Source organism: Camellia sinensis, chromosome 7 (assembly GCF_055761805.1).
Source record: "Camellia sinensis isolate YWXY chromosome 7, ASM5576180v1, whole genome shotgun sequence".
NCBI lineage: Eukaryota > Viridiplantae > Streptophyta > Magnoliopsida > Ericales > Theaceae > Camellia > Camellia sinensis.
Window position 1 is genome coordinate 2,557,322 of NC_138967.1, and position 72,089 is coordinate 2,629,410.

The 72,089-nt window shown below is 40.8% G+C and overlaps 1 protein-coding gene, 1 long non-coding RNA gene and 1 pseudogene across 2 annotated transcripts; 1 reads left to right on the forward strand and 2 right to left on the reverse strand.

The window, feature by feature from the left end:
- The first annotated feature begins 19,327 nt into the window (after positions 1-19,327).
- LOC114300032 (uncharacterized) lies at positions 19,328-22,720 on the forward strand. Its single transcript, XR_003642533.2, has 2 exons — positions 19,328-19,554; positions 21,309-22,720. It is a non-coding gene; the product is annotated as an uncharacterized LOC114300032 (long non-coding RNA).
- A 5,984-nt stretch (positions 22,721-28,704) lies between these two features.
- On the reverse strand, positions 28,705-29,286 carry LOC145795052 (uncharacterized). The gene has a single exon (XM_082877793.1). The coding sequence runs from the start codon at positions 29,284-29,286 to the stop codon at positions 28,705-28,707; it is 582 nt and encodes a 193-aa protein (XP_082733919.1).
- Positions 29,287-53,311: 24,025 nt separating this feature from the next.
- Positions 53,312-53,918, reverse strand: LOC114257833 (elongation factor 1-alpha pseudogene; annotated as a pseudogene).
- Between the last annotated feature and the right edge of the window lie 18,171 nt (positions 53,919-72,089).

Consider the following 72,089-nt stretch of genomic DNA (forward strand, 5'->3'; position numbering starts at 1 on the left):
AATAATCTTCTATATTTATATACAATATTTAGTAAATATTTGTATACAATATTTATGGTATAATATTTATTAAGAATATTTGTACACAATATTTATGGTATAATATTTGTATACAATATTTATGGTATAATATTTATTAAGAATATTTGTACACAACATTTATGGTATAATATTTGTATACAATATTTATGGTATAATATAAATAATAACCTTCTATATTTGTATACAATATTTATTAAGAATAATAATCTTCTATATATCTAATAAATATTTTCTCTCTCCTATACATATATGGTATAATATTAACAAAAGTCTATAAGGATAAAATAATCCACAAAATACTTCTAAATTAGAAAAATGATCTATTAAAATATAAATTCAAATGTATAAGATTAGATGGAATAAAAGAATAATTTGTGAACTTATTGGGTTATAAATTCTCTAAATGAGATTATAAATAAATTTCTCTTATTTTTGGGAAAAGACTTAGACGTCCACTAGAGGTGACCTCACCACCCAATGAATTGTGATTGGTCTATATATATATATATATATATTTTTAATCTTCCTATGGCTGCCCACCACGTGTATGTGGGGAGGGGTGCTGGGGTCTAGATCATTGCTAATTTTTTTTTTTTACCTTTAGTAATTTTTTATTAATTTCATGTTAAAAAAATTATTTTTAAATCTCGTATAATCTAAAAAGATCTAGAAAGAAGAAAAAAAAAAACTAAAAGACAAAAAAATAGTCAATTTTATTTTAATATTTAAAGTAAAATTTTCAAAATATACATATATATATATATATATATATTTTACTATTGAAAACTAAAGAAACCAATAAAAAATTGTTAAAAAAAAGCAATTACCAAACCTACACCCCATGGCCTTGTTCGGCAAAGGCTATAATAGCTAATTTTAGGCTTAAAATTTATAAAAATAAAAAATAAGTTAAAATAGTTAATAAGATAAAATATCATATTAAATTCATAATTATTTTACTTTTTCTCTCACAAATATCACATTCAACTATAAAAAAATCTAACCATCTTCTCAAACACAAAAATTTTAACCTCATAAAATAATCAAAAACTAAAATAAATTATTAAAATAACCAACTTCCCAAAAAAGGCTCATATTTGAATCCTATATAAGAGCTAGCTAATACCTTCGGCTTTCAACAACATTAACACCATTGTCTATCCCAATCTCCTCTCTTACCCCATAATGAAGACCTTGATCTCTCTCACACTACTCACCGTCCTTGTAGCCTTCCTTTCACCATCAAACCAACACAATGTTTCAGCTCAAGCAACTTCTTTGATAACCACAACATGCCAGAAGACACCCTTTTATCAACTCTGTATCTCAACTCTAACCGCAGACCCCAGAAGCAGAAGCTCAAATCTCACAACTCTAGGCCTCATTGTAGTTGATGCTACCAAGGTCAAATCAACTTCTACTTTAACCCAAATCAACAAGCTTATAAACTCCACTCCACAGCTGAGAGGTCCATTGAAAAATTGTGTTGATTTGTACAATGGTATTTTGGGTGTCATCCCAACTGCTGTTGAGGCCTTGACTAAAGGTGATCCAAAGTTTGCCGAATCAAGTATGGTTGATGCTGCAAATGAGGCTGAATCCTGTGAAAAGAGTTTCGGCCAATCTAAATCACCTCTGAGTGATATGAACAAAGTGGTTCATGACCTTTCTGTGGTGGCTACAGCAATAATAAGAATGTTGTTGTAAGAAGAATACATTCTCTCTTTCTATTAAAGTCATAAATGTAATGGTCTCTTCTTCTCTTTAATAAACAGATCATGTGAATTTTCAGTTTCAATTGCCTCAAATATTTTTCTTACCAATGAAGAGTTTAGGTAGGAGATGATGTCGGGCTTTTATCGCTCAAAAATGTGTCCATTTTTTGTGCTGAATTATGAATATTTGTCAGTTGGTAAAAATTATGAATGTTAAAATAATGGTGTGCAACACGAATTCTTGTAATATATATTTTTTTTTTTTATCAACAAAAGGAAGACAATATTTTATTTAAAAAAATAAAACAATACCAAGGGTTGGAAAAAGAAACAGAGAAGCAAAAGTTGCCAAGATGATAGAAATAACTATTCCATTCTATATAAAGGATTAAGGAATAACTATTAAATCGAGCAATAATATAGAATTTTCCATCAAGGACAAGCCTATCTTATTATTTGGGATATCTTAAGGGGTGAAGCATATCGTAAAAGAGATTTGGGTTTGATGATACTATTTGTTTCAGGTGGAACGGGTCGGACTGATCTACGCTCCTAGAGCCTATGTCCGAATGACCAAATCCACCAGAAGACCTGCACAAGAGTTCAACGGGGAACGGGGAGTCTCCAAGCGAACCCTCCGACGAGCAAGTTAGAAAGAGAGAAGTGAAATGTATAGATAGATTAGAGATAGAAAAACTTAGCATTCTTCTTGTCTTCAACGTCGGCTTATATCCTTTGGTAATCATTACGTTGTCCCTTCCGACCTGTCACCTTGGCTAAAAGTCTATGCTCTAGCTTACCTTGTTCAGAATGAAGGCGTTCTGTCCTGACGTAGAGGGGTTATCGCAATAAATGCTGTAAGGGGCCTCATTAATGGCAATGTGCCGTGGCAATAACTTTGCAGATCTTTGTCTGCTGATGTGGCTTGCCCCTCTCTTGCTATGTGTCTTGATGCCTTTGGTTCTTATTGCTACATGGGGTTTCAGTAGTGCTGGGTTTTAGCATTTGAGTTATGTATTGGGCCATAAATGGTAGACTATAATCTTTATGGGTTTACTCATGTCAGTAGTCCCCCATTTCCAAGTGCAGCTTTAGTCCAAGGAAGGGAATAATGAAGGAAATGACCGTTAGGATGAAGGCCGACCGACCATGAGGAGGGTCGACCGTGCAGGGTGGCTGAGTGGAAAGACCGACCATGAGGAGGGCCGACCATGAAGGCGACCGAGTGATGGGGCCGACCCTGAGGAGAGGCGAGCATGAAGGGGGGTCGAGTGGATGGACCGACCATGAGGAGGGCCGACCGCAAAGGCGACCAAGTGGTGGGGCCGACCCTGAGGAGGGGCGAGCATGAAGGGGGACCGAGTGGAGGGACCGATCATGAGGAAGGCCGACCACAAAGGCGACCGAGTGGTGGGGCCGACCCTGAGGGGGGACGAGCATGGAGGATGGCCGAGTGGATGGACCGACCGTGAAGAGGGCCGACCGCGCAAAATGGGTGGTGTGGCGCAGGGCTCGAGAGGCGGCGGGTCACGTGTTGAAGTGAAGTGGAATAGACAGGGAAGAGGAAAAGGGCAGTGGATCGTGGTCGTACACATGGCAGAATCTCGTAGTGGGAGAGGTTAGGCGTTGGGCAATAAGTGAAATAATAGGTCATTATAGGGTGTTGAAAAGACAGTTTTGGCGGATTTTTGAAAATTTTCAAACTGGGAGAATTTAATTGTGACCCTTGGAATATAGGCAAACCTTGGGCTTTTGGGATTATCTGTTTTACGCATTTCTTTGCAAACAACCAAAATCTTCCAAGTGTAAACTCCTTCGTTGCTAGTGATACACCCCTGTAACACTTTGTGAATTTTCTTACACTCGCATCCGAAGCCATTCACAGACACACCACAGAAATGGCGCAAGAAGAAGTTGTAGCCGCCAGGGTTGATCCATTAGGGGACGACGATGCGGTGGATTTGGCGGAGCAATACCGTATGGAGCGTAGGGAGAGGGAGGAAGTGAGTTAGGGTGTGCGGGCTCGCCCTAGGACAATGATCTCAGCTGCGAGGCCGATTAGTCAGGTGGAGCCGGACCATAGGCATACCAAACCAGACAGATCCGTACTTACAGTGGAGGAGCTGGAGGGAATAAGGGAGAAGTATCAAATTCCCTCGGAGATAGGGCTAAGACTGCCCGAATCCAAGGAGACGGCATCGGATGTGCGGTCGGGCGAGTTCAGCCTGTACGAGGAGGCGTTGCGAGGGGGTTTGAGGCTACCTCTCCCCCCGGTAATGGTGGAGGTGTTGAACAAGTTAGGAACGGCGCTAGGGCAGCTGATGCCAAACACCTGGAAGATAGTAATGGTGTACGCGAGTGCCTGGCTGAAGGCGACCCGGGGGACGGCAATATTAGTAGACGAGTTCTTCTCCTGCTACAAGGCCTCTGGTCAGCAGGAGACCTGGGTGACTCTGCAAGCAGTGGCAGGGCGAGGGTTTGTAATAGGTCTTCCATCTTCGGTGAAGGGGTGGAGGCCGAGATGGTTCTTTGTGATGGCGAACGGTGGAGTTGGGGTTCGCACGACGTGGAAGGTGCCCACCAAATCGGTCGAGCCCAAGTTGGACAAAGCGGCGGAGGACTGAGTGAAGAGGGTGAGGGAATAGAGGGAAGAGAAGGGGGTGAGGTGGGACGAGCTGATCTTGCCTTCGAAGTTGTTTACCCTGAACTTGGGGCCACAACCGTTGGAAGAAGATTCGGCAAGGAAGGAGTTAGAGAGGCAACGGAAGGCGGAGGAGGAGGAGTAAAGGAGGTTGTTCCCCCGAGCGAACAAATACAAGGAGACCCAACTGGGGCCTGCCCCGAAGCCGATCGCGAGGGAGCGAATCCGACTGCGCCCCAAGCCGTTGGGGGAAAAGGACTTGGGTAGTTTTGAGCCACGACCACCCCCAGTTGACCCGGTGAAGGAAAGGGCAAACAAGGAGGGGGAGGCGTTGAAGAAGAAGAGGAGGGGTGCCCTTGAGGGGGCTACAGAAGTGCCTGGATCGAAGAAGGCGAGGGTTAGTAGGGAGGACACCTCTATGGCAGAGAAGGCAAGGGAGAAGGGAGTGGGGGCTACCCCAGAAAGGGTGGTTGTCCTAGAGGTGTAAGAGGACAAAGGTTAGGGGGACCAAGAGGAAGAAGAGCACGTGAGTGCCATACCCAAGATGCAAGTGGAGAGTGGGTCAGCTGGTCCTGGGGGGGGGGTGAAGCAGCAGCCCAAGGAGGGTCCTGCGCCCCAAGGAGAGGGGGTAAGGCTGAATACTGCTATCTACCATGCTCGCGCAGTGTCTGGGCGACTGGAGGGAGAAGAAGGCCTAGCCAGGACAGTTGCAGATCGCCTTTTAGGGATAGTGGATGAAGCAGTCGTGCACTCGGTGGCCAGGTTCAATGAGGCTGAGCTGCTAAGGGGGCTGTACTCTACCCAAATGGAGGCGACCACCTTAGCAGGGGCTCTGCTGAGAAAGGCGGCAGCTGCGAAAGGTGAAATGAAGCCCCTGAAGGCCAAGTTGGAGGAGGCGAAGGCCCAACTTGAAAGTTTGAGGAGAGAAACTGTTGGATGGAGGAAGACCGTGCGAAGTGTGTGGGCGAGGGGGTTGGAAGAGGCCCAGAAGGCCAAGAAGATGCAAGTGTTGGTGATGGTACAGGGGTACTCAGCCGATCGAGCCAATGCTGAACTGCTTGTGACCAAGTTAATGCTAGAGGGGGAACGCCGCAAGGTGGTGTCCCTCGAGTTCCAATTGCGGAACGAGCAGAAGAAGCTAGAAGAGGCCCATGCAGCCTGCACCGTCGCCAACAAACGGTGGGAGGAGGCCATGTCCAGCAACGAAGATCTTCGAGCTCAGTCAATCAAAGAGAAAGAAGAGTTGGATCTGAAGATTGCTGGGCTGGAGAGGACGTTGGCGGACGAGCGGGCCAAGTCGATGGAGGAGAATGTGGGATTGGAGAAGGAGTTGGAGGAAAAGAAAACCAAGTTAGCCTCTGAGAGGGTAGCATACCCCGACTTGTATGTCGCTGCAGAAGAGCAGTTCAAGGGGTCTGCTAAATTCCAGATGGCGATTGATGCTGCAATCGCCAGTTACTTGGCAAGGGAAGCGTCTGGGGGGGCTGGTCCGTCGGGAACGACTGCTGGGAGCAGGAGTGAAGAAGAGGTAATCCAGAGCTTCCAGCGATCAGACTTCTACAAGCACGAGATGGCTGAGTTCTGGGACAGTGGCTGGAAGATGTTTAAGCGTAAAGCAGAAGAGCTGTTCCCAAACTTAGACTTCAGCAGTGTGAAAAGGCGTAAAAACGTGAACTTGGAATTTGACTAAGTATGGTAACTATGCCACAATCATGATGGTGCAAGGGCTGCCTTTCACGCTCAGTCTAATTGAGGTGTTTCATGCTCGGTTTGGCTGAGGCCTTATGCTCAGTCAGGCTGAGCTCTTTGTGCTCAGTCTGGCTGAGGCTTTGTATGCTCGGTCTGGCCGAGGCTTTATGCTCAATCTGGCTGAAGCTTTATGTTCGTGCTCAGTCTGGCTGAGGATTTAAGTAACTCAGTCTGGCTAAACTCTTCGTGCTCAGTCTGGCTGAGGCTTTGTATGCTCAGTCTGGCCAAGGCTTTATGCTCAGTCTGGCTGAAGCTTTATGTTCGTGCTCAGTCTGGCTAAGGCTGCAATCAAAGCGTTATTGAAAGACCACACAGATAACTGAGATATAAGCTTGTTGTCATTAAAATGTAGCCTAGTTGATCAGAGATTTACATCACATGAGAGGAAGATAAGAACATTCAAGCGCGTAAATTGTCAAAAAGAAAATACAGCAAAAGATTGATACAAGAATTGAACTTTTACTGAAAATAGCGCTTCAAGTGCTCGGCGTTCCATGGGTGGGGGAGATCTCGGCCCTCCATGTCCTGAAGTCGGTAAGTGCCCGGACGAGGCCTGGCTTTAACAACGTAAGGTCCTTCCCATTTGGCTGCCAGTTTGCCCTCAACCGGATTCTTGGTGGCGAGGGTTACCTCCCGCAAAACAAGGTCCCCCATGGCGAACTCCCTTGGTCGGACTTTGCGGTTGTAATGTGTTCTTATCTTCTGTTGGTATGAGGCTTGTCTGACAGCAGTGGTTTCTTAGAGCTCTTCGATTAGGTTTAGGTCTGCCCGACGTAGCTCCTCAGTTAGTTCTGGATTTGGGTGTAGAATTCTTGGGGTAGGCAGACCAATTTCCACTGGGATGACCGCCTCAGTGCCGTATGTTAAGCGAAAAGGGGTCTTCCTAGTGGGGGTTCGAGCGGTAGTGCGGTAGGCCCAGAGTACATTCGATAATTCCTCAGCCCAGAATTCCTTAGCAACTTCTAGCTTAGTTTTCATAATCTTGAGAAGAGAACGGTTGGTGACCTCAACTTGGTCATTGGCTTGGGGATGGCTTGGGGAAGAGAAACATGGCTGGATTTGAAGTTCTGCACAGAATTTCTTGAATTTGGCATTGTCGAATTGTTTGCTGTTGTCGGAGACAATGGCTTGGGGCATGCCAAATCTGTATACGATCGACTGCCAGATGAATCTGGTTGTGTTCCGCTCGGTAATCGTGGCAAGGGTTTCTGCCTCCACCCATTTAATGATGTAATCGATGGCGACAATGGCGAATTTAGTTTGGCCTCGGCCAGTGGGCAGTGGGCCAACTAGGTCGATCTCCCATTTGACGAACGGGTAAGGGCTGCAAAGTGTGATCAACTCTGTAGGTGGAGCATGGAGGATGTTGGCAAAACGCTGGCACTTATCACATTTAAGCACGAAGTCTGTCGCATCTTGATTGAGAGTAAGCCAGAAATAACCAGTGCCAAGTATTTTGTGGGTTAAGGACTTGCCACCCGAATGATTGCCACATACACCCTCATGAACTTCTCTCATCACGTAGGTCGCTTGAGCAGGATTGAGGCATCTCAAGTATGGGCGTGAAAAGCCCTTTTTGTACAAAAGACCACTAACAAGAATGTAATTGGACGACTGGGCTCTGATTTTGGCGGCCTGCTGTTTGTCATATGGCAGTTCCCCTGTTGTCAAAAATAGAAAGATATCGGACGTCCATGGGATAGGTTCATTTTGGAGGAAGTGGACTTTCTGTTGGTTGGGGGAAATGGCAGGGTGGGTCAGGTACTCGAGGCGGACGCCGTGGCTGAGGTCTAACTGGTCTGCAGAAGCTAATTGAGCCATCTCATCTGCCTTGGAGTTTTCCACCCGGGGGATGTGCTTGATGTGGAAAGTATTGAAGAGGCGAGCAAGGGGAAGTGCAATATCCCTGTAAGCCCGCATTATGTCTTCCTTGGCATCGAATTCCCCCGTAATTTGTTCGACAATAAGCTGGGAATTACTAAACACCTGGATATGGCTGACACCAATGTCTCTGGCTAGGCGGAGACTTGCTATCAATGCCTCATATTCGGCCTCATTATTGCTTGCATCGAACAAGAACTGGAGAGCACACTTGAAATAACCGCCCTCAGGGGCGGTGAGGATGAGACCGGCCCCATTGCCTTCTTTTTGGGATGATCCGTCGACATTGAGAGTCCAAGAATGAGGGTCTTCTTCCTCAGTCTGGGGTTGAGGAGGTGATGGGGCCATGGTCGGAATGGGATTAGTGAATTCTAGGATAAAATCGGCGACTGCCTGCCCTTTGATCGCAGTTCGAGGTCTGTAGGAGATATCAAACTGGCCGAGCTCGACTGACCATTGCATAAATCGACCGGACAGCTCTGGTTGTTGCATGATTTTCTTCAACGGTTGGTCAGTGAGGACGATAATGGAGTGGGCCTGGAAGTAAGGTCAGAGTCGTCTTGAGGCTATGACCAAGGCTAAGGCCATTTTTTCAAGCAATGGGTAGTTCTATTCTGCTCCCTTGAGAGCCCGACTGATGTAGTAGACCGGTCGTTGGACCAAGCTGTCTTCCCTGATGAGTGTTGCACTAACTGCGGTGTTTGACACGGCCAAATAGAGAAAGAGGGGTTCGGCCGTGATTGCCTGAGAAAGTAAAGGGGGGTTGGCCATGCACTGTTTCAATTGCTGAAAGGCCTCTTCGGATTCTGCCGTCCATTCAAAAGTTTGCCGAAGAACTTTGAAGAAAGGGAGGCACTTGTCCGTTGCGCGAGAAATGAAGCGGTTGAGGGCGGCAACTTGGCCAGTAAGCCGCTGAACCTCCTTAACCGTTCTGGGTGACTGCATTTCAATTAAGGCCTTGATCTTTTCAGGGTTAGCTTCGATGCCCCGCTGACTGACCATGAAACCCAAGAACTTCCCAGATTCTACGCCGAAGGCGCATTTCTTCGGATTGAGCTTCATTTGGTACTTCCGTAGGGTGCCGAAGGTCTCTCGCAGGTCGGCCAGATGATCAGTGGAGAACTTGCACTTGACTAGCATGTCGTCAACATATACCTCCATGTTCCGGCCTATCTGATGATGAAAGATGGCATTGACCAACCGTTGGTAAGTGGCTCCGGCATTTTTCAACCTAAACAGTATCACACGGTAATGATAGGTGTCCCGGTCGATGATGAAGGAGGTGTGTTCCTGGTCGGACGGGTGCATCGAATTTGGTTATACCCAGAGAAGGCATCCATAAAGCTGAGCATTTGATGGCCGGCCGTGGCGTCAACTAGCAAATTTATGCGAAGAAGAGGGTAGCTGTCTTTGGGGCATGCTTGGTTAAGGTCGGAGTAGTCGACACAGAGTCGCCATTTACCATTGTTTTACGAACCAGAACCACATTCGACAACCATCTGGGGTAGTCCACATTTATGATAAACTGTGCGTCAAGGAGCTTATCTACTTCGGAAGCAATAAGGTTATTGCGCTCCGGATGAAAGGTGCGTTGTTTCTGGGGAATGGGTCGAAAATGGGGCTCAATGCTGAGACGGTGGGTGATGAATGAGGGGTCAATACCTGGCATGTCGGAGTGGGTCAGGCAAATACATCGTTGTACTCAATCAGGAGGGCGGTGAGGTCGGCCTTGGCCTGGGAGGATAGTTGACAGTTGATCTTGGCAGTTTTTGCCGGTTTGGTGGGATCGATGACGACCTCAACAAGCTCTTCCACTGGTTCCCCTCTGACCAGCTCGTCCTCGTCTCTAACATCGAGTCCTTCAATGATCACAGCCTCCTTAAGCTTCACTTCTTTAAGTGAGGTGATATAGCACTCTCTGGCCACGGTCTGCTCTCCCCTGACTATGCTGACCCCAAGATCGATGGGGAACTTGACGGCAAGATGGAAGGTGGAGGTGATGGCTTGGAAAGCGTTCAGGGCAATGCGGCCGAGGATGATGTTGTAAGCAAAGGGGCAGTCGACGACAAGGAAGGTGAGCAGCTTTGTGGTCTGCTTGGGGTATTCTCCGATTGTGATGGGAAGATCGATGGAGCCGATGGAGGTCACCCGATCACCAGTAGAACCGACCAATGGGGTTTGGAGAGAGGATAGGCTTTCTTCCCTGATCTTGAGCTGGCGGAAGCAATTTAAGAAAATGATGTCGGAGGAACTGCCATTGTCGACGAGAACCCGTCTGACCTTGTAGTTGAAGAGGAGGGTAGAAATGACAAGAGGGTCGTCATGGGGGTAACGGATGCCTATGCAATCAGCGTTCGTAAAGGTAATAGACTCCGTCCACTGCTTGAGTTGTTTGTAGGGTCGGTCCAATGTGGCAACTTCTTTGTCTGAGCCTTGCCTTATTTTCCTAAGTTGTGCCCGCTGAGCCGAGCGGGATGGTCCTCCACAAGCAAGCCCGCCGGAAATAACTCTGATTTCGCCAACAGGTGGAGCGAGATTACCTTGTACCCGAGGTTACTGTGGAGGGCGATCATGACCTTGGTTAGGTGGGACTGGTTGCTGGGGAGGGGTGCGCTGGCGGTTATTTCTGACAGATTTAGTTCTTTGCCTCTGTTGGGAGCGAGCTTCCGTGAACCGACCAAGACGCCCCTGACGGATCAGACCCTCGACCTAGTCTTTGAGGTTTACACACTCTTCGGTGTTATGGTCGTGGTCCTGGTGAAAGCGACAGTATTTGGACTGGTCTCGCTAGTTAGAAGGAAACCGCGACGGTTGGGGCCATTTGAGGAGATAATCTCGCTCGATCTGGTTCAATACTTATTCCATGGGGGAGTTGAGGGATGTGTATCTCTCGAACCGGCCGGGCGGTCAAGTTGACGCCGGACGGTCGGCTCGGGGCGGTCAGTAATTGTACTGAGGTGTTTGGTGAGTGTACTAGGTGTTTCTGGTTTCTAAGTCTTTTCTCTTTTCTCTGGAGGTCGGGTTTTTTACTATTGGGTCTTGTCGGGCGGCTAGGGAATCTTCGGCATTCATGTATTTTTGGGCTTTGGAGAGTAGGGTTGCCATGGAGGTCGGGGGATTTTTTGAGGGGGAGAAAAGGAAATCAGATGACTGTAGGCCGGCCATGAAAGCCGTAAGGATGGCCTTGTCATCGTTTTCCGCTACCTGCAAGGCTTCGGTGTTGAAGCGGGTAACCAAATTGCGCAGCGACTCCCCCTCGGTCTGACGGATGTTGAGGAGTTGGGTTGCTGGGCGTCGCTGGCGCTGGGCTCCAATGAAATAGCTGAGGAAAGAGTCACTGAGATACTGGAAAGTGGAGACAGAGTCTGCTGGCAATTTACTAAACCAAAGTCGAGCCGACCCCTCGAGTGTTACGAGGAAAGCCCGACACATGATTTCGTTAGGGAATACATGGAGGATCGTGAGGGTCCGGTAGGTCTCCAAGTGATCAACTGGGTCTGTTGTCCCGTCAAAAGAGTCGATGACGGGCATTTTGAACTTAGGTGGTAGAGGTTTGTCTCGGATGGAGGCAACGAAAGGTGAGTTGGCTGTGGTGGATGGTCTATGCTGCATGACTCCTTGGAGCTGGAGCTTCATGGCTTAGAGTTCTACATCCCAGAGAGGAATGTTGTCACCACCGGAGGAGAACGGGGGCTAGACGCTACTGGCCTCTCCCTCGGGGGTTGGTACTGGGACCGATGGATGTGGGGCCCGGGGTGGCAGGTTTATATCTGGGGGAAGGGGTTGCAAGCCTTCCAAGTTTGGTGGATTAGGCTGCAGGATAGTATGGCTCGGGGCTCGTTCTTGGTTAGGTGGAATATCTGAAGGTGGTGGATAAGGCATAGGAAGATTTCTTTGGAGTAGAGCATTAATAAGGGCTTAGTTTTGCTCAGCCAGTCGGTTTATGCTTTTGGTGAGCTCGGTGATATACGGTGGCAGGTCGTTTGGATTGAGAGGGTCAGCAACATTGTGGTGAGAAGTCATGGATCTAGTCGTGACCATACACCCTGATGGGTGGCAAGAAAGAGTTATTGGGACAGGGTCTCTGGCGACAATGAACACAACTGGTGCGCGGAGCAAAGCTTTCCCACAGACGGCGCCAAACTGATGATACTGTTCGTTCCAGGTGGAACGGGTCGGACTGATCCACGCTTGTCGAGCCTATGTCCGAATGACCAAGCCCACCAGAAGACCTGTACAAGAGTTCAACGGGGAACGAGGAGTCCCCCAGCGAACCCTCCGACGAGCAAGTTAGAAAGAGAGAAGTGGAATGCGTAGATAGATTAGAGATAGAAAAATTTAACCTTCTTCTTGTCGTCAACGTCTGCTTATATCCTTTGGTAATCATTACGTTGTCCCTTCCGACCTGTCACATTGGCCAAAAGTCTATGCTCTAGCTTACCTTGTTCAGGGTGAAGCCGTTCTGTCCCCACAGAGAGGGGTTATCGCAATAAATGCTGTAAGGGGCCTCATTAATGGCGATGTGCCATGACAATAACTTTGCAGATCTTTATCTGCTGATGTGGCTTGCCCCTCTCTTGCCGTGTGTCTTGATGCCATTGGTTCTTATTACTACATGGGACTTCAGCAGTGCTGGGTTTTAGTATTTGAATTATGTATTGAGTCCTAAATAGTGGGTTATAATCTTTATGGATTTACCCATGTCGCGTTCATTTGGATAAGAAAGATATGAAATATTATCAAATCAGGAAAGCAGAAATATTTTAGGAAAGGCATTACATACAAGATAACTAATTTTTTATGGAAAATTCTATTCCCATTGTGAGAGGGCAATCATACACTTTACGGAAATGTAATTGAACAAGAGGGAGGCATCTCTCTAGTTCACTGTAGGGATTAGAATGTATTGTTAGATCCGTAAGATTCATTATAGGTTTTATTTTGATAATTTGAATTGTTTAATGTATAGAGTTTGTCTAGTATTTCATATTTGTAAAAAATCAAGTTGATTAAATATCAGTAACCCCTTGATCGGAATATATTTTTGAACAAATAGGAAAAAATAAACAGATAGTTAACAAAAGTCAACAAATAAAAAAAAGTTAACAGAAAAATTAAGAGGTAAAATAAAAAACAAAACGTCCTTCAAAAAAAATAAAATGACTTGTCACCAAACTATTTCATAAAGTATAAGGGTGTGTTTGGTTTGTGTTTGTAAAGTAATTTTTGAGATAACAAGCACGAAAACTTGTCTGGTTTGTTTTTTTTTTTTCAGAAATGATTTTGAAAAATTATTTTGGAGAGAGAGTTTAAAAAAAAGTGATTGATTTGATGTGTATGAGAGAGAGAGTGATTTTAGAAAGTAGGTAACCAAATTGAAAAAATTTGTTTGGTTTGATTACTCTTGAAAATTTGTTTGTAGAGAATTTTTCTCAAAATTTTTTTTGAAAAACAAACCAAACAAGGCCTAAATCTCTTACCAACAAAAAATATCTACTAAATTACCTTATACCCTCCTTAGTTTAGATTTTTCAAAAATTATCTTTAATTTTATTTATATAGCGTTATTTTTTTAAAAAAATAAATCTAACATGTATATAAAACATGGGGGATGCACCAATAAATCCCAAATTAATAACTTATGCACTGTTTAGTCCTAAAAGTTTTCTTATAGACTGAAAGGTCCCATTACAATGTTAATAACATCAGATACAATGTTAATAACATCAGAGTCATGTTACAAACATTGGATTTCAAACATCTAATGTTCATCAAATTTCAATAATGTTTGTAAATATAGGATGAAAAACATCTAATGTTCATCAGATTTCAATAAATTTTGAAATTATAGAATGAAACATCAGATCATTTACATCATTCACATCATGTTGATGTAAAAATGGGACTAAATGGAGCATAAGAAAACTTTTAGGACTAAATGGTTCAACGTTTCAAAAACTAGGACTTATGGGTAAATTTTCCTTAAAACATTTGTTAATTATATGAATTTAAAAGAAAAAGAACAGTAAAATCCATACAATTTTATAGTGTCCGTTTGGTAATTTGGCATTTATTTAGTAATTTTTTTGACTTTTTAAAGAAAATTAATGAATATTCCTCTCTAACTTTGGATAGTTGGAGATGTCTAATATATATATTTTCTTTATTAGTTAAGGTCATTCAATAATATTATTAGAAAAATTTTAACTTGTCACAAAGAGGTTTCTCTGTGAAGAGTGAGAAATTTTTTTTGTGAAATTATTGAGGGATCCTAATTACTATAAAAATATTACAGGTCCTTTATTTTATAAAATTCATAATATCAAGAATCTTAAACTAAAAATACTATTTTTTTATGAGATAAAAAAGTTAGTGTGTTTGGAATAATTTTTTAATTCAATAAATAGTTATAAGAAAAGATATAATTAATTAATATACAATATGACATTTTTATTTTTTTTATTTTTTAAACTCTTAATAACTTTTTTACTTTTTTTAAACCAAAACATCACAAAGCAGACCCAGCCAATGATCTTCATACATTCACAAATCATTTCAAGGCCTTATCTTAATTCAACTTTTAAAAGTAATAATAGTATACAAATATAAAAAGATATATAGATAATGCTGTGGTTCAGAGACTTATCCTCTTAAAAGTAAAAACAAACTACAAATAGTTACGTTTTCTATAACAATAATATTTTCTCATCTAAACAAACAATAAAGATATCCTAAAAACACGAAACAAACGTAAATATTTATTTTGTATGTAAAAGTAAAAACAAACGTAAAAGTAAACGTAAATATTTTTTAAAAGTAAAAACAAAATGTGATATTTAAAAAAAAAAATTTATTTTTATCTTTATTGATTTTTTTTATTAATTTATGTTAAACTTTTTTTTATAAAAAAAAACCCCGTTTAATTTAAAAGAATTTAAAATGAAAAAAAAAATTCACCAAAGACACCTTTTTAGTTTTTAGTTTTTTTTTTTTAAGAATTTTAAAATATATATATATATATATATTACTATCAAAAACTAAAGAAACTAATAAAAAATTGTTAAAAAAAGCAATTACCAAACCTACACTCCACATTTGAATCCTATATAAGAGCTAGCTGACACCTTTGGCTTTGAACAACATCAACACTACCATCATCCCAATCTCCTCTTTTACCCCATGATGAAGAACTTGATCTCTCTCACACTACTCACCTTCCTTGTAGCCTTCCTTTCACCATCAACCCAACACCTTCTTTCAGCTCAAGCAAACTCTTTGATAACCACAACATGCAAGAAGACATCCTTTTACCAACTCTGTGTCTCAACTCTAACCTCAGACTCTAGAAGCAAAAGCTCAGATCTCTCAACTCTAGGTCTCATTGTAGTTGATGCTATCAAGGCCAAATCAACTTCTACTTTAACCCAAATCAACAAGCTCATGAACTCCACTCCACAGCTGAGAGGTCCATTGAGAAAGTGTGTTGATTTTTATAAAGGTGTTTTGGGTGTTATCCCAACTGCTGTTGAGGCCTTGACTAAAGGTGATCCAAAGTTTGCCGAATCGAGCATGGTTGATGCTGCAAATGAGGCTGAATCTTGTGAAAAGAGTTTCGGCAAATCTAAATCACCTCTGAGTGATATGAACAAAGTGGTTCATGACCTTTCTGTGGTGGCCACAACAATAATAAGAATGTTGTTGTAAGAAGAAGACCCTCTCTCTTTCTGTTTTGTCATGAATGTTATGGTACTCCTTTTCTCTTTAATAAATAGATCTTGTCAATTTTCAGTTTGAATTGCCTCGAATGTTTTTCTTACCAATGAAGAGTTTAGGTAGGAGATGATGTCGGGATTCTATCACTCAAAAATGTGTCCATTTTTTGTGCTGAAATATGAGTATTTGTGATGTGTATTATATGTCAATTAATGGTAAAAATTACTAATGTCAAAATTATGATGTGCACTACGGATTCTTGTAATTTTTTTTATCAATAAAAAGAAGATAATACTTTATTAAAAATAATAAAACAATACAGAGGGGTGAGAAAAAGAAACAGAGAAGCAAAATTGGGAAGATGATACGGATAACTATTCCATTTTTAAGTAAAGAATTAAGGAATAACTATTTTATTTCATTTCATCTTATTTCAATAAAATAAATGAAGTGTAAAAGGAGACCACCCAAGAAATGAGGTATACAATATTATACACTCAAATCGTTACTCTGCTCACATTTTTTCACAACTTATTATTGATTAAGTATCAAAGTGTCTTCCGGCCAAACATTTTGACCAAACAGTTCTTATTGTGCTTTTCATTCTCTCTCAATCTCAACTCAAATTTAATAAGTATCAAAGTATTGTCTGACGAAACATCCTAACTAGACATCAAATTTGGTGCATCTATCTTCAACTAGTGTGGACAATTTTTTCCCGCACAACCAAAAATAAAAAATAAAAGGGCAAATTACAAACACCTCTCGAGATTTGGTAAAAATATAGATTCTCTTCTGAGATTTGAGAAATTACATCCTGTCCCCTGATGTTTATATTTTCATAACAAATTATCCCATAAGGTTTTTATTTTCATACAGATTCTCCCTAATTTCTCCTAATTTGTTATGAAAATTTGACCCTCAGGGAGCAATTTGTAATTTCTCAAATCTCAAGGGAAAATCTGTATTTTTACTAAATCTCAAGAAAGGTGTTTGTAATTTGCCCAAAATAAAATTACTAATCATATGTAAGGAGTAAGGATCCTCTAGAATTTTTTTTTTCCCTAAAGTTTCCTAAAGTGGTGCATTATGTGGTTGAGATTTAATGACAAGTCACATCAATTTTTTAGCATTAAATCTCAACCACACAATACACCACTTTAGGAAATTTTAGGAAAAATACACTCTAGAGAATCCTTAGTGATATGTAAGACTATTAGGGTGTGTTTGATTGGACGGACTGGAAAAGGGGGGATTAGAATCCATCGGACTTGAATCCTAGGACTGTGAATCCCCCGGACTATTTGGTCGGATTGGATATGTATCCTGTGTTTGTTTTTTCATGGGATTAGATGTCTGGATAGGACTATTTTCAGTGAATCCAACGTTTGGTTGGACGGACTGGATAGGATAAATGAACAAAAGACTATTTTACCATTTTTCAATTGTTTACTATGTAATAGCAATATTAAACATATCTTTAATATTTTAATTATTTTTAGTAAACATTAAACATACTAATGGTTAAATTTTGTTTAAAGATATTTAAACATACTAATATTGATAAAAAAAATTTACTGGTATAGATTATTTTTATTTAAACAAATAAAAATTTATTGTTGAAATTAAACATACTAATGGTTAAATATTTAAATTTTTATTTAAACAATTAACATTGAAATTATTTTGATGTACAGATTATGTTTACACAATTAACAATTAACAATTAAATAAATGTTGATGTATAGATTATTTTTAAACAATTAACAAATGTTGATGTAATTAACAATTAACAAATGTAGATGTAATCAAATGTTGACGTATTAAAACATAATTTAATAGATGTTAAATAAATATACATGTTGATGTACAGATGTTGAAATAATTTAATAAACATGTTGCTGTACAAATGTTTAAATGTTTAAATAAAACATAATTTAAATAAATGAAATTATTTATTGTTGAAATTAAACATTTAATTGTTTAAATAAAACATCTATTAAAACATCTATTAAATTTAAACAATGAAATTAAATAAAACATAAACAAAATTTTAAAATAAAACATCAATAAAATATCTATAAAAAATTATTTTAAAAAATTAAATAAATAAAACATTAATAAAAAGTTAAATAAAATTATTTTATTTTTAAGTTGAGACATTTAAATTTTATTGAATTTTATTAAATATAATACATAATTAAATAGTAGAGCGTCAAAATGGTCATTTTCGCATATAATCCAAACAGTGATTAGTCCCCCACTTTCTGTCCCACCCCCAGGACAGGATAGTCCCCCATATGGGGGACATGGAGTCCGGCCGGACATGGAGTCCGCCGGACTAAAAAAAAATCAAACGACGGATAAGGTGCACTATTTGGATTACAATCCAAATAGTAGATAGTCCCCCCTCCTAATCTCCCCAATCAAACACACCCTTAATGGACACACTTGATAATAGAATCCAATCATATGATTGTTGGGTATCATGGGATTACTCTTACCAGCAACAGGTATCCAATAATTGGTAAATTGCATATTAGTGAAATAGTGAAAAAATAAGGGCTAACGTATGTGTAGGTTTTAATAGAAGAATTTATTATTATTTAATAAATTCTATCATAATTAATGATATTTTTTATTAAATATTATTAAAAAAACGTCATTACTTATTAATTTTTAGTGACAATTCAAAAATTTTGTCACAAAAAATATTACCAATTTTAAATTTTAACGACAATTTAAAAAAATTATCACAAAAAAAGAAAACTAATTTTCAACTTTAAAAAATATTACTAATTATAAGTTTTAGGAATAATTTATAAAAACCGTGATAAAAAAATTACTAATTATTAATTTTGACAACATATGCAAAAACTTATTACAATAAATTATTTTTAACGACGATTTTATTAAAAATTATTTTCAATAAAACTTAATAATAATTAAATCCAACTATTATAATCTATTAATAATTTATTCTTAATTTAACGGACTTAAAATATTATCCCAATCCTGCCCTATATACAAAAATAAATTTCTCAAACCTTAATGCGCAGTTTGGGTGGATCAACGGACCAATCCCAACGAATCAAGATCCTCTACCTGAGTTCTCTCCTTTACTTCCTATTTACAAGGCTATTGGGTTCATTTTTTGACCCAATTTTAATGATTCGAATCGTTCATTTTTTAAGATTTATTGAGTATATCATAATTGTAAAAAATTAAGTTGATCGGGTATCAGAAAGTATGTGTTCAGAAAACTATTTATTAAATTTTTTTAAAAAATAATTTTTAATTTGATGATCCGAACATGAAATTTTTGATATTCGATTAACTTGATTTTTTTACTGATATAATATACTCAATAAATTTTAAAATATAATAATTCAGATCATCAAAATTAAGGCTTGGTTTGGCATAACCTAAAAAAGTCAAAAAGTCAAAAAGTCACTATCCTATTTAAATCATATCATCTTATTTAAGTCATATCACCTCTCTACCACATCACTTCAAACTCAACCCATATTTCATAAAAAATCAAAAAATACACGTATAGTCAAAAAATACACGTATTTAGTTCATCCCAAACAACCCCTAAATCTAAAAGTGAACCCATAGCTCTGCAAGTAGGAAGTGAAGTGGAGAACTCGAGGAGGGGATCTTGATTCAATCCGAACCATTCCCTTTCACTCTTCCCTTTGCCCGGTTTAACAAATCACTTGCGAAAGAAGGTTCAGAGCATAGAGCTTTCACAAATATATTTTTCATATACATATATGCACTTGGTCTAATCCTTTTTCTCCATGAAAGGTCAGTTTTTTATTCTAACTTGTATGTTCGTTCTTCTTTTTTTCTTCTTCTTCTTCTTCTTCTTCTGAATGTTTACATTAATTTTCTTAATTCGAAATTGTGGTTTTGCTATTAGAATCGGATGGTTTGGTTTTGTTGTTAAGGACCTTCAGATCCGGAAGAATAGCTACATTAGCTTAGCTATTGATATTTATGAGATTGAGATTATGATTGAAATTGAGATTGTTCATCTTTTTATGAAACCCTTCTACTTATTATTATGAAATTGTTTGGGTTTATGGATTTGAAATCAAAATATGTTAAATTTAGATTTGTTACTTTCTATATATGGATTTCAAGATTGAAATATTTCAAGGATTCTAATAAAATACTTATCTTTTTCCTTGCCCTTTTGCTTTTCAATTTACCTATAATAAATTGGTCATTCTAGAATTAAAGGTTGATTAGAATTAAGGCAGAAAATTATCATCTAGTGTTAATTACTCCAAGACCCCCTCAAATATTAGCACTTTACCCTCTCATCTATCAAACCAGACCATTGATCCCCTCAATTATAAAATTGTACAAATACACCTTTTGGGGGTGTATTAGTACGATTTTCATAATTAAAGGGGTCAATATGTACGTGTCCATAGATAGCTTATATATATTACTTTCAGTTCTTCATCCATAGCTGGCCGAGCTAGCAAGTAGTCCATGGCAATGAGGCCATCAATGCAGATTAGCGAACAAAGCAAGACATGAGGATTTGTTTGAGACTTTGAGAATTTGTTTGTTGATGGAGGTGAAATGAAATGAGTAAGACAAAGAACCGGCATAACAGACTTTTGACAACTCAAAAAATGAAAAAAAGAAAAGAAAAAAAGGACTGACTTTTAAAGAATTACTAAATTTTTTCCAAGTTCCTTGTCATTAAAAGTTGGCTTGCAGCCTTCATCCTAATAATCCCACAACCATATGTATTTTTTTAAATTTAAGTTTAACCATAGTTTTTTTGCATTGTGTTTTAGGTATCCATTTGTTGGTACATTGCAAAAATCAAAAACTTGCGAGTAGTTGAATCTTGTTCTGCCCTTTCGTTGCTTTTGGAAATCAAACAAAAAAAAGTAACAATGAAGAAGGGAAGGAGTACTAGTAATAGTTGTGGAATTACTACTTGTTCATCTAGTGTTAATTATCATCTAGTGTTAATTACTCCAAGACCCCTTCACATATTAGCACTTTACCCTCTCATCTATCAAACTAAACATTTGATCCCTTCAATTATAAAAATGTATCACTTTCCCCCCTCTGGGACACCTTTCAAGGGTCAATTATAAAAATTGTACGATTTTCATAATTAAAGGGGTTAATATGTATGTTTTCATAGATAGCTTATATGTATATATATATTATACTTTCAGTTCTTCATCCATAGCGGCAGAGCTAGCAAGTAGTCCATGGCAATGAGGCCATCAACGCAGATTAGCAAACAAAGCAAGACTGTGAGGATTTGTTTGAGATTTTGAGAATTTGTTTGTTGATGGAGATGAAATTAAATGAATGGGAAAAATAACCGGCATAACAGACCTTTGACATCTCAAAAAATGAAAAATAAAAAAATTGACTTTTAAAGAATTACTAAATTTTTTCCAACTTCCTTGTAATCAAAAGTTGGCTTGCAGCCTTCATCCTAATAATCCCATAATATAATCTCTTACTATATATTTTTTTAAAATTTAAGTTTAACCATAGTTCTTTGCATTGTGTTTTAGGTATTCATTTGTTGGTACATTTCAAAAATCAAAAACTTGCAAGTGGTTGAATCTTGTTCTGCCTTTTCGTTACTTTTGGAAATCAAACAAAAAAACAAAAGTAACAATGAAGAAGGGAAGGAGTACCAGTAATAGTTGTGGAATTTCTACTTGTTCATTGCCTGAAGAAATGTTGGTGGACATTCTAACAAGACTACCAGCAATGGTGGTAGTCCAATGCAAGTGCATCTCCAACCATTGGCGCTCTCTGATCGAGGATCACTCTTTTGTGGATTTACACCATACCCGTGCCCAATCTAGCCCCTACCTTGTCATCTCCTTAATCAACTACTCGTTCACCAAGATACATTTTTTCTCAGCAGATTATGAAGGACGACCGACCTAGTACTTGCTCACTAATTTCCTCTCTAGGACTTCTTCATATTAAACAATCTGTCAATGGCTTAATATGCGGGTACCTTAGAAAGTCTAAATCCATTTTCATCGTGAATCCTACCACTCCACAATTTGTTACCCTTCCTCCAACACATTTACTTATGATGCTAATTCTACTCACGAACCAGATTTGTCATTTGGGTTTGATCCTTCTACCTAGCAATACAAAGTGTTGCTCACAACTTTTGTACGCATCGAGGTGGAGGGGGAGTGTTATGATTACTTAGATTACAAGTGTGAAATTTTCACTTTGGGGATTCATGGAGAGAGATTGATTGTCTTTCTGTTCCTTGGCACTATGAATTTGGTAGGGGTGGTCATTGTGTTAATGGAGTCATACACTGGAGAAATAGGAGTTATTATATACTGAAACCTTCTCCTCCTAGGAGTGCAGATGTCATAGTAACATTTGAACTGAAAACTGAGAGATTTCAAATGATTCCACTCCCTAGGGGACCTTCACACGCATGCTTCGTCTACGAGAACTTTGTGGCCATTTGGTAGCATGTGGTGAATACACGGAAGATGGTTGGGAGGAGCTTTGGATTTTGCAGGATTATGAGAATTGGATTTGGGTCAAAGAGATAATGATGCCTACTCTTGATTGGGGTCGAGAGGGGGATCTTTATATTGTTGGCGCAATTCAGACAGTTGAAATACTTCTACAACCTTCATGGATACATGACCTCTGGAATATTTACTATTATGATCGGAACAGGATATCTTTTGGAAAGATTAAGATCACAGGACTTCTTGATTCAGAGTTCTTCGGCAGGTGTGGCAGGAATGCCTTACATGTCACTAATTATGTAGAAAATCTATTTTCCTTGAGTGATATTTGAAATTTGAATGAATTCCTTTTTTCCTAATTTGTTAGGGAAGGTCAATGTAATTTATACCAAAAATATATCTGTAGTATTCACACAGCCATTTCAAGTCATTTATGGCATATTCAAAGCAAACACTTATTTGCTCAAGCTTTTTATTTTTATTTTTATTTTTATCATTTTTTCAGTGCTTACTGCTGGTTTAGAAAATATAGGTAAATTTCACTTCACCTGCATGTGGATTTGCCTATGTGTTAATTACTGCTCTCATTTAGAAATAATCACATAATTTTCTTGTGATTTATAAACTAAAGTGCATCGTTAAACATTTTGTTCAACTAGTAAATGTAAAATATGTGTCAAACATGAAGTGGTTATATGTTTATTTTCAATTATTATTATTTTTTAGATGGGAATTAAATTTCAATTTTCAATATGGTAAATTGCCCATGAAATAAAACATAGGAGCTTAAATTGTATTTGCTTCTCAAATAAATGACAAAAATATCTATAATTTAAAGGTATTTTAGTATTTTTTTTTTTTCATAATCATTAACGCCTAACCATTTATTTTAGTCGACAAGTCATGAGGGGGGGGGGGGGCGATGTGATTATTTCCAAATGAAGCGAGTAATCTGCACATAAATCAAATTACAAGGGTTGAATTAAAATATGTTCTAAAATAATATGAAACTAACTTTAAATAAGCTATCGAAAATATTTTTACATACTTTCGTATCTAATTATGATACTATATAATAAGTGGCATTTCTATTCACGCAGGCATTGGGTAGGTTTTTTTTTTTTTTTTAATTTAACTTTTTTGTAAAAATTAATTTTATCATCGTATAGTAGCATTTCTAATACGAAAATATTGTTTCAGCAAGAAAATATTTTATACTTTACCTCTTTGAACACTTAATATCACTTTATCTCTATAACTAAAAACTGTTACATTTTTTTCACCTTAAACTCTTAATTTGTATATCAATGTAAACATTTTGTTAAAGACTTGTTTCTTAGGATATCTCTAATGGTGCATTACTTTTTTCATCAAATTTGAGTAAAAACTTTCTTTAATATCGCCTACTCCAACGAAGAATTTTGGCTTTTCATCAAACCACTGATTAACCGAGCGGACGACCGGCCGGTCAACCAGTCAATGCAAAAAATAAAAAATCAAGTCCTACATCTTTGTGTGTTTATTATCTTCTTCTTATTCAATAATTTCACATTCGGTTTATTTGTATGTTCAATTTAGCTGACAAGTCCTACGTCTTTGTGTGCTTATCATGCAACATAGATTCACATTGGTTTTGTTATTTTATTGATTCTCTCTCTCTCTCTCTCTCTCTCTCTCTCTCTCTCTCTCTCCAACTATACAAACATACATACATACTCTCTGTTTCACAAGGTCCTTGGATCGCTTTATATTTCTATTTTCTATTTTCTATTTTCTTTGTTCGGATCACTACATACACCTACATCTTTGTTTGTTTCACAAGGTCACACACATACACATACATACATTCTCTGCTTTATATTTCCAATGCAGAAAGCTAAATGATGATGAAAAAAACAAAGCAACTAAGTCTCTTTCAGAGTCAATTTCGCATTCACTCGGAAAATGGTTTGAACAACCAAATATACGAAGTGAATTACCACCCGACAAAGAATGTGTTTTTACCCAGACACACCTCAATCGGAGTCCGGAGCCCATCTCAATTTAGGGTCAAAGTTAGTCAAAAGTCATGGTTGTACAAACCATTTTTCCAACACTATACTCATGTTTGTTTGGGTGGACATGAGCTTGGCATTGAACTAATAGTCCAATAAAATTATTAATCCGATGTTTGGTTAAACAATTGAAGTACGAACTAATTATTTTAAACTTGACTATTAGTTAAGATAGGATACATAATCCAACGGATTCGTAGTCCTAGGACTATTAGTCATGGGAATGTTAATCCAGTCCACCCAAACAAACATGGCCTATGTGTTACCTATTTTTGTGGAAATTGTTCAAGGAAGAGGATGACCGGGGGACATCTGGCTAGACATCTGGCCGGTCGTCCGGTGGGGCCATTCTTAACGGTTATGCACAGTAAAGTAGTGAAAGGAGCCCAGATCCTTAGTTTGGTGAAACATTTGTTATTTTCTCGATTTGATACAGATTTGATGAAACTATTGGAGCACAAAAAAAAGGGACTTTTTCACCAAATTTGAATTTAATGATAGATTTGGTGCAGTGTTGGAGATAGCCTTAGATAGATGAAAAATTGGCATGTGATTTGTACATAACATCTTAAACGTGTTGAGTTAGAGGAGACTACTAAGATTGATTTGAATAGTAGGATTCAAAATAATCCTAAAAATCTTATTCCACAAACTAAGCCACGCACTCTTACCCCTAAGTTGAGACGGTCAGATATAGAGTCTAAACCTACACAACATTATTCTCTATCTTTACATTATTTGTGATAAAAGATTGAAATTGATTCTTCTTATTGATTATCAAAGATACAAAGTATATTTATACAAGAGATAGCATATCTAACTGACTTAACAAATCATAACCACTTATAACTAATCACCATGTGATACGGGAGTTAGTTGGAATGTGTAACTATCAGTGAGCTTGAGCTGAAGCTGAGCCATGAGTTGCTACTAAGGAAGCTGTATGAACTACAGCTATATCTACAACTAGATGAGCTGCTGCAATATCCTTATCAGCCCCCCTTCAAGCTGATGAGAGAAGAGTGGACCATGAGCTTGGACTGAAGAAAATGAAAACGAGAAGCTGACAAAGGCTTAGTAAATATATCTGCAATCTAATCAACAGAGGGAATGTATTTGAGAATAGGTTGTTTGCTAGCAACCTTCTCGCGGATAAAGTGATAGTCCACCTCAATGTGCTTTAAGCGTTTGTGAAACACAGGATTAGAGGCAAGAGCAATTGTTGATAAGTGTCACACCAAAGAATAGGGGGAATAGTACTAGGAATAGAAAGACCATGAAGAAGCATTTGTAACCAACTCAATTCAGCAGTGGCATGGGCAAGAGACCGATATTTAGCTTCAGTACTGGACCGAGAAACAGTTCGTTGTTTCTTGACAGAACAAGAAATGATATTGGAACCAAGATAGACACAATAACCCGAAGTAGAATTGTGGTCTAGGATGTTACCAGCCTAGTTAGAATTAGAGAAGGCTTGTAATGCGAAAGAACTAGGATGAAAAGTCAGACCATGAAAGAGAGATCCCTTAACAAACCGAAGAATTCTCTTGACCAAAGCAAAGTGACCATTTGTAGGGGCATGCATGTATTGACATGCGTGATTGACAGCTAAGGAAAGATCTGGACGAGTGATGGTAAGATATTGCAGAGCTCCAACTAAGCTTCTATATAATTGAGGTTGAGCAAAAGGAAATGAAGCAACAAGATTGAGAGCAAGTTTCATGGAGCTAGGTGTGGGACAAGATTTACAAGAAGTCATGCCTGCTTTGACAAGAATATTAGAAGCATATTTCTGTTGAGGCCAAAATACGAATCCCCTAGAGACTGAATGGAAATGCCCAAAAAATAGGAAATGTCACCTAATTCCTTCATGGCAAAGGCTGAATGCATATGGTGAATAAGTGTTTGAAGATGAGAGGGGTTGCTTCCAGTAAAGAGGATGTCATCCACATACACAAGAAGAATAGTAATAGAGGTAAAAGTTTTATGGACGAACAAGAATTATCACAGTGGCTATTGACAAAGCCTTGAGAAACCAAAAATCTGGAAAAGGTAGAATACCAAGCTCTGTGAGCTTGTTTCAACCCATAGAGAGCCTTCTGTAATCTGCACACATGATGTGGGGAAGAAGAACTAGCAAATATTGGTGGTTGAGTCATATAAACCTCCTTATCCAAAGTACTATGTAAGAAAGCATTACTAATATCCAGCTGCTTTAATGGCCAGTGAAAATGTAAAGCAAGACAAAGCAAAATGCGAATAGTAGGATGTTTAGCTACTGGACTAAAGGTTTCAGTATAATCAATGCCTTCTTGTTGTAAGAAACCTTTAGCTACCAACCGTGCTTTGTATTTGGAAATGGAACCTTCATTGTTTCTTTTAATGCGGAACATCCATTTACAACTAATATCCTGTTTCAAAGATGGAAAAGGGACAAGAGACCAAGTGCGTTGAGCCATCAAGGCAGTGTACTCTTTAAGGATAGCAGCATGCCAATGTAGACAGGCAAGGGCCTGTTGGTAAGTAGAAGGCTCAACATCAACAAAGGAGTATGTGTGTATCACAAGACCATGAACCTTTGAACGAGTGATCATGGGATGGGTGTTGGCAAAAGAAGAAAGAAGAGGTAAATCAATAAAAATAGACTGAATAGGAATAGACTATGCTAGTGCGGCAGTAGACTGGGCTCGTGCAGCAGAGGTCTGAGCTAAAGCGGATGCAATAGCTGGTGCAGCAGTAGACTAGGCTGGGCAGTAGAGGTCTGAGCCAAAGCAGATGCAATAGACTGTGTTGGTGCAATAGAGGTCTGAGCCAAAGCATGTCATGAGCGGCCGTAGGAGACTGTCCTGTTATGGCAATAATAGGAACATGTGCTACAGAGGCAACAACTGCAAGAATGGGAAGTGCAACAGTGGTCCGAGGTAGAAAAACATAGGATAGAGGGCTGTAGACACAGTATTCAAGGGAGAAGTAGTAGAAGAAGCAGGCCAAAAGAAAGAATGAAGCGTAGACAAAGAAGAAGGTGCAGAGACAAGAGAGACAGTAGAAAAATGAAAGATATCCTCATTGAAGCTCACATGTCGAGAAATATGAATTTTATCTATGGCCATGTCCAAACATCTGTATCCTTTATAGGAGGAGTGATAACCAAGAGAGACACAGAGAGTAGACCTAGGCTGAAGCTTATTTATGGTGTAGGGTTTTAACCAAGGGAAACATTGGCACCCAAAAACTCTGAGAAAAGAATAATCAGGTAAAGTATGAAAAAGGAGCTCACAGGGTGATTTATGAGAAAGGTTTGCACTGGGCAGTCTATTAATGAGATGAGTAGCAGTGGAGACTGCATCAAACCAAAACTTAGTGGGAACACAAGAGTAATGAAGCAAAGCAATGGTGGTGTCAATAATGTGTCTATGTTTTCGTTTAGAAACACCATTTTAAGGAGAAGTGTATGGACAAGATAATTGATGAACAATGCCTTGAGCTTTCATAAATTGAGTCATAGAAGTATTAACAAATTCAGTACCTCCATCAATCATAAGCACTTGCAATTTAGTAGAAAATTGAGTCTCAACATAAGATTTAAACTCCAAAAATTTTGAGAAAACTTCACTTTTATAGCATAGAGGATAATGCCAAGTGAACTTGCTAAAATCATCAATGAAAAACACATAGAACTTGTAACCACAAGAAGAATAATGAAATGGCCCCCATACATCACTATGAATAAGAGAGAAGGGTTTATTTAAAGTAGAATTAGAAGGCTTGAAAAGAAGTCTATGACTTTTAGTTATAATATAACGAGTACAAGGATAGACAGAATACTTGGAGGTATTGTTATCAATAGATAAGCGTTTTTTTAAAGCTGTAAATTTCGGTTGAGGGGGATGACCCAATCTCTTATGCCAAGCAATCTCAGATACATGACTAGCAGTAGATGAAAATAAAGCATGAGATGATGCTGAAGGAAAAGCATGCACAACAATAGTGGAAGATGATGTCAAATACGGAAAGTGATATAAGCCATGAGCATTATAGCCCTTGTGCAGAATGGCCTTCGAGTGTTTGTCCTGAATCACAAAGGAACACTCATCAAAAGTAATAGTGCAATTATTGTCCTTGGTGAGTTAATGCACAAAGAGAAGATTGAAGGAGATAGGAGCATGCAAAAGTTTGTTAAGCTTAAAAGAAAAATGAGGAGTAGGTAAGAGGCCTTTACCTGTATGATGAATAGGAAGAGAATTACCATTGCCAATAGTGATTTGATCAGGCCCTTGATAAGACTGATACATGTTGGGATTAGAGAGATCATAAGTAATATGATCAAAGGCAGCCGAATCAAGGTACCAGGGAAAAGATTCAGATGGGACAGTGGATGGAGTTGAAGCCATATATGCTCAAGGAGAAGGATAACTAGAAGAAGAGGATGCTGGAGTAGATGGAGAAGAAAAATTTGAGGAAGAAGATTGATGAAAGTTTGCATCCAGTCTATGCCAACAGTCTAGTGCAATGTGATTGCCTTTGCCACAAATTTGGCAAATTAAATTGGAGGAGTAATGGCGACCTCTGCCACGAGAAGCTAGTCTGCCACCATGAAAACCACCTTTAAAACCTCCTCTGGAACCTCTAAAGGATAAGCGTCCTCCTCTAGGAGCAGTACCAAAGGATCCTCGCCGAGCAACATAAGCAACTGAAGGCTCATGAGATTGTGACTTTCTCTGTTTGGATTCAATGTGAATCGATTCAGAACTCAAAATAGATGTTAATTCTGCCATAGAAATAGGCTCAACATGTGCTCTGATAGTGGTTTTAAGAGCATCAAACTTATTTGGTAATCCATTTCGAGTGAGAAGTATCAGATCTTCTTCATCAATAGAAGGGGAAACTAGACTTAATTGATTAGCAAGTTCTTTTATCTGATTTAAATACTCATCCATTGACAATGAGTCTTTTGTTAGATGAGTCAATCTATTCTTCATTTGACGAATGTGAGACCTAGATAACACTGTGAATCGCTTACAGAGCGCATTTAATACCTCATAGCTATGTTACAAATGAAGAACAGAAGAAAAAATTCAGGTGTGAGTGTAGCTGCTATACAGCTTAGCAGACGAGCATCGATTTTGTTCCACTGTGCCCGATCTGGATTTAGAACTTCAACACCACTTGAATCTTTGATTTGCAATGGTGGACATGGAATTGATCAATTTGCAAAATCTAACAACTCAGTTGCATGCAATATATTTTGAAACTGACTACGTCATATAAGAAAATTCGCAGAATCAAGTTTGACTGTAATGAATGAACTGAGATGAGATCAACATATTGAAATTGAGAAGTAAAGAAGAAGATAGAGATGGTTATGCTCGTGAGAGCTTAAGAGACTGCTCTGATACCATGATGAAAGATTAAAATTGATTATTCTTATTGATTATCAAAGATACAAAGTATATTTATATAAGAGATAGCATATCTAACTGACTTAACAAATCATAACCACTTTTAACTAATCACCATGTGATGCAGGAGTAAGTTGGAATGTGTAACTATCAGTGAGCTTGAGCTGAAGCTGAGCCATGAGCTGCTACTAAGGAAGCTGTATGAGTTGTAGCTGTATTTACAACTAGATGAGCTCCTGCAATATCCTTATCAATTTGTTGTTGTCTGATGGGGGTTAACTTGAAAGTTATGCTGAGGGTTTGCAAGTTAATGATTCAACTAAGTGGAAATCAGCTATGCAAGATGAAATGGACTCACTCATGGCCAACCAGACATAGGAGTTGACTAAATTACCAATGGGTAAGAAAGCTTTGCACAACAAGTATGTTTACAAGGTCAAACAGGAACATGATGGGAGTAAATACTACAAGGTCAAATTGGTTGCAAAGGGATTTTAACAAAAAAAAAAAAAACGAGGGGGTTAACTATACTGAAATTTTCTCTCCAGTTGTGAAGTTGACTACTATTAGATTGGTGCTAGGAATTATGGTTGTTGAAGATTCTCATCTTGAGTAGATGGATGTTGTAATAACCCTCACCACTGCTTACCGATAAACATTGATCACCGTTAAACTGAACTGATCATGACTGATAATTGAACTGGCTAAAATACTGAACTGACTGACTGGAATCTGGGAATTAATTGACTGACTGTATCTGTTTAAATGCCTAATCTATCTGTTTGACTGTTGACTATCTGTTCATGTTTTATGCTTAAACTGCTAATTGAAGGCCATATTGGTGGCTGAACCGGGAATTGATTGATGTTTTATGATCATCATAATTTATGTGATTTTATGGTGTATTTATCTGAAATTAAATTAGATTAAATATCGACTTAATGCAAGGTTGCACTTATTTACCATTTTTCCATGGTGAGTGGCCACTACCTATACATCTTTGAGCTCATTACACTTAACCAAAACAATTTATCATCCTTTCTCCTTGCCATTGCCGACCATAGAGAGAGAGAAACTAGGGGAGTGGTTTCCATCTCAATTTTGCTTGTAAATTGCTTGGTAATTGAAGAATTGAAGTGTAGATTGCTAAATTGAGCTCCTAGTCTTCTAATTCAAGCCCTAAGGTAGAGTAATTACCCTCTTGTTTATGAATTGAGCTTGTTCTTACATGATTCATGCCAAATTTAGTGGATTGAGTCATGAAATAGCTTTATATGTTGAAATAGAGCATAATTCATGCATGCATGTTAGTATTGTTGGATTTTGAGTTGAGTTCATGGCAAATTGTCACATGCATGTCCATGTTTTGAGTGTAGGTCATGTTTTCATCTTGTTTTTGGATCAATTGGCTCCTTAGAGCATCAAATTGAAGCTCGAATTCATAAATGTTTGCATGTTCATCTTGTTCTTGAAAAATGGTTTGAAATTAAGTTTGAATTAAACACCCTTGGGCTTTTATTTCTCAAATTGAGCTTTGAACCATGTTATTCTATGTGTTTATAAAGGTTTTTCAGAAAAATGGGCCCAAGAGGATTGGTTTTGATGCATTTGAACCTGGTTTTGGCTTGGAGGTGCAATCTGGAATTCCCAGATTTTGCACTTCCGCTCGAGCAGGGAAATTGGAGCTCGAGCGTGGAATCCGAGCATCCAGTATTTCTCTGCACTGTTTTACAGTCCGCTCGAGCGGAGGATTGGGAGCTCGAGCGGAGGCATGTGTCTCACGATCGAGCAGGCGTCGAGCGCCCATCGAGCGGAGATTTCACCCATCCAGTACTTTTACAGTACGCTCGAGTGGGAGAGTTGACGCTCGAGCGTGTACCTTTGTTGCATGTCCGCTCAAGCGGGTAAACCTGCGCTCGAGCGGAACTCTGTTCTTCTGAATATCCTAAAACTGCCTTTTGAGTGCATCTTTGCATCCTCATCTCATCCTAGGCATGCTTAGGCCTAGTTTAAGGCATCTTATTGAGGATATAGATGTAGAACACACCGAGGCAAATTAGGGGTTAAGTTATTATCTTTCCCAGCTGTATAGCTTAGTGTGTTCAATCTGTTAACTGTGTAGGGTTGGCGACTGGGGAGGCACGCTCTAGCATACTGTAGCCCAAACTCTGTGAGTAACAATTGTGTAAAGATATGTTCAACTGAGAATGTTTTCTGACTGTTTAACGAAACTGTTTTCTGAAGTAATTATTGTTAATTGTTTGAATGTATGTCTTATATTCTGAAATGTATTGTGGCATCCTTAGCAACTATTGTATACTGTTACTGCTACTGTTTCAGAGATCTCTGTCGGTTCCCTCGTGGAACTACTACTGTTTACTGATTGATGGCCATCATTACTGTTCGGTCTTTAAGACCTACTGTTTACTGCTATGCTAATGGATGTACCACATATGACTGAATAACTGTTCTGACTGAAAGACTGAAGTATTGTTTAATGAACTGCTTTCATTACTGTAAGGACATTTCATTCTTAACCTCTTTACGCATTATGTTATTCACTGCGCTTCAGCTCACTGTTTATATATATATATGTAGGTGCTTAGCCACCAGATCGGAGCTAGGAGCGTGGGTTAGACTCCAGTTTTGTCAAGCCAGCCTTTGTGCCTCACTGCGAGGTTCCGAGTCGCCATGCTATGGCTTTGGGGTGTTTTGTTTTTCCCCCGTCTGTCTCCTTACTGTTGGGATTACTGTATAGACTGTCAGCTACTAACTGTACTGTTATCAAGGGATTAGGTCCCTGTATTGTGTGACTGTAAATTTTGTATAGACTGTACTGTTTGTATGTATGAATGCATGAAAAATCTTTTTGGCATACAAACTGTTACAGCTCAATGGACATTATTTATTTACTGTATTGGCTTCCGCCGGGCCCTGAACTCTGTTTTACTGTACTACTGTTAAGCAGGCCTTCGGTAATCTCGGATTACTGGCCGGTTACGGTGCTAAACCCATAGGGCCGGGTTTGGGTCGTGACAAAGTGGTATCAGAGCGATACTTAACCACGAGTCATACCGCACACACGTGTCCAAATGAGCTATAGGGTGTCCTAGAAAAGTGATTAGGGCATTTCATGAACTTGAAAAGTGTGTGGCTATGTTATGACTGAATACATGTTGATGTGATAACTGTCTAAATATGCAACTGTTTATGTTACAATTGCTATAACTGTTATAACTGCTTATAATGAAATGGACAATGCAAATGAACATGAATCCTCATCTACCGAGGCAAGAATGGAAAGAATGGAAAGAATGATGGAACTGATAACTGCTAGACTTGAACAACAACAGAACCAACAGCCCCCACCTCCTCCTCCTCCGGTACAGCCGGAACCTAATGCGAATGTGAATGATGGGGATATTATTGCTCTCACCCATAAATTCAGCAAGATGAAACCGCCATCCTTTCAGGGAGGACTGGAACCGCTAAAGGCTGAAGCTTGGGTGCTTGAAACAGAAAAACTATTTGAAGTGTTTCCGTGCTCAGAAGCGAATAAAGTATTGTTAGCTACCTTCACCCTACAAGAAGAAGCTAGAAGGTGGTGGATGTTGATCCGCGATACAAATACTGTTATGACTTGGGCTCAGTTCAAGGAGTCCTTCTTTGAAAAGTACTTCCCACAGTGTGTCAGGGATAGGAAAGTGACTGAATTCGAACAACTGAGACAGGGTACAATGTCTGTGGCTGAATATGAAGCAAGGTTCACTGAGCTTGCCAGATATGCACCACATATGGTGGACACTGACTACAAGAAGGCCAGAAAATTTGAGGGTGGCCTTAATGTTGCAATATTTGACCGAATAAGTGTTTTGAAACTACCGACTTTTGTGGGTGTTCTCGACCGGGCATTGATGGCCGAGTCGAACATTGCAGTAGTGAAACAATCTGAAACACCAACAACTGAATGACAGGGTAAAAGGCAGGGTTTCAAATTCAAGAAAGGCAAGCACAACCCGGCCAACAAGAAACAGAATACGGGGTCAACAACTAGCCCCAGCCAAGGGAGTGGGTTCATTCCACCCTGCTCTGTATGTGGCAACAAGCACAAAGGGGTTTGTCACAAAATATCTGGAGCCTGTTACAGATGTGGCAAAGTGGGCCACATGGTTAGAGACTGTCCCTCCGCTCCGCAAGTTAGTAGCAAAGCTACGCCAAGCGCAGCAGCGTCAACTGTAGCACCAAAGCCTAACCCCAAAGCTACCGGCAAAGAGCCCATGAGGCAGGGCCGAGTGTTCGCCCTAGTACCGGGAGACGTGCAAAATACTGAAACCGTTGTGTTAGGTATCCTCTCTATTTGTACACAAAATGCATATGTATTGATTGATTCAGGGTCTACACATTCTTATGTATCGCATGCTTTCTCACGGAAATTGAATAGACCCTTAGAACCCATGAACTATCTGCTAGCCGTATCATCACCCGTAGGAGGATCCATGACATGTGCTTATATGTACCCTGCATGTGAAATCATTGTTGGAGATATGCATCTGTTTATTGATTTACTACCATTGAACATTGATCATTTTGACGTAATATTGGGGATGGATTGGTTACAAAAATATCATGCCACTATTGATTGTGTGACCAAGCAAGTTGTTTTCCGTCCACCTGGTTTGCCTGAATTTGTGTTTAATGGGAGTGGAGTAGTACCCCCTCCGTATTTGATTTCGTCAGTGAAAGCTGTTAAATTAATTACAAAGGGGTGTAAAGGATATCTGTGTTCTGTGCTGACTGTGTCTACTGATGATAGTGTTAAAACTGATGTGAATTGTATTCCTATAGTCAGGGAATTCCCAGATGTATTTCCAGATGATCTGCCAGGGGATTTGATTGACAGGGAGATTGAATTTACCGTTGATGTGATTCCGGGTACACAGCCGATATCGAAAGCTCCTTACAGAATGGCCCCAACTGAACTGAAGGAGTTGAAAGTGCAATTGCAAGAACTGTTAGACAAGAAGTTTATCAGGCCCAGTACTTCACCGTGGGGTGCACCGGTTTTGTTTGTAAAGAAGAAAGATGGCTCGCTGAGACTGTGCATTGATTACCGTGAATTGAACAAGGTAACTGTAAAAAATAAATACCCATTGCCACGTATAGGGTGCACAAGTGTTTTCCAAGATTGATCTCAGATCGGGGTATCATCAACTGAAGGTTAAACCGGAAGACATTGATAAAACTGCTTTTAGAACGAGGTATGGCCATTATGAATTTTTAGTTATGCCATTCGGAGTCACGAATGCCCCTGCTGCTTTTATGGACCTCATGAACAGAATTTTTAAACCATACCTTAATGATTTCATTGTAGTATTTATTGATGACATATTGATTTACTCCAAAAGTATAGAACAACATGAACATCATCTGAGACTTGCCCTGCAGACCCTAAGAGAACAGAAACTGTATGCTAAACTGTCTAAATGTGAATTTTGGCTTGACCATGTTATGTTTTTGGGGCATGTTGTTAGCAAAAATGGAATTTCTGTTGATCCGCGGAAAATTGAAGCTGTAGTGAACTGGCCTAGACCAACAAATGTGACTGAAGTTCGAAGCTTTTTGGGATTGGCTGGATATTACAGAAGATTTGTCAAAGATTTCTCCAAAATTGCCCTACCATTGACTCAGTTAACTCAGAAGGGGACATCATTTGACTGGACTGACCAAAGGGAATCAGCATTCCAAGAGTTGAAAACTCGACTTGTGACTGCACCGGTTTTGACTTTACCTTCAGGTACGGATGGTTACACTGTATTTAGTGATGCTTCTCATAAGGGTTTGGGGTGTGTTTTAATGCATAATGGGAGAGTTATTGCTTATGCTTCCCAACAGTTGAGACCATATGAAAAGAACTACCTGACCCATGACCTGGAACTTGCTGCGGTGGTGTTTGCACTGAAAATTTGGCGTCACTATCTGTATAGGGCGACATGTGAAGTATACACCGACCACAAGAGCTTAAAATATTTCTTCACACAGAAGGAACTAAATATGAGACAGCACAGATGGCTAGAACTGATCAAAGACTACGATCTACAGATTCTGTACCATCCGGGAAATGCCAATACTGTTGCCGATGCATTGAGTCGAAAGTCAATTGCCAACTTAGCTTGTTTGCTCACTGGACAGAAAGAGCTGCATGGTGACCTTGAAAATTTTGAGATTGAAGTTGTTTTGAGAGAACAAGGTGGAACGCTAGCCGCTATTTCTGCTCAACCAGCCTTGATAGAAGAAATTAAAGAGAAACAGCAACAGGATGACTTCTTGAAAAAGATCATCGAAGAAAGAGAGTCTAAGCCGAGACCGGGTTTCAAATTCGAGAACAATGTACTGAAATTTCAAGAAAGACTGTGTGTGCCGAATGACACTGAACTGAAAAGAAGAGTTCTGCAAGAGGGCCACAATTCAAAATTGTCTATCCACTCGGGGAATACGAAAATGTACCAAGATCTGAGACAGAATTTCTGGTGGCCGGGAATGAAGAAAGAAATTGCTGACTTTGTGTCCAAATGTCTTCATTGCCAACAAGTCAAAGCTGAACATCAACGACCTGCCGGATTATTGCAACCCCTACCCATACCAGAGTGGAAATGGGAGCATATCACGATGGATTTTATCGTTGGGTTACCTCGCTCTAGAAAAGGTATGGATTCAATTTGGGTTATCGTTGATAGACTAACCAAATCTGCTCACTTCTTACCTATCAAGACAATCTATAATGCGGACAAATTGGTTGTTATCTATATTGATGAAATTGTGAGACTGCATGGAGTGCCTGTGTCTATTGTTTCTGACAGGGATTCGAAGTTTACATCGAGGTTTTGGCAAAGTCTCCAGACTGCATTGGGTACTGAATTGAGGCTGAGTAGTGCCTATCATCCTCAGACAGATGGACAGTCAGAAAGGACCATCCAAACTCTGGAGGATTTACTGAGAATGTGTGTCCTTGATTTTCAGGGAGATTCGGAAAGTCATCTGCCATTAGTTGAATTCGCCTACAACAACAGCTACCATTCGAGTATTGCTATGGCGCCTTTCGAGGCATTGTATGGCAGAAAATGTAGATCTCCGATTTGCTGGGCAGAAGTTGGAGATGGGCCTTTGCTTGGGCCCGAGATTATGTATGAAACAACTGAGAAAGTGAAACTGATACAACAGAGACTGAAAACTGCGCAGAGCAGACAGAAGAGTTATGCTGATGTCAGAAGACGAGACAGAGAGTATGAAGTAGGTGATCACGTATTTGTGAAAGTGACACTGATGAAAGGCCAGACTCGTTTTGGAGTCAAAGGCAAGTTAGCACCGAGATATGTCGGACCATATGAGATTATTGAGAAAATCAATCCGGTGGCGTATCAAGTTGCACTTCCTCCTAAAATGGAGCATATGCATAACGTCTTCCACATTTCTATTTTAAGAGACTACCTCCGGGATCCTTTCCATGTAATAGAGCCTACCCGTGTAGTGCTGAGTGACGACTACACTTATGAGGAACGGCCTATACAGATTGTAAACAGACGGATCAAGAAACTGAGAAACAAAGAAATCCCACAAGTAAAAGTTGACTGGCAAAACCATGGTGGTGTGTATGCCACTTGGGAAAGGGAAGAGGACATGGCTAAAAGATATCCTGAACTGTTTCCACTGAATCTTGTTTTCTTCCAGAATGAAGGTAACTCGAGTTTAGAGGACTAAACTCTTTATAAGGAGGGGAGACTGTAATAACCCTCACCACTGCTTACCGATAAACATTGATCACCGTTAAACTGAACTGATCATGACTGATAATTGAACTGGCTAAAATACTGAACTGACTGACTGGAATCTGGGAATTAATTGACTGACTGTATCTGTTTAAATGCCTAATCTATCTGTTTGACTGTTGACTATCTGTTCATGTTTTATGCTTAAACTGCTAATTGAAGGCCTTATCGGCGGCCGAACCGGGAATTGATTGATGTTTTATGATCATCATAATTTATGTGATTTTATGGTGTATTTATCTGAAATTTGATTAAATTAGATTAAATATCGACTTAATGCAAGGTTGCACTTATTTACCATTTTGCCATGGTGAGTGGCCACTACCTATACATCTTTGAGCTCATTACACTTAACCAAAACAATTCATCAGCCTTTCTCCTTGCCATTGCCAACCATAGAGAGAGAGAAACTAGGGGAGTGGTTTTCATCTCAATTTTGCTTGTAAATTGCTTGGTAATTGAAGAATTGAAGTGTAGATTGCTAAATTGAGCTCCTAGTCTTCTAATTCAAGCCCTAAGGTAGAGTAATTACCCTCTTGTTTATGAATTGAGCTTGTTCTTACATGATTCATGCCAAATTTAGTGGATTGAGTCATGAAATAGCTTTATATGTTGAAATAGAGCATAATTCATGCATGCATGTTAGTATTGTTGGATTTTGAGTTGAGTTCATGGCAAATTGTCACATGCATGTCCATGTTTTGAGTGTAGGTCATGTTTTCATCTTGTTTTTGGATCAATTGGCTCCTTAGAGCATCAAATTGAAGCTCGAATTCATGAATGTTTCCATGTTCATCTTGTTCTTGAAAAATGGTTTGAAATTGAGTTTGAATTAAACACCTTTGGGCTTTGATTTCTCAAATTGAGCTTTGAACCATGTTATTCTATGTGTTTATAAAGGTTTTTCAGAAAAACGGGCCCAAGAGGATTGGTTTTGATGCATTTGAACCTGGTTTTGGCTTGGAGGTGCAATCTGGAATTCCTAGATTTTGCACTTCCGCTCGAGCAGGGAAATTGGAGCTCGAGCGTGGAATCCGAGCATCCAGTATTTCTCTGCACTGTTTTACAGTCCGCTCGAGCGGAGGATTGGGAGCTCGAGCGAAGGCATGTGTCTCACGATCGAGCAGGAGTCGAGCGCCCATCGAGCGGAGATTTCACCCATCCAGTACTTTTACAGTACGCTCGAGCGGGAGAGTTGACGCTCGAGCGTGTACCTTTGTTGCATGTCCGCTCGAGCGGGTAAACCTGCACTCGAGCGGAACTCTGTTTTTCTGAATATCCTGAAACTGCCTTTTGAGTGTATCTTTGCATCCTCATCCCATCCTAGGCATGCTTAGGCCTAGTTTAAGGCATCTTATTGAGGATATAGATGTAGAACACACCGAGGCAAATTAGGGGTTAAGTTATTATCTTTCCCAGCTATGTAGCTTAGTGTGTTCAATCTGTTAACTGTGTAGGGTTGGCGACTAGAGAGGCACGCTCTAGCATACTGTAGCCCAAACTCTGTGAGTAACAATTGTGTAAAGATATGTTCAACTGAGACTATTTTCTGACTGTTTAACGAAACTGTTTTCTAAAGTAATTATTGTTAATTGTTTGAATGTATGTCCTATATTCTGAAATGTATTGTGGCATCCTTAGCAACTGTTGTATACTGTTACTGCTACTGTTACAAAGATCTCTGTCGGTTCCCTCGTGGAACTACTACTGTTTACTGATTGATGGCTATCATTACTGTACGGGGAGCAAATATTCCGGCGTGCCCGTATTCCTTTCTTCCGAGCTCCGTCGATATCCGATCACCTGCGAGCAAATAACGGTGAGCTACCCGGCGGTGTGTGGCCGGAAACACCCTCCGACGGTCAAATTAGCACACACCTTAGAGGGAATAGAGAGAAGGGAGAGAGTGTTTGAGTGTAAGAAATTCCTTACAGAGTGTTCGTCTGTCGCGTATGGGGGGCGCAGACATGCTTATATACCTTCTGAGCCCCATATCCACTCCCTGTCATCTCCTGACACGTGGCTCTGCTATCCCATCTGTCAGCATAAACCATGCCATTCATCACCTGCTCTCAACTGCCTGTCAGCACAGCTGGAGCTCGGCAGCCGAGCTGCCCTACCTCGGTCATACCATGCTTCATACCTTAAGCGCCTAACCGGATAAACAAACGGAGGACCGGGCTAAGCGGCATCCCGGCCGAGCCTAGCCCGGATACTTACTTTGATCGGCCTTCCTGCCGACCATACAGTCTCCTCGGCTGACCACGCCTTTCCGGGCACCGGCCACTCAACTTCCTCGGTTGTCCATGCCTTCCTGGCCGCCGGTCACTCGGTCAATTCGGCTTTGGCCATCTTCGGACGGGGCACCCTGGTCCGACCGAGCACTGCCTTATCGAGCAGTTTCTGTCCGGTCCGGGGTGACACTCAGCCCGTACTCTGCCCGGCCCAAATTCTGGCAGCCCACTTTGGGCAAAAAGTCGATCGTCTCGCACCTATGCACCGTTGGGCCCTCAACTTGCTCGGCCGTTACCTCGGCCCAACTCCAGCTCACAATTCACCCTCTCAATTGCCCCTTAATTCCGTCCGCGGAAGCATGACAGGGATTACTCACTTCGACCGAGATAACATTTCTCCGGTCTTCAAGACGCCAAGCCTCGACCGAGCTAGTTGACGTCATTGTCTGCAGATTTGACCGGTTATATTCCTCGGCCGACCTGTTCTCGTCGAAAGTAGCTCGGTTGGCTCTTCGTCTTTTCAACCCGTCGCTTCAGCCCCGACGTAGCCATAAATGGGGACACGTGGCGGCCTGCCATTGGGCATCGGGCAGCCAACCCGCCGTTTTTGTCAGAATTTGAATTTGGGCGGACTCCCCCTTGCTTATACATACGAGACCTCCCCCAAACTCCAATTCCTACTGCCACTTCGATATTCAACCTCAGAGCCCCAGCACTCTCGTCCTCAAATCTTCTGCCATTCTGCCATCCTTCGTGTTTTGGAAGAACACCTTCAGCCCTTCACAGGTAAGATACTCAATCCCTCTTACGTTGCTATTTTCTTTTATTTTACACACATTAGGGCACAAAAACGTAGCTTTTAGGGCATTGACCATTGAAAACGTCACAAACCTCCCACTGTTCTTGGCGTTCTTCGTCTTCCTGAAGAACGCTGAAGAACTGGGGTGAACCGGGCTCTGGGCCTTCTTTTGATCCAAAAAACCAACCAAACCGGGCAAACAACATGTTTGTAATAACCACGGCACAAACCGAGATAACCCAATTACTTGATCGCTTAACCGGGCTAAAATCAGGTCTGCTTGGGCGACCGAGCTCCTTAATTAGTCAACCGAGGTGGTTTGGCACCCTTACCGACCGAGCTGAAGTCTAGCTCCTAATGCGAAACCGCGCTCACTTACACTTGCCATCCTTTTCCTGCAGAGTCCAAGGGGACCACTGCCATTCCTGAACCTCTCAGGACCGAGCTGCAGCCAATTACCACCGTGCCCAACCCATCAATCGGGCTATAGTAAGTCGGCCACAAATGGGGAAATTCCGCTTCCTAGTGGACACTCCGGCCGCGCTAGCCGCTTTCAGAGAGGAGTACGGCGTCCCGGCCGACGTCCATCTCGAGCTGGCCGAAGAAGAAACCACGCCTTGGGGTAGGGAGGAATGCCCCTTCACCGTGCTGTCCATTGTCGAAGGGGGCCTTCGTTTCCCTCTTAACCCGCTGATTACCGAGTTCTTACGCCGAACCGGGCTAGCGCCAACCCAAGTGTCCACCAACACGTACAGGATAATAAATGGCGTGCATGAGCTAAATAACCGGTTAGGCATAAGCCTAGGTTTAGCCGAGATCCTACGCCAATACACACTTGGTCACACCGACGACGGTCTCGCCTATTACCTGAAGATTCGACCGGGCCGAGAGAAAATCGTAACCAGCACACCAGACAAGGATCTTCATGACGATGATTTCTTCTGGGTGTCTGGTAACTATGAAACAGCCGAGACACCGGGCTGGATGATTAGCAAAAATTTTGGGAGCACATGTAAGCTGCGCAAATAATCTCGGTTTACACACTTATGTTTTCCGCAGTTTAATCATTCTCTTGTTTCTTTTGCAGCCATCCAAGCCTTGCAAGCCAACTACAATTTCCCCAACGTAGAGGCGATCAGGACCGCGCTTCGCTACCGGGATCGTGACTGTAACCAACTACTCGGCTACAGTCCTACATATAGATATTCCGCTCCCCGCCGGAGTAAAGTAACCGACTTCCTCAGAGCTCCTTCGCCACCGCCAGATCCAACCCTTCCCGACGTCCCGTTAATCCGGTTAACAGACGAGCAAGAAATGGCCAAGAGAAGTCGAATCAAGAACCTGCTCACCGCCACATCTGCCGAGGTGCCGAGCGTGGTAACCCGGTCGCCAACCGCCGGTCAATCCAGTGGCGCCGTGGTCGCCCTGGCCACTCAATCCGCCGGGCAATCCAGCCGAGAACCTTCTGCGCGGCGGGCCGGAAAAAGAGCTCGGGCAGATCCGTCCGCCGAGCTAGTCACCGAGCTCGCCACCGAGCTCCCCACGGACGCCCCCGCCCCAGTGCCAGCCTGGCGCCCACATCTGAAGCACCGGGGTCAGGACATCCCGGCAACGGCTTCGATCAAGGCTGACAAAGAGCATCTGCTCGCCTTTGATCTGTCCAAAGCATTCCTACTACCGAGCGACATGGTTGGCAGCGACCACGTCCCTGACACTCGGTTAGTCAAGTCATCAGTAAAGTCCATGGCCAGGGTAAGCCAATGCAGCTCTGAAAATTTTCCGAAGTGTTTGCCCGGTTACGTTTCTCATCAACTTTGTTTTTTGCAGGCCATTCAAAAACAGCATCTGGTTTTGGAGCGCATCCACCGGCTTAGGCAAAAGGCAAACGACACAGCCAGCCAGGTTGAGAGCCTTCAAGCCGAGCTGGGCCGGGCTAAGGCTTCCCTCCAGATAGCCAACGCTGACAATAACAGACTGCTCGGCCAGCTGGAGGCGGCCGAGAAAAAACAAAGTGAGCTCCAGACTGAGGTGGACGCTTTTAAGAAGACGAAGAGGAAAGCTTGCCGGGCTGCCAACAATGCCGGTTTTAACGAAGCCGAGAAGAACTACAAGAAGCAAGTCTTTGCAACACAAGACATCTTTTTCAAGGCTGGCTGGAAGTCCGCCTGCGAGCACCTCGGCCAGGGCTCCGACACCGATGTATTTACTAATCCTCATCCCGCCAAGCTACCGGTCTACCTCGTGCCTTACGCAAATGATGTATTCAGTGCGCTTCAAGCGGAGGCCGAGGAGGGGCTTGAAGAAGGAAGTGATGAGACAGATTCGGAGGCTGAAGACGCCGAAGTGGAAGTGCAGCCCGGTCAAGTTGAGCCCGGTGCCCAAGAAGCGAGCCCAACCATCAACCTTGAGGCTGCCGAGGATGAATTCACCAATCTATCCCCCTTGGTTTAGTTTTCTTTTCTTTGTATTTTTGCTTTCAATACTTTTGATGTAACCGGGCTCTATCCCCACCTTTTGTAATGAATTTCTTTATCAATGAAAGATTTTGAATTTTTGCAAGTGTATGCACGGTTGTAATCAGTTCTGTCTTCAGCAAAACATCTCGGTATAACTCATCGAACCGGAATACATAACACGGTCTAAGTACTTCAGCAGAACGAGACAAATTCATGAACCGAAATAGCCACTTCGGCTGTAACTAAGTTGAACAAATCAACACTTCCAACCGGAGTACATCATCTCGGTTGGGAATCCAAAGTTGGACAAGACACCAACTCTTCCAACCGGAGTACATCATCTCGGTTGGGAATCCAAAGTCGGACAAGACACCAACTCTTCCAACCGGAGTACACCATCTCGGTTGGGAATCCAAAGTTGGACAAGACACCAACTCTTCCAACCGGAATACACCATCTCGGTTGGGCATCCTAAGTTGGACAAGACACCAACTCTTCCAACCGGAGTACATCATCTCGGTTGGGAGTCCAAAGTTGGACAAGACACCAACTCTTCCAACCGGAGTACATCATCTCGGTTGGGAATCCTAAGTTGGGCAAGACACCAACTCTTCCAACCGGAGCACATCATCTCGGTTGGGAATCCAAAGTTGGACAAAACACCAACTCTTCCAACCGGAGTACATCATCTCGGTTGGGAATCCTAAGTTGGACAAAACACCAACTCTTCCAATCCGGAGTACATCATCTCGGTTGGGAATCCTAAGTTGGGCAAGACACCAACTCTTCCAACCGGAGTACATCATCTCGGTTGGGAATCCTAAGTTGGGCAAGACACCAACTCTTCCAACCGGAGCACATCATCTCGGTCCGTAACATTAAAACAATAATCCAAGTGCTAAAGCAAAATGACTTCTATAATTTGACAAAAAGAATTACATTCTGCTTCGCAAGCCAAAAAAATTCTTTACAAAAAGAGGAAAGTAAAAAGCTTAAAAATAATACAATTTTAAGTTGGCCGCATTCCATGGCCGGGGTATAGCTCTTCCCTCTAGATCCTCCAAGTGGTAAGCCCCCTTGCCAGCCAGACCAGTGATCTTGTAGGGTCCTTCCCAATTTGCCCCTAGTTTGCCTTCTCCTGGCACCAGGGTGTTGCCCATAATCTTCCTCAAAACCCAATCTCCAACTTTGAACGGTCTGGCGTGCACTGTCTTGTTATACTTCTTGGAGAGCTCTTGTTGGTAGGCGGCCACATGGATGAGGGCTTTCTCCCGGCGCTCTTCCGCTAAGTCCAGCTCCAAGGCAATAGCCTCGGCATTTAGCTCGGGCCCAAAACTCTCGGTTCTGAGGGTGGGCATTTCAACTTCCAAGGGTATGACCGCCTCCATGCCGTAAGCCAGAGCAAATGGAGTTTCCCCGGTTGAACGTCGCGGGGTTGTTCGGTATGCCCAAAGTACACTGGGCAATTCCTCAGCCCACTTTCCCTTGGCCTTTTCCAGCCGTTTCTTCAACCCATCCAGTATAGTCTTGTTCGACGCTTCGGCTTGACCATTGGACTGCGGGTAGGCCGGGGTGGAGTTGTAGAATTCTATCTTCAGATCTTCACAAAATCCTCTGAATAGGCGACCGTCAAACTGGGTGCCGTTGTCAGAGATCAAAATCTTCGGGACGCCAAACCGCGTGACAACGTTCTGCCAGACAAATCGCTTCACGTCTTTCTCTTTGATGGTTGCCAAGGGCTCAGCTTCAACCCACTTTGTGAAGTAATCTGTGGCCGCGATGAAGAATTTCCAGTTGCCCGGTGCTGTTGGCAATGGTCCCACTATATCTAGCCCCCACATGGCGAAAGGCTAAGGACTGGTGAGGGGAAGAAGTTCCCTGGCAGGCTGGTGGATCTGATGGGCGAATTTCTGGCATTTCTCGCACCTGCAGACATATTTTTGCGCGTCGGCCTGCATGCACGGCCACCAGTACCCCTGCGAAATAGCTCGGTAGGCCAAGGACCTGCCCCCGATGTGGCTGCCACAAATGCCTTCATGAATTTCAAACAAGAAGGCCTCCACACTGTTCGGGTGCACGCACTTGAGATACGGACCGGTGAAGGACTTCTTATACAACGCGCCTGATGGAGAGAGCCAAAACCGCTCTGACTTCACCCGGATTTTGTGTGCTTCTTTCTTGTCCGCTAGAAGAGTCCGGTCTCTGAGGAACAAGATCAAGGGGTCCATCCATGAAGGACCTAGCTCGGCGCAGAGTACATCCGTCTGCCCGGCGTTTTCAATGCTTGGCTGCGGAAGAAAGTCAATCAACAGAGGGTTTGGAGACGTGCTATCTACCATGGAAGCGAGGCCGGCGAGTTCATCAGCCCGGCTGTTTTCTTCCCGGCCAATCCGCTGGACTCTGATTGCCTCAAACTGCTTGATATGGTCCCTGACCAGAGCTTGGTACTTCGCCATCCTGTCGTCCTTCGCTTCATAAATCCCTGAAACTTGGTTAACCACAAGCTGGGAATCACTATATACCAGAAGCTCGGCAGCCTTCATTTGGATTGCGCTCTTGAGCCCAGCAAGAAGCGCCTCGTACTCAGCCTCGTTGTTAGACGCCGGGAAGCCGAGTGTGATAGAATGCTCAATGGTTAGGCCGTCCGGGGATATAAGAACGATACCTAGGCCGGCACCATGACGGTTGGACGCTCCATCAACAAAAAGCTTCCACATGTCCCCCACAAAAAGCTTCCAGCAGTCAGATGGGTCCTGAGAGTTGCGAAGGGCAATGGGATCACAACTGCTCGGCTGTGCGATGTCAAGTTTGGTGTTGACCGGTTCAAATTCAGTGCCCCTTGGTGATTCGACACCGGACTCAGCAAGTTGGTCCGTAATGCCCAAGTCCGTAGGCGAATCACCAGGTTGCGGTGTGAAGCCGGCCGCAAGTTCTGAGTTGCCTGGAACCATTCCTCCCCCCCTTGAGGATTCGGCACCGGACTCAGCAAGTTGGTTCAGAATGCCCAAGTCCGTAGGCGAATCATCAAGTTCTGAGCTGTGTGGAACCATTCCTTCCCCCCTTGGTGATGCGGTACCGGACAGAGTGGATGGGTTGGTGATACACAACTCCGTCATCGCAGCACCGGGAGGTATTACCGTGCAAACTGAGGGAATTTCGATGGTGCGCGCTAACTCCGCGGCGCGACCTTCTGCAGCTGGTAGTTCCTCGGTTGGCATTGTGGGCGTCTCATCATCTGCCTCGGCAATGTCGACCGGGCATATCGGATGAGTGCCAGGAGAGAACTCGGCAACAAAATCGGCCAAGGTTTGGGCTTTGATTGCGGTGCGCGACTGGAACTTCACATCGAACTGTCCCAACTCGACCGCCCATTTTAATATTCGACTTGAAAAGTCCGCGCGCTCAAACAAGGCCTTGAGGGGGAACTCGGTCAGTACGACGATGGTATGGGCGTGAAAATAATGTGCCAATTTCCTCGAAGCCATCATCAGTGCCAACGCAAGCTTTTCCAGCGGCAAGTACCTCGTCTCAGCCGGCAGAAGGGTCTTACTTACGTAAAAAATTGGGAGGTGCTTAATTCCTTCAGCCCGGACTAACACTGCACTTACTGCGTGCTGGGAGACGGCAAGGTAAAGGTAGAGTTCCTCACCGGGCTCTGGTGTAACCAACAGCGGCGGAGAAGACAAATAATCTTTGAGCTCGGCCAAAGCTCGGTCACACTCGTCATCCCATGAGAACTTTGACTTCAATGCTTGAAAGAAAGGACGGCAGCGATCTGATGACCGGCTTATAAATCGATTAAGCGCGGCGGCCATCCCGGCCAGATGCTGCACGTCCTTAGCCGAGCTGGGCTGCTTCAACTCTTGCACGGCTCTAATCTGAGTGGGGTCTGCTTCGATGCCTCGGTTCGTGACTAAGAAACCCAAAAATTTCCCGGATCCCACACCAAAGGCACACTTAGAGGCGTTCAAGCGCAGCTTGTGCTTCTTCAGAATGGCGAACATCTCGGTTAAGTCGGACAAATGGTTTGCCTCATGTCGGCTCTTTATCACCATATCATCGATGTAAGCCTCCATTGTCCGACCGAGCAAAGAAGCAAATATTTTGGTCACCATCCTCTGAAAGGTTGCCCCGGCGTTTTTCAAACCAAAAGGCATAACTCGATAGCAAAAGAGTCCCCTTGGAGTCGTGAAAGAGGTGATCTCTTGGTCAGGCCCATGCATGGCAATCTGGTGATAGCCGCGGTACGCATCCAAGAAACTGAGTCGATTGTGTCCAGCCGTCAAATCCACTAGCTGGTCAATGCGCGGCAAAGGGAAGCTGTCTTTCGGACAAGCTCGGTTGACTGTCTTGTAGTCGACACAAACTCGCCACTTTCCATTCTTCTTAGGCACCACTACCGTGTTGGAAATCCACCGAGGGTAGTGCACTTCCTGTATTGCTCGTGCCTCAAGTAAGTTTTTTACTTCCTCTGCTACTACCTCGGCGTGATGCAGCGCCGATCTCCTTGTTCGCTGGATGACTGGCTTTGCTCCAGGGAAGACATTGAGGTGATGGCAGATAAGACTTGGGTCAAGGCCAGGCATGTCGTAGGGTGACCATGCAAAGACTTCGATATTAGCCATCAAAAACTCAATCATCTCGGTTCTCTCCATAGCTGAGAGACTCGAACCGAGCAAGAAGAATCTGTCCGGCTGCTCGGCATCTATCCGTACCTCAACCAATTCTTCAACAGCCTTGTCTTCGGCTTTGGTGCCAACATCATCCAAGACACTCTGGTCCTCCGGTCCCTCGACCATTTGAACGAATCCTTTGGCAGCCCGGCTCCCGTTGACCGCCACGAAGCATTGCTTGGACATGACCTGGTCTCCCCAAATCTCCTCGATTGCCCCCATAGCCGAGGGGAATCTCATCACCTGGTGGTAGGTCGATGCTACGGCTTGCATGGCGTGAAGCCATCCTCTTCCAAGGATAAGGTTGTACGTTGAAGGCACTTGTAGCACCCAAAACTCTACTTGCTTGACCACGGATCCTGCTTTGACCGGCAGGATAATCTTTCCCAATGGCCACTCCGGCTGCGAGTTAAATCCAACCAGTGGCGAAGTGGCCGGAGCCAAGTCTGTCTCGCGTAGTTTGAGCTGTTTGAACGCATCATAATACATGATCTCGACCGAGCTTCCCTGATCGATCAAGATCCGTCTAACATCAAATTCTTTGACGCGTAGTGTTACGACAAGAGCATCGTTGTGCGGCGTCTGGATACGCTCTAAATCCCTTGAGGTGAAACTGATCACGTCTTTCTCTTCTGTCTTCCCCCTTTTGATGGCAGGCTGTACTGACAAAACTTCCCTCATATGCTCTGCCTTCTTAATCATGCCCCGGAGTTCGCAAACACGCTCCGGTTCCACGATTCCGTGGATGACATTAATTACTCCCTGTGGTGGTGCATCTCGGTCGTCCTGTCCCCTGGGATCGACCGGAGCCTGATTCGGTTTCACTCCGCCATCAATGTAAAGGTCCAGATGCCCGGCCGCAACCAGTTCTTCCAAATGTTGTCGCAGAGGCAAACAATCCTCAGTCTGGTGGCCCCTCTCCCGGTGAAACGTACAACGATACCGCGGATTGTAGCCCTTTTGTCCATCGCCCAACTTAGCAGGAAACCGGACATACTCCTCGTCTCGGATTTCACTAAGTATGCGATAGATTGGAATCTTGAAGACCGTGGTTATGCCAGTCCTTGCCTTCATTCTTCTGTTTGCGTCCTCAACGTCATCTCGGGGGTAATCATCCCGGTCATTCCGACGTCCTCTACCCCGGTTTTTTCGATTTGAACCTCGGTCTGATTCCTCTGCTCGGTCATTTGAGCGGTTGGACTCTTGCCCAACTGCGTGCACCTTGCCTGCTGTCTTCTTGTCTGTTCCGACCGGAGTGGCCTTCACGGTGGAAGCCGACGCATCATCCTCTACTCGGATGTGCTCATTGATGCGCTGCATGAGCTGGCCCATGGAGGTCGGTTGGTGCATGGTAAGCGAGTCCCGCAGTCTATGTCCGACCGGGAGACCGCGCTTATATTGCGTGATAGCAAGGTTGACCGGGCAGTCTAAGATCTCGTTGAAGGTTTCCCAATACCTTGAATTGTACGCCTTCAGTGTGTCGCACGGTTCCATCTTGACACTTAGCAAGTGATCGACTTCCTTTGGTGTTTTTGTGTTGGTTTTGAAGCGCGTAACAAACGCCTCGGCCAACTGATGCCACCTTTGTATGCTCCCTTCCGGCAACCTCTCGAACCACTTTAGGCCCAGCTCGCCTAAACTTGACGGGAAGATTAGGCACATAAGTCCGTCATTGCGCCGATGTCCGGCCATAACCTGTCGGAAGTGGCTCACATGCATGTACGGATCGGTTTTTCCGTCGTAAAGTGTGAACTTAGGCTGGTGGAAGCCTGCCGGAAGCGGCGTTGTTTCTATTTCCAGGGAAAAAGGAGTGGCACTCAGCCTTGCCAAGTCTGTATCTTCGAATATTGGCATTGCTTGGCGGGGTGGAGGCATTCCGACCTCCTCGCTGCCGTGAACCCCGTAGGAGAGCCGCTGGAAAGCAGGTATTCTCTGAGCTTCGCGCCGGCGAGCCCGCTCCCTTAACACTGCCCGTAGGTCCTCTGACTGAGCAGAATAAGAGTACCTCGACGTCGTCGCCGGACGTGAGGGTTTGTAAGTGCTGTCTTGCGCGCTAGACTTTTCTGCACGCATGTCGGAATCACCAACCTGGTAACTCCTGGTGATGGAAATGGACTGAGTACGTCGCTGACTCTGATCGCCTGACCGGCGGGATGGGGTGCGCTTACTGTGGTCTCCCACTCCAGCTACACCTTTCCCTTTGACATGCCGCTTAAGATCCTCCATCTCCGCCGCCATCCGCCTGATGACAGCGTCTTGGTCCCTTAACTTGCTTTCCAGTCGCCTGGCGTGTGAGTCTCTCCGCCGATGACCGTCTGGACTCCGTGAATGCCCATGACTCCTTCCGCGCTTATCCCGCGCGTCTCCTGACTGTCCTCCAGTGGGCGTCCCCAAGTCAGCCATTGGATGGACGGCAGGTGGTCCCTCTCTCCTTCGGGTATACTCCGGGGTGGCTCCATCGATGGCGGACAACGGGAACTCGTCGTTGTTCGCCATGGACGGCAATCAGATGAACCTGGAAGACAAGGTTTTGTCTGTCAAGATTCCCACAGACGGCGCCAATTGTACGGGGAGCAAATATTCCGGCGTGCCCGTATTCCTTTCTTCCGAGCTCCGTCGATATCCGATCACCTGCGAGCAAATAACGGTGAGCTACCCGGCGGTGTGTGGCCGGAAACACCCTCCGACGGTCAAATTAGCACACACCTTAGAGGGAATAGAGAGAAGGGAGAGAGTGTTTGAGTGTAAGAAATTCCTTACAGAGTGTTCGTCTGTCACGTATGGGGGGCGCAGACATGCTTATATACCTTCTGAGCCCCATATCCACTCCCTGTCATCTCCTGACACGTGGCTCTACTATCCCATCTGTCAGCATAAACCATGCCATTCATCACCTGCTTTCAACTGCCTGTCAGCACAGCTAGAGCTCGGCAGCCGAGCTGCCCTACCTCGGTCGTACCATGCTTCATACCTTAAGCGCCTAACCGGATAAACAAACGGAGGACCGGGCTAAGCGGCATCCCGGCCGAGCCTAGCCCGGATACTTACTTTGATCGGCCTTCCTGCCGACCATACAGTCTCCTCGGCTGACCACGCCTTTCCGGGCACCGGCCACTCAACTTCCTCGGTTGTCCATGCCTTCCTGGCCGCCGGTCACTCGGTCAATTCGGCTTTGGCCATCTTCGGACTGGGCACCCTGGTCCGACCGAGCACTGCCTTACCGAGCAGTTTCTGTCCGGTCCGGGGTGACACTCAGCCCGTACTCTGCCCGGCCCAAATTCTGGCAGCCCACTTTGGGCAAAAAGTCGATCGTCTCGCACCTATGCACCGTTGGGCCCTCAACTTGCTCGGCCGTTACCTCGGCCCAACTCCAGCTCACAATTCACCCTCTCAATTACTGTTCGGTTTTTAAGACCTACTGTTTACTGCTATGCTAATGGATGTACCACATATGACTGAATAACTGTTCTGATTGAAAGACTGAAGTATTGTTTAATGAACTGCTTGCATTACCGTAAGGACATTTCATTCTTAACCTCTTTACGCATTATGTTATTCACTGGGCTTTAGCTCACTGTTTATATATATATATATATATATGTAGGTGCTCAGCCACCAGATCGGAGCTAGGAGCGTGGGTTAGACTCCAGTTTTGTCAAGCCAGCCTTTGTGCCTCACTGTGAGGTTCCGAGTCGCCATGCTATGGCTTTGGGGTGTTTTGTTTTTCCCCCATCTGTCTCCTTACTGTTGGGATTACTGTATAGACTGTCAGCTATTAACTGTACTGTTATCAAGGGATTAGGTCCCTGTACTGTGTGACTGTAAATTTTGTATAGACTGTACTGTTTGTATGTATGAATGCATGAAAAATCTTTTTGGCATACAAACTGTTACAGCTCAATGGACATTATTTATTTACTGTATTGGCTTCCGCCGGGCCCTGAACTCTGTTTTATTGTACTACTGTTAAGCAGGCCTTCGGTAATCTCGGATTACTGGCCGGTTACGGTGCTAAACCCATAGGGCCGGGTTTGGGTCGTGACAGATGTTAAAACGACCTTTCTCCATGGTGATTTGGAGGAGAAAATTTACATAAAGCAACCACAAGGTTTCTTGGCACATGGCAAAGAGGAGTTTGTCTGCAAGCTTTGAAAAAGCTTGTATAGTTTGAAACAGGCCCCAAGACGGTGGTACAAGAAGTTTGATGGGTTTATGTGTAGCAGTAATTTTATAAGATATCAAGCAGTTCATTGCTATTATTTCAAGAGGTTTGACAAAAGTTATATTATTTTTCTCTTGTTTGTTGATGATATGCTTATCGTAGGATCTAGCATTGAAGAGATAAAAAAATTGAAGAAACTTTTGTCTAACCAATTTGAGATGAAGGATTACAAAATCCTTGGTATGAGGATTCACAGGGACAAGGCTAATGGTACTTTAAAGTTGTCACAAGATGAGTATGTCAAGAAGGTTCTCAAGAGGTTTAGCATGGATGGTGCAAAACCAATGAGCACTCCATTGGCTAGCCACTTCAGACTTATCAAAGAGCAGTCACCAAAGACCGAAGAAGAACAAGTTTACATGGAACGAGTTTCATATGCTTTAGCTATTGATAGCATAATGTACACCATGGTTTGTACTAGGCCAGACATTGCACATGCAGTAAGAGTGGTTAGTAGGTGCATGAGTAATGTAGATAAGCAGCATTAGAAGGCAATGAAATGGATCATTAGATACTTGAGTGGTACTACAAACATGAAATTTTGTTTCAAACGAACCGACATTGGGTTACATGGTTATGTTGATGTAGACTTAGCTGGTGTTGTGGATAACAAGAAGAGTACTACTGGTTATGTTTACACATTGGGTGGTACAACAGTGAGTTGGATTTCACAATTGTAAAAAATTGTAGCTCTTTCTACAAGAAACTGAGTATGTTGCTATTACTGAAGATGGGAAGGAAATGACTTGGTTGCAAAATTTCCTAGAAGAGTTGGGCAAGAAATAAGAGATGAGTGTTTTGTATAGTGACAATTAGAGTGCAATTCATCTTGCAAAGAATCCTACTTTTCATTGTAGGATGAAGCACATTCAGTTGTGGTACCATTTCATTCGTTCACTTGTAGATAATGAAGTATTATCTCTTGAGAAGATTTGTGGTGGTGAGAATCTAGTAGATATGTTGACCAAGACTATCACCATTGACAAACTGAAGTTGTGTGCAACTTTAGTTGGCCTTCAAGTTTGATGGAGGAAGATCAAGTTGTTACTACATTCCTCTATGTGATGAAGATGATGAAGAGCTTGTGTTATCAGATTCCAAGTGGGAGATTGTTAGCTCTGTGGACCTTGATAAGCCTGGGTCCAATGGGGGGTTTGGCGAGCCTCTCCCCAAAAGGAAGAGGGTCCGAGGGCACCTAATTCTATACTTATAAATAGATGAAGGAGGCGCATCTTTTAGGTTAGGAAGAGTTAATTCCTAACAAAACCATCATGCATGACTTACTTCTCCCTTCTCCACACTCTTTATCCACGGCCGAAGTCTACTCCATGTCCATGGCAGCAAAATTGGCTTTTTTGGGAATTAGCAAAATGGGCTTTCTAGGAGTCATCACTTGCATCACCATTCTTTAAAATAATTTGGCTCCTTCTCAAGCTCTTTGCTAAACCCTCTATCAATCTTGTTCCAAAATTCAACAAACTTAATAGCAATGTGGGCAGGGTAGTGATCAAGAGCGTGATCTAAATTAGGTTGTTCGTGATTAATAACTTGAGATGTGAAGTTGCATTCTTCCTTGATTGGATATTCCTTGGAATTTGATGCAACATACCCACCTTGAGATCCTTAGCAGCAAAATTCTTCACATTGAACCTCACATTGTTGTCATGTGGAAGAACCTTGCTGGAGAGCCTCATGATGCATCTACTGAGGCTTGACTTCAGTTGTTAGGCTAGAGGGGCTTGAGGATGTTAGTCTCCACATGTCGCACGGGGACAATTCAAATGCCTCAAATCTTTTACACATCCTGAATCATGTCAAAGGCCCTAAGCAAAGTTTGGGCCTTTGTACCAATAAGGAAGGTAGACCTCTTAATCATGTTGTCACTTTCAAATCCAGAGATAGGTACGAAAAGGATCTTATCAGGGTTGCATCTTACCTTCTTCAACTAGGATGAGACCTTAACAATGTTATCATTCCTTGCCTTGGAATACTGAGGCTGTGGCATCCATCTACAAGATTGAAAGGATATATATATATATATATATATTTACATCCCACTTGCAATAATCTGAGAAGGAAAATGATATGCAAGCCCATTTTTTTTAGACCCAATAATAAGTAAAAGATATGATTGGCTAATGATTAGAGAAAACATGAGAGAGAGAGAGAGAGAGAGAGAGAGAGTTGCCTTAGTTATTCTAATAGATTGTCACATCATTAGATTTAAATAGTGACTCTAATTTTTGGGTCTGAATAGCACTACTCATCTCATAAATACTAGACTACCCTTCAAATAGAGGACCTAATCAAGTGTAATGGTGGGACGAATGATTGACAATGAATTCCCAAACATTCAAATATTCATGAAGTAATAAAAAATGGAATCATCATTTTAAATTTACCATTAATGTTTCGTCATCATTTCAAATGCTAAAATAGATTTCAAAATTTAAAATAAGGGGAAATAGGATTCAGTGGGTGCAGGGAAAGTAAATTATTGGACAGTGGGAGATTTTCTAAAATTTCAAGACATGTGAGAAGATTGGTTTAATTTACAAAAAGGTAGGAATGATGCTTCCAGGCCCCATCTCCAACTCTTTCTTTCTCTCACTCTCTTGTGTGGATTTACACCACACCCATGCCCAATCTAGGCTCTGCCTTGTCATCTCTTTAATCAACCACCAAGATACATTTTTTCTCAGCAAATTATGAAGGAGAACCGACCCAGTACTTGTGTCACGACCCAAACCCGCCCCTATGGGTTTAGCACCGTAACCGGCCAGTAATCTGAGATTACCGAATGCCTGCTTAACAGTAAAACAGTAATACAGAGTACAGGGGCTGGCGGAAGCCAAAACAGTAATTAAAAGATGTCCAATGAGCTGCGACAGTCTGTATGCAAAAAGATTTTTCATAACATGTTCATATTCGAAACAAAACAGTATGTACATACATCATATACAGATATTCAAGTTAGGGACCAAATCCCCACCATAACAGTACAGTACAGGTACACATATCATTCAGTCTATACAGTATTACAAAACCAGATACAAAGGGGGAAACTAAAACACCCCAAAAAGCCCTAGCTTGAAGGACTTGGAACCTCGCAGTGAGGCACGTTGGTTGGCTTGACAAAAAGGGAGTTTAAACTCCACGGCCCTCGCTCGGATCCGGTGTCTGGACACCTACATCTATATATAAACAATAAGCTAAAGCCTAGTGAATAACATATGCGTAAAGAGATTAAGAATGAATGTCCTTTCAGTATTGAAAACAGTCATTTATCAGTATATCAGTCATTCAGTTTGTGGCTCATATTTCATGCCATAACAGTCAATTAGAAACTATAATAGTCATATGTGGTACATCCAATAGCAAAACAGTACAATATGTCTTAACAGACCGAACAGTCAGTTGATGGCCATCATATCAGTAAATAGTAGTGGTTCCAAACATGGGAACCGACAGAGATCTCTGTAACAGTAGCAGTAATAGTTCAGTAATAGAAATTGCTATGGATGCCACGAATACAGTTCACAAATCGGACAAACATTCATTTAGTAAACAGTGTCATTTCATAAAGCAGTATAGTCATTTGTTCAGAAAATAATCTCAACTGAATATATCTTTACAACATAGTTACTCACAGAGTTCTGGGCTACAGATAAGCTAGTACGCGTCCTCGGATACCAACCCTACACAATTACAGAACGAACACACACTAAGCTACACAGTTGGAAAATAATAACTCAATCCCTAATTTGCCTCAGTGTGGTTCTACATCAATATCCTCATTAAGATGCCTTAAACTAGGCCTAGGAATGCTTAGGATGGAATGAGGATGCAAAGATGCACTTTAAAACACTTTTTACAATTTTCAGAAAATAGGGGTCTCGCTCGAGCGTGGCTTTCTACGCTCGAGCGGACATACAGACAAATGAGCTCCGCTCGAGCATGACTTTCGTCACTCAAGCAGATTGTAAGCAACAATAACAAAAATCACGCTCGACGGGCGCTCGATCCACGCTCGAGCGTGAGACACAAGTCCTCGCTTGAGCGTGAACTCTCTCGCTCGAGCGGACTGTAAACACATGCAAAGTACTGGATACACACATTTCATGCTCGAGCGTGACTTTTCCCGCTCAAGCGGACTACATGAACTCAGAGTTCTCGCTCGAGCGTGGGTCCAAAATCTAGAATTTCCAGATTTGAACCTCAAGCTCAAAACTCAACTTTAAATCATCAAATTCGATCCTCTTGGGCTAATTTTCTAGAAAACACTTGCAAACTCATAATATGACATGTTTCAAAGATCAATTTGAGAAATCAAAGCCCAAGGGTAGTTCAATTAGACACAATTTTCAAATAAACTTCAAGAACATGAAGAACAATGCAAATTCAACACATGCAAGGGTTCCTTGAAACTCCAATGTTCTAAGACAAGATCAAATGCAAGATTTAACTTCAAAACATGGTGAGTTCATGGACTATAACAAAAATGTGGACATGCATGCAAGAATTTCTATGAAAACAACTTCAAACTTCCATATAAGGACATGCATGCATGGATTAAACTTCAATTCAACATTCTTAGACCAAAACTTGACTTAGATCGCTAAACTCCCATGAACCATGCAAGACAATACATAAATACATCAATGAGAGGTTGAATTCTCTACCTTAAACCTTGTATTTCAAGTGTAGAAGCTCAACTATGCAATTTGCCTTCAAATCTCTTAATCTCCAAGCCAAAACAAGATGAAACCACTCTAACTCCTAACTCTCTCTCTCTAGTCGGCTAGCTCTGGATGGAAAAGGGTGAGATGGTGTTTGTAATGCAACAATTGAGTCCAAGTCAAAGTTGTAGGAAATGGCCACTTAATGGCAAAAGGGTAAATAAAGCCAACTATGTAATTTAACATTATTAAATCTAATTTAATCATACCAAATCACATTTCAATTAAATATACCATAAAATCACATAAATGCTAATTAACATAAATCACTAATCAATTTCAAATTCGGTCGCCGATAAGGCCTTCAATTTGCAGTTTAAAACATAATATATGGACAGATCATTTAACAGTCAGACAGATAGGCATGCATTTAAACTAACACACTCAATCAATTAGCTCAGAATTTCAATCAATTCAATTACTTATCATGATCCGTCTCAGTTTAGCAGTAATCAGTGGTGTTATCAGTAAACAGTAGTGAGGGTTGTCACAACTTGCTCACTCATTCCCTCTCAAGACTTTATCATATTAAACAATCTGTCAATGGCTTAATATGCAGGTACCTTAGAAAGTCTAATCCATTTTCATCGTGAATCCTACCACTCGACAAATTGTTACCCTTCCTTCACCAGGTTTACTTACTGATGATGCTAATTCTACTTGTGATCTAGAATTGTCATTTGGGTTTGATGCTTCTACCAAGTAATACGAAGTGTTGTTCATAAACTTTGTACACATCGAGGTGGAGGGGGGGTGTTATGACTACTTAGATTACAAGTGTGAAATTTTCATTTTGGGTAGACATTCATGGAGAGAGATTGACAGTCTTTCTGTTCCTGGGCACTATGAATTTAGTATGGTGGTTGTTGTGTTAATATAGTCATACATTGGAGAAATACAAGTTATTATATACCAAAACCTTTTCCTCCTATGTATTCAGATGTCATAGTAACATTTGAACTGAAAAATGAGATATTTCAATTGATTCCATTCCCTAGGGGACCTTCACGCATGCTTTGTCTACGAGAAATTAGTGGCCATTTGGTAGCATGTGGTGAATACACAGAAGATGGTTGGGAGGAGCTTTGGATTTTGCAGGACTATGTGTAGACGCGCCCGCGTGGGGGGCTTCGCTACTATAGTTCGGACTCTCGATTTTGTTGTCGCGGTTCTTAATCTGAACCAAAGAGTCCAAATCTGGCAAATCGTTTTGAGAAACAGATTTTTTGAAAAAGTAGTGCTAAACATGGACTGCTTTGCCAGATATAGAGTCGCCACCTAAATATTTTTTAATGGGGAAATTTAGGAAACCTTGACTCGGTGCCGAAGGCCACATGTCCGTCATCACCGGAGTTGTCTCGGCTCGGGAGCTTGGGTACGATCGGGGAAGGTCAGCTATGAGCACCCCCTTTCACCCAGTCCGAAGACCGGCCTCTACTAACTATGATATCCGTTTTTGAAAACATTATGTGTTCTTATTCCATTTATTAGCCTAGAATTACTATATTATGCGCGCAACAAACAAGTATAGACTAGATTGCCTAATTTGGAAATAAGCATTGCATATCCGTTTGTTTTGAAAAGTGCTTTGGAATTTGCTACTCGCAAGTAGACTAAAACACGGATTTCAATGAGTTCTTCCAACTCAAACAATCCAACCTTCACCCACAGGCATTCAATCAGTTTATCAGATAAGCATTTAGCCACATGGCAAGCATACTGTCATGGCAACACTCACACGCATGCGGGATGCTAAAGCAAAAATACTTACATCGTACTCCGTGCCAAAATAATAAACTAGTTAGCAAACATGCATGTCCTAGTTCATGTTAAATTGCCTAATGCAACACATACAGGATGCAATTAGATAGACTCGGCTAACCTAAGCATGGCATATGAAATGCGATCAATTTGATGCACGTATTCAATTTGGAACTGAAATACAAATGCAGTTAGCATGATGTACCGAGCCCAATGCATGCAATACAAATGCATGGATGCACGCATGCATAGCATAAGGTATGCTAAATTAAATATGCCCTATTCTACCATCATAAGCGGGTAAATAAAAGGGAGGGAAGACGTGGGGTTGGAAGACATACACACACTCACACACACTTATTACACAATTGCCCTCACTTGGAGGATACAAATAAATATTACAGTCCCAAATAATAAGCAAATAAAATTATTACAGAATTTCTAATTAATTAAAAAGAAAGAATGCAAAAAAAGAAGAGGGTGGCCGCAGCCTCTGCCTCGGGATGCGTGAATGATGCGTGCTCGAAACCCGGCTCGCCTGAAAAACCCGTACCATATCTCTGCCACCTCTGTTTACACTGCCCTGTCTTTCTGAAAATCGCCAAAACCCTAGGACAGGTTCCTTGAATGTTGCAGAGTACCACCGGCTTAACAGAATTTCCACCGGCATTCCAAGATTTCCATCGGCACTGTTTTGATTTATCGGCCATTCAAAGATTGCCGGCCGGCACTGAATTCTGCCGGTCGGCAGAAACTTCCTGCAGAAGACAGTTTTGACAGCAAACAGAGAACAGACAGTGCATGGTATGGGGTTTTCGGGCACATGTGAGCATGGTCATGCTTCCTATCATGCTTTGAACTCAAGGAAGTATGACCTTCGATCCTCGAGCCATCAATGGTGCATGATAACTCAAGGGATCAAATTTGCCACTTAATGTAAAGATGCATGCAACATACAAATGAGATCCAAAGCCTCATCATGTCGGAGTCAAAGGCCCCGGCAACCGAGAGTTAAGGCGTGTTTCATCACTTGTAGTATGAACACTCCTTAATACTCACACTTGGTTTGACACCCCAAACCAAGCAATGCAATGCATGTTATGCAAACATGGTTCAAATGTAACATGATGCCAATTGTTCAAGTCATGGCAAATGTTATGGAACTATCATGACAAATATGCAATGCTAAGCATGCAAGGTGTAAATGTGATGCAAACATGGACCAATTTGTCATAAAGTTAGCATGGGACTACACATTAATGAAACAATCATGCAACAAACATGAGACAAGCATGCAAGAGGGTCTTAAAATGATAAAGGTGCAGGCCTTAATTCACCTCAAAACAGCACCAAAAAGTGCTCAAAATGACGGACAACTCTCATGCCAACATGCAAGCCGATAGACCCAAGGCTAAGGCACCAAAAGGGCCACTTCATTTCTAACAACAAGACCAAATCATGGCATAGTTTAGACAAGTAAAAACAGAGTTTTTGCAGACAAAATAGGACTCCAAACCCTCCTAATATGGCAGCTAAAATGACTCCAAAGGAGTGTATGCATCAAAGTTCATGTGCAGGCACAAGAGGGCACACCATCAAGGCATGAAGGAGATCATACATGCACACATACAAACATAATTCTTGGGCTGAAATAAGGTCCTAAGTGATGCCAAAATCATGAAGATAGTTCAAGCCATACATGTTAGAGGTCGAAATGCTCAAGGCTTACAAGCCAAAACACAAAGGGGGGACATCAAACCATGCAATCATGACTGAAATGAAGGGCCAACAGACTTTAAACATGATAAAATAAAGCCAACATCTTCATGGAACCAAGCCAATACATGCAAGAATTAAGGCCCAAACACAAGACACGATTCTAGGCCAAATTGGGGAGTATGAAGCAAGTATACTAAGCATGCAAAGGGCCATAGATCCGGCTAAAAACAGAGATCCCATATGACCCAAAAACACCGAAAAAGTTCTGAAATAAGGCAAAAGAACAAGCAAGCATGCATGTTACCCTTTTGGGCCAAAACTCAAGGAAACAAGACAATGAAGGGAGAGGGGTGTCCCTCCCCTATGCAAGACTTCAAACCATCTTCCTTACCACTAAAAATACACTGGTTTTCAGTGGTGAAGAGATCAAAACACTGAAGTAAACAAAGCCTTACCAAAGAGGCAACAAAAGAGGCCAAACAAGGCCTAATAGGGTGAGTTTGCACTCAAAACACAAAACAACCTTAATGAAAATTCTAAAGCATGAAAATATAAGCCTTTTTTATGTTATACACAAAAGCTAAATCAACAAGCAAGATAGGTAAAAGACTATTGCAAGTTTGGGGAATATAAAGCAAGATGCTCACCCTTGAAGAACCTTTGAAGAATAAATGGTCCAGCCCTCTTCTTTTGATCAAAATCAGTCCAAAAACTCAAGAATCAACCCCCCAAGTCCCTCAATCTCGGAGCTAGGTGTAATAGTGTGTGTAATGGTGCAAAAGTAAGGTAAAAACACACTTTTGGGCCAAAAATCACACACAAAGGAGGAGAGAGAGGGAAATATAGAGATAGGATGTATCTATATTTCTAAGCTCTGATTTTTGCTTCTAAGTTTTCTAACCTAGATCAAAGAGGAGAGCCCTTCCTCTTATAAGACTCCCTCTTGCAAAGCTTATACAACAAGCTTGCTTAGAGGGAGCTCCCTCCATACAGCAGAGTTGGTGCCAGCTATCACAGCTGGCACAAAATATCTCTATAAAGTAGATGAACAGTGGTCGGCTGCCCAAAAATGTCATTTTGACAAAAAAGAGTGCCGACCGGCAACAAAATATGCCGACCGACAATAAAATGTGCCGACCGGCAACAAATAGTGCCGATGGCAGAAAAAAACCAGCCGGTGGCCTCTAGCCACTGCCGGTGGTGTGTGGGGATGCCTCACAAGGCCTTCCCTGCCCCTCCAAGGCAAAACATAAGTGTTCGGTGTGAAACCAGACACTAAACGGTCAAGTTCGGAGATCCTAAGGCAGGGCGCGCGAGCCGAGACTTCCGGGAACTCCAAACGAACACAAGCATGGATAATCACCGAGTGTTCCAAGCGGTGACGTCCAAGTCTTGAGGACGGTCAAAAATGGGGTGTCTACACTATGAGACTTGGATTTGGGTCAAAGAGATAATGATGCCTCCACTTGATTGGGTTCGAGAGGAAGATCCTTACACTGTCGGAGCAATTCAGACAGGTGAAATACTTCTATAACCTTCACTGATCGGAATAGAAATTCTTTTACAAAGATTAAAATCACAGGGTTTCCTGATTCAAAGTTCTTTATCAGTCATTGTAGTTTTGAAGAATTACTAATTATGTCAAAAAATTGTTTTCCTTGAGTAATATTTAAAATTTGAATGAATTCCTTCACTCCCTTTATTTTTTTCTTCTATATGTCAGAACTATGAGGCTAAGTGTAATTTATTAGGGAATGTCAGTGTAATTTATACCAAAAAAATAAATGTAGTATTCACTTGGCCATTTCAAGTCATTTTTGGCATATTCAAAGCAAACACTTACTTGCTCAAGCTTTTTATTTTTATTTTTATTTTTACTTTTATCATTTTTAAATTTCAGTGTTTACTTTTGGGTTTAAAAAATATAGGTAAATTTCACGTTACCTCGTTTTGTCCCTGTGTTACTTACCCCCTCTCATTTGAAAATAATCACATAATTCTTTTGTGCTTTGTTAAATATTTCATCGAGAACTTAACAAGTGAAAAGACATTACAAGATTATATGCTCATTTTCAAATTTCAATGGGATAAATCGCACATGAAAACAAAAAGATCGGTAATTTTCACACTTATGTTACTTATGTATAGTAGTATTTTAGTCCTTTTTATTAAATCGTTAATGGGCCTAACAATCCACTTCAATCCACAAAACACAAGAGGATTGTGTGGTTATTTCCAAATGAAAAGGAAGTAATCCGCACATGAGCCAAACCACAAAAGAGTAGACTAAAATTTGCCCTGTAAAAATCTAAAACTAATTTTACATTCAAGTTAAAAATTTCAATTTATAATCTGTTTTTAATCTCAAGGACTTCGTTTAAAGTAATGAGACACTACTTGTTCAAAAAAAGTAATGAGGTGATTAGACTTCCACTATATTAAGAGAGCATGTATCATTCCCAAGTGAAATGAAACAATGTATATATGTTTTACATATTGCAATGCCTAGCCTACATCATCAACGACATCTCTAACGATGAGATGCAACCTACTCTCACCAACTATGTCCTCCCAGTAATGCGTAACCCTAACTATTTGACCCACGGTAAACAAATCTGGAAACTCAGACAAGAAATCCCTCCAGTGAATCAAGGGAATCCTGCACATCTCCTGTGACAACATGACTACATCTCAAACCCCCACATCCGTGTGCAGCGAAAAGATGAATTCATGAGTCACAATGTTTATGTGGCACCTCTCATGAATCTCTCTGATGATATTTCTAGCATGCTCCACCGGAATCGACAAGGCTCCCAATAAATCTGAACTAGTCAACTTCTTCACAAATAACAAGTGTCTCACTGGTCCTGCAATTTATAGAAAGTTAATATTCCAAGTAATACGACACTAGAAAACAAAATGAAAATGTAGATACTGTTAGGGGTGTTTATGAGGCAGTTCGGTTCAAGTTAGCACCAAATTAGAATAAACTCAATCAAAACAAATCAAACCAATCTAATGTAGTTCGGATGAAAATCACAGTTCTATTATACTAAACAAACATAAAGGAATCAATTAACAATACATTATTAAAAACAAGTCTTGATGATGATTTAACATAACAAAATAAAGAACAATGAGAGAGAGAGAGAGAGAGAGAGAGAGAGAGAGAGAGAGAAGGGGAAGGGGGTTGCCAGAGCAGGGAACGACATTGATGAAGTCCCGACTAGAGCTAGTGGGGTATTGGTGGGGCTAAGGTTAGGGTTAGAGAGGATAGGGATGGGGTAAAGATGAAATTGTATGTTAGGATAAAATTTTAATAAAAAGGAAAGAAAAGAGGTGGGTCCAAAGAATGAAGGTAGGGGTAGATAGCAACAATTTGAGTTGATTGGATGAAGATTAGAAATGAATTCTAATGAGCCCTAACTCTTGTCTTATAAATAAAACGATCAGATGCATTCAAGTCCCACCTTCTTAGTTTTCAAAAAAAAAAAAAAAGAAAGAAAAAATATTAAGTCCATCTTAGTGTTTACAACAAACCAAATACATGAAGATACGTGAATATAAGTAGAATATTTTACAGTATATATGGGTTTTAGTCCCAAGTTGGTTCGGTGTAGCCATTGACCTAAATGAAGACCCAATCCAATCTTATCAAGTTCATATTTTAAGATCAAAAACCAAACAAATGTATAGAAAAAAAACAAAGAAAAACCAAACCATAGAGGTGGTGTTGGGTTTTTGGGTTTTTGGGTTTTTGGGTATTTTGTGCACTCCTAGTATACAATTATTTGTGAGGGGAGGTCAAATAATTCAAGGTTTGCTTGTTGACATTCAAAAAATTTCATGCCATTGCATAATGTTCTATGAAAAGAAATTACAAGTGTAATTATTTAATTTTGTCAAACTAGGTGTGCTTGCTTTCAATGATGCCCACTTGTTACTAAAATTTGTCCTCATTGTTCTGTGGTTAAGTCAATTATTTCAGAACTTGTAACCAATTGACTATAACTTTAAAAAAAAATTAGTTCTTACCGAGCACTGGGGGACTAACAGGCATGACGAGAGGGCCAGCATTTGTGCCTGCCTCTAGAGAAAAGAAAGATTCTGTTAAAAAAAAAAAGTTGTTTCCATCTAGTAAAGCACAAGTTGTGAGGGGAGGTGTGATAATTCATGTTTTGCTCGTCATTATTCAAAAATATTTGTGTCATTGCATAATGTTATATGGAAGGAAATTATAGGTGTAATTATTTAATTTTGTAGATCTAGCTATCTTTGCTTTTTTCCGATGATGGCTACTTCTGAAATAATATTTTCCACCATTTTCTAGTGGAAAAGACAATTGTTAAAAAATACAACTTCAACCCATTCATCATAACTTGAAACCCAATGACTACAACTTATAAAATTTCAATTCTTACCGAAAGTTGGTGGATCGTACATCCAGTAGGCCAACACCATGTCACGTCCCGCCAAATTACCTCGACATATTTGTCTACCAAGAGGAAGTCTCAAGAAAAGTAGGCTAATGGAATATTCTTGAAGCTCCTGGAAGACTTGAGAAAATATAGGAATATGGTGCATAATTCTATAATGTACATGGAAGGATCTAGAAAAGGTTCTAGAGTATTCAAGTGAATATTAGAGGGATGGAAGCAATAGAAGCTTCTAGAACCTCCTAGAGAAATGGAGGTGGTAAAAGATCCTTGTACCTACTTCTAGAATAAGGTAGATGTTTGTATAGATATTCTTAGGGAGGATTCTAGGACCCTCTTGTAGGGTAACGAAAGCTTCTATGAGAAGCTTCTTCATAATCCATTTCTTGTATGCTCTGGAACATTCTAGAGAAGGCCTAAGATGCCTATAAATAGGAGAAGGGCTCATTTGCTCCAATCAATCCAAGAGTTGTAAAGCTTTCTCAAAGTGAATACAAGGCATTCTCTCAAACTCTCTTTGTCTTTCTACTTGCCTACTTGCAAGTTTGTGAGTTAGGATGACTTAGCATCATCAAGTGAGACTTAACATTCAAAAAAATTCATGTCATTGCGTAACGTTACATGAAAAGAATTTACAGCGGTGAAATTATTTAATTTTGAGATTATGTATCTCTATTTCCTTCACATAATACCCTATTCTTAATAACATTTTTGCTCATTTTTGTATGGTAAGTCAGTTATTAAAAATTATAACTTCAATCTATTGATTAAAACTTGCAACCCATTGACTACAACTTAAAAAATTTCATTTCATACCAAGCTCTGATGGGCCAATAGGTGCAACGAGCAGGCTAGGATATACGCCTGCCACTAGGAAAAGAAAGATAGTGTAGAAAAAATAATCAGTTATGTTCTGCAAAGCACTATTCATGAGGGAAGAACAGATAATTCATCTTTTGCTACTTGACATTCAAAGAAATTCATGTCATTGCATAATGTTATATGAACAGAAATTACAGGTGTGTAATTATTTAATTTTGTCAATCTATAGTATCTCCACTTGCATCCCATAATGCCCACTTGTTAATAATATTTTCCCTCATTGTTTTGTGGTTAAGTCAATTATTAAAAATTATAACTTCATCCCGTTGATCAAAACTTGTAACCAATTGACTACAACTGACAAAATTTCAATCCTTACTGGCAATCGAAGGGCCGAGCAGACCAGCATATACGCCTACAATAGGAAAAAACAAAAGACAGTGTTGAAAAAAAAAATCAGTTTGTCCTGTAAACCACTTTTTTTGAGCGATGTCAGACAATTCAAGTTTTGCTTGCTATATGCAAAAACATAAGAACTTGTAACCCATAATTCAACAACCCTTATAAAATTTCAGCTCTATACCTAATCCTAGTGGCCCAATCGGGCCGTGCATGCCACCATCTATGCCAACCATTGGAAAAAAAAAAACAAAACAAAACAAAACGAAACAAAAAGAGATTGTTTTGAAAAAATAATCAATTTCTACCCAGGACACAACTATTTGTGAGGGGAAGTCAAATAATTCAAGTTTTGCTTCTTGACATTCAAAAAAATCCATGTCATTATCGTGTAGTGTTATATGAAAAAAAATTACAAGTGTAATTATTTAATTTTCTCAAACTAGTTGTGCTTGCTTTCAATGATGCCCACTTGTTAATAATATTTTTTCACATTGTTCTGTGGTTAAGTCAATTATTGAAAATTACAACTCCATCCCATTGATCAAATCTTGTAACCAATTGACTACAACTTAAAAAATTTCAGTTCTTATCGAGCACTAGGGGACCAACAGACGTGACAAGCAGGCCAGCATTTGCGCCTACCTCTAGAGAAAAGAACAAAAAAAGATTCTATTAAAAAAATAATCAGTTTCCATCTAGTAAACCACAAGTTGTTAGGGGAGGTGCGATAATTGATATTTCGCTCATTATTCCAAAATATTTGTGTCATTGCATAATGTTATATGGAAGGAAATTATAGGTGTAATTATTTAATTTTGTCGATCTAGCTATCTCTGTTTTCTTCGAATGATGGCTACTTCTGAAATAATATTTTCCACAATTTTCTTGTAGAAAAGGCAATTATTAAAAAATACAACTTCAACGCATTCATCATAACTTGAAACCCATCGACTACAACTTATAAAATTTAAATTCTTACCGAAAGGTATTGGATCAATCGGTATGTCCGATAGGCCTGCACCAACTTCTGCCATTGTAAAAAAAAAGATAGTGTTAAAAAAAATAATCAATTTCTTATCCAGTAAAGAACTAGTTCTGAGAAGAGTCAAATAATTCAAGTTTTCGTTGATAACATTCAAAAAATATTTTTGTCGTTGCATAATCTTACAAAAAATGAGATTAGATGTGCAATTAATTGATTTTGTCACACCTGATATCTCCACTTGCTTCTGATAATGCCCAATTCTTGATAATTTTTTCAGCAATTTTTTTAAAGTAAAACTCAAACTTAATGATCAAAACTTGTAACTAAATGACTATAACTTATTAAATTTCAGTCATTACCGAATGCTGATGGATCATTTGGCGCATCGAGCAGGCCAAAATCTACGCATGCCGTTGGGAAGAAAAAAAAAAAAAAAAAAGATTGTGTTGAAAAAATAATCAGTTTCTAACCAGTATACAACTATTTCTAAGGGGAAATAAAATAATTCAAGTTTTGTTTGTTGACATTAAAAAAAATTCAAGTCATTGCATAACGTTGCATGAAAAGAATTTACGGTGGTGAAATTATTTAATTTTGAGATTCTACATATCTCCGTTTCCTTCACATAATACCCAATTCTTAATAACATTTTTCCTCATTTTTGTACGGTAAGTCAATTATTAAAAATTATAACTTCAACCCATTGATCAAAACTTGCAACCCATTGACTACAACTTAAAAAATTCCAGCTCATACCAAGCTCTGGTGGGCCAATAAGTGCAACAAGCAAGCTAGGTATATGCCTGCCATTAGGAAATAAAAAGATAGTGCAGAAAAAATAATCAGTTTATATTTTGCAAAGCACTATTCATGAGGGGTGGACAGATAATTCACCTTTTGCTACTTGATATTCAAAGAAATTCATGTCATTGCATAATGTTATATGAACAGAAATTACAGGTATGTAATTATTTAATTTTGTCAATCAAGTATCTCCACTTTCATCCCATAATGCCCTATTCTTAATAATATTTTTGGCCATTTTTTGTGTGGAAATGCAATTATTAAAAATTAGAAATTCAACCCATTTATCAAAACTCACAACATTTTCACAACAACTGACAAAATTTCAATTCGTATCGTCAATCGGAAGGCCGAGTAGACCAGTATATATGCGTATAATTGGAAATAAACAAAAGACAGTGGTAAAAAAAACATCAGTTTCTGTCTCGTAAATCACTATTTTTTAGCGATGTCAGATAATTCAAGTTTTGCTTGTTATATGCAAAAACGTAAGAACTTGTAACCTATAATTCAATAAATCTTATAAAATTTCAGCTCTATACCCAATCCTTGTGGCCCAATCGGGCCAAGCATGCCACCATCTATGCTAGCCATTTGGAGAAAAAAAAACACAAAACAAAACAAAAAGAGATTGTGTTGAAAAAATTATCTATTTCTACCCAGTACAAAACTATTTGTGAGGGGAGGTCAAATAATTCAAGTTTTGCTTCTTGGCATTCAAAAAAATTCATGTCATTGCGTAGTGTTATATGAAAAGAAATTATATGTGTAATTACTTAATTTTGTCAAACTAGCTGCTCTTGCTTTCAATCATGCCCACTTGTTAATAATTTTTTTCCTCATTGTTTTGTGGTTAAGTCAATTATTAAAAATTACAACTTCATCCTATTGATCAGAACTTGTAACCAATTGACTAAAATTTAAAAAAAAAATCAGTTCTTATTGAGCACTGGGGGACCAACGGTGCGACCTGCAGGCCAGCATCTGTGCCTGCCCCTAGAGAAAAGAAAAAAAGAAAAAGATTCTGTTAAAAAAATAATCAGTTTCCATCTAGTAAACCACAAGTTGTGAGGGAAGGTGCAATAATTCATGTTTTGCTCGTCATTCAAAAATATTTGTGTCATTGCATAGTGTTATATGGAAGGAAATTATAGGAGTAATTATTTAATTTTGTCGATCAAGCTATCTCTACTTTCTTCTGATGATGGCTACTTCTGAAATAATATTTTCCACCAATTTCATGTGGAAAAGGCAATTGTTAAAAAATACAACTTCAACCCCATTCATCATAACTTGAAACCCATTGACTACAACTTATAAAATTTCAATTCTTACCGAAAGCTGGTGGATCAATAGGTACGTCCGGTAGGTCAACACCAACTCCTGCCATTGTAAAAAAAAGATAGTGTTAAAAAAAATAATGCATTTCTTTTCCAGTAAAGAACTAGTTCCGAGGACAGGTCAAATAATTCAAGTTTTCGTTGATAACATTCAAAAAATATTTTTGTTGTTACATAATCTTACAAAAAACGAGATTAGATGTGCAATTTTGTCACACCTGGTATCTCCACTTGTTTCCGATAATTCCCAGTTCTTGATAATTTTTTCAGTAATTTTTTTAAAGTAGAACTCCAACTTAATGACTACAACTTATTAAATTTCAGTTATTATTGAATGTTGATGGATCATTTGGCGCATCGAGTAGGCCAAAATCTATACATGCCATTAGGAAGAAGAAAAAAAAAAGAAAAAAGAAGAAGATAGTCTTGAAAAAATAATCAGTTTCTACCCTGTATACAACTATTTGTAAGGGGATGTCAAATAATTCAAGTTTTGTTTGTTGACATTCAAAAAAATTCATGTCATTGCAAAACGTTACATGAAAATAATTTACGGTAGTGAAATTATTTAATTTTGAGATTTTAAGTCAATTCTTAATAACATTTTTCCTCATTTTTGTATGGTAAGTCAATTATTAAAAATTATAACTTCAACCCATTGATCAAAACTTACAACCCATTGACTTCAACTTAAAAAATTCCAGTTCATACCAAGCTCTGGTGGGCCAATAGATGCAATGAGCAGGTCAGGATATACGCCTGCAATTAGGGAAAAAAGATAGTGCAGAAAAAATAATATGTTCTGCAAAGCACTATTCATGAGGGGAGGACAGATAATTCATCTTTTGCTACTTGACATTCAAAGAAATTCATGTCATTGCATAACGTGAGTGTCTCTTTCATTGTGTCTTGGCACTCGAGCGGCCCTTCTTGCGCTCGAGCAGAACAACTTATTGTGTCTGATGCTCGAGCGTCACATCTTGCACTCGAGCGCACTGTGCGTATATCAGTTCTTGAAAGTGACTTTTTACATCACTTTTTTAGATTTTTTCTTCCCAATCCCTAAAGTTGACACCCTCTCTCTCTCTAAAACTCTCTCTCTCTCTCTCTACATTTTCACCTAGTTCTAGTGATTTACCCACCCATTTGTCTTTGTTAAAAAGAGTGAGCATCTCAAAATCTCCGTTTTCACTCGAATAAAGTTGGGTTTGAGCATCTTTGAAGTTTCATCATTGCTTAGCTCGTCTTCTCTCTTTGAGGTAAGGATTTTCCACACTTTTATATGGTTTTTAACTTAGTTATGGGTTGTTGTGTAACAATGGTGGAATTTGGGGTGCTCTGAACAAACATAGGGTTTGAGTATTATATCAAAAGAGGGGTTTCTAAGTGAATGAGCTATAGATGGTTATGGGAATCAATTTGAGGCTATATTGTGTCAACATAGTTGATATAAATGGTAAGTCAATTATTAAAAATTATAACTTCAACCCATTGATCAAAACTTGCAACCCATTTACTACAACTTAAAAAATTCTAGTTCATACCAAGCTCTGGTGGGCCAATAGCTACAACAAGCAGGCCAGGTATACACCTGCCATTAGGAAACTAAAAGATAGTGCAGAAAAAATAATTAGTTTATGTTTTGCAAAGCACTATTCATGAGGGGTGGCAGATAATTCATCTTTTGCTATTTGACATTCAAAGAAATTCATGTCATTGCATAATGTTATAAGAACAGAAATTACAGGTGTGCAATTATTTAATTTTGTCAATCAAGTATCTCCGCTTTCATCCCATAATGTCGTATTCTTAATAATATTTTTGGCCATTTTTGTGTGGAATGCAATTATTAAAAGTTAGAAATTCAATCCATTTATCAAAACTCATAACATTTTCACAACAACTGACAAAATTTCAGTTCTTACCGGCAATTGGAGGGCCGAGCAGACCAGCATATATACCTACAATTGGAAAAAACAAAAGACAGTGTTGAAAAAAAAAATCAATTTATGTCTCGTAAACCACTATTTTTGAGTCATGTCAGATAATTCAAGTTTTGCTTGTTATATGCAAAAACATAATAACTTGTAACCCATAATTCAATAAACCTTATAAAATTCTAGCTCTATACCTAATCCTAGTGGCCCAATTGGGCCGAGCATGCCACCATCTATGCCAGCCATTGGAAAAAAAAACAAAAAGAAACAAAAAGAGCTTGTGTTGAAAAAATAATCAATTTCTACCCAATACACAACTATTTGTGAGGGGAGGTCAAATAATTCAAGTTTTGCTTCTTGACATTCAAAAAAATTCATGTCATTGCGTAGTGTTATATGAAAAGAAATTACAAGTGTAATTATTTAATTTTGTCAAACTAGCTGCACTTGCTTTCATTGATGCCCACTTGTTAATAATATTTTTCCTCATTGTTCTGTAGTTAAGTCAATTATTAAAAATTACAACTTCATCCCGTTGATCAGAACTTATAACCAATTGACTACAACTTAAAATGTTTCAGTTCTTAACAAGCACTGGGGGACCAACAAGCGCGACGAGCTGGCCAACATCTACGCCTGCCTCTGAAGAAAAAAAAAATTTTTGTTAAGAAAATAATCAGTTTCCATCTAGTAAACCACAAGTTGTGAGGGGGGTGCAATAATTCATGTTTTGCTCATCATTCAAAAATATTTGTGTCATTGCATAATGCTATATGGAAAGAAATTATAGGTGTAATTATTTAATTTTGTCTGCATTGATCAGAACTTGTACTCAATTGACTACAACTTAAAAAATTCCAGTTCATACCAAGCACTGGTGGATCAACAGGTGCATCGAGCAAGTCAGCATCTACCCCTACCATTGGAAAGAAAACGTAGTGTAAAAAAATAATCAGTTTATGTCCAATAACCCAGCCATCTCTAATAATATTTTTTTCCCCATTATTGCGTTCTAAGGAAATTATTAAAAATTAAAATTTCAACCCAATAATCAGAACTGGTATGCGCTCTATCTGTTCATTCAATTCTCAATTTTCTATATATGTTTACTATGTACTCAGCATTTACAGATAAAAATGTGTATCCCTATTATGTATTTTTCAATTAAAAGGCTACGCCACTCTTTTATCCAACATACACAAGGTATTGGCACCCACCAATGGCATGGTAC

Coding starts and splice junctions, on each gene's coding strand:
- LOC145795052 (XM_082877793.1), bottom strand. CDS start 29,286: ATGAAGAATAGATTGACTCATCTAACAAAAGACTCATTGTCAATGGAT.